Source organism: Meriones unguiculatus, chromosome 1 (assembly GCF_030254825.1).
Source record: "Meriones unguiculatus strain TT.TT164.6M chromosome 1, Bangor_MerUng_6.1, whole genome shotgun sequence".
NCBI lineage: Eukaryota > Metazoa > Chordata > Mammalia > Rodentia > Muridae > Meriones > Meriones unguiculatus.
Window position 1 is genome coordinate 197,769,858 of NC_083349.1, and position 72,089 is coordinate 197,841,946.

The window sequence follows — 72,089 nt, forward strand, 5'->3', positions numbered from 1 at the left end:
GGTATACACTCACTTATAAGTAGATATTAGCTGTGAAGTAAGGGATAATCAAGTTATAATCCATAGACCCAAAGAAGCTAAGTAACAAGGAGGGCTCAAGGTGGGGGTGGGACAAGTGAATCTCACTGAGAAGGAGAAACAGAATAGACATCAGGGTAGAAGGGTAGAGGTGACTGGACAGGGCAGGGGTGGAGGTGGGAACAGGAGGGATCATGTATGGGGAGGATGGAGGGAAAGAATTCTGGGAGAAACAACTGGAATATGGGGCAGAGATCTCTGGGATGAGCTAGAAACCTGACACAGTAGAAACTCCCAGAATAGCTAAGAGACCTATGATAGAACCAAACATGACTAGCCAAAAAAAGTCAATGAAATGATATTCTGCTATACCCATAGGTAGGTATATGGCCCAATTGTCATCACAGAGGCCTTACCCAGCAACCGATGGAAACAGATACAGAGACCCACAGTCAAATATCAGGCACAGCTCAGAGAATCCCATGAAAGCAGGGTAGGGAAGACTGTAGAAGCCTGCAGGAGCGAGAACACCACAAGAAAACAGCCCACAGAATCAACTAACCAGGGCTCAAAGGAGCCCACAGAGACTGACCTTACAATCAGGGAGCCTGCATGGGATTGACCTAGACCCTCTGTTATAGTTGTCTAGCTTGATCTTCTTGTTGGACTCCTATCAGTGGGAGCAGTCTGCCTATGGGACCCTTTCATCCTACTGGGTTGTCTCGTCTAACTTTAATAGATGAGGAGGTGCCTAGTCTTACTGCAACTTGACATGTCATGGCTGGTTGATATCCGTGGAGGCCTGACCTTTTCTGAAGAGAAATGGAGGAGTGGATGTATAGTGGACAGAAGAGTAGGGGGAGTTGCTTGGGAGGAGAAGAAGGAGGAGAAACTTAAGTTGAGATATAAAAATATAAAATAAAACAAACCAACAACAAAACCACATATATATGCACAAATTAAAAACAGAATAAATTAGTCATGCAGCAGTGGTGGTTCATGCATTTAATCACAGCACTCACAAGGCAGAGGTAGGTGGATCTCTGAGCTAGAAATCAACCTGGTATACAGAGGAAATTCCAGAGCCAGAGGTACACAGAGAAACTCTGTCTCAACAACAAAAACAACAATGATAATAAAATAAAATAAATGGGAAAGGACTCATAAGTAAGTTAGGGGACCAAAATCTTCCTCCCTGAGTTATGAATAAAGGATTCATGTGAAATTTTATACCATTCAATTTTTATGATAATGTGAGCTCCAATTTGCAGTATGTATGTATGACACCTTCTTGCAGGATTACTTCCTTCATTACTCTGTAATGAACTTCTTTATGTATTCTTACTAGTCTTGGATTGAAACCTACTTAATTGGACAGCAAAAAACAAAAACAAAAACTAAAAAAAACCAAACAAACAAACAAACAAAAGAAGAACATAGGCTCCTGTTACTCAAATTCCCCTTCACTTGACAAACTGACTTCCAACCTTTCACTCTCAGTCTGAGTGTCTATGTCAATGACAAGTCTTTCCCAGTGACTACAGGCGGTTGGATCTTGTTTTTAAATCCAGTCAGATCTCTATTCTGTAGATCTAAGAAGCTAATTTTGCCAGACTCAGAAAAATAGCATACCATGTGTTCTTTGATATACAGAACCTGTGTGTGTGGATGTATGTGGACTGTGTGCTTATGTATATGTGTGTGACTGTGGTGTATGTGTGTATGCATGTGTGTGGTTGTGTGAGTAGGCATGTATGTACCATACTCTCCTAAAAACCAGAGAAGAAACAGAACCTCCAAAACAAAGCTCCCACCCAGCAAAGTCAAGACTAGATATCAGCTCCTAGAATTACAATCTTGCAATGCCTTAACATAAAAACACAATCAAGTCAGTCAGTCTCCACTAGAGGCCAGAAACTCTACTATATCAGGCCCTGAAAATGGCATCACAGCTGAAGAACAAGAAAAAAAAAAGACTTAAAATAACCCGTTTGCATATAATAGGGGTTCTTAAAGATAAATCCTGGAAAACACAAAGAAACTGTTAAAAGAAATGAATAAAACCGTTCAAGGCCTGAAGTGGAAATAGAATCAATAAGAGAAAACTAAATTGAGGGAAATCAGCAAATGAAGAATTCATGAACTCAAACAGGAACCTCAGAGGCAAGCCTCACTAACAGAATACAAGAGCTGGATGAGAGAATCTTAAGCATTGGAGGCAAAGTCAGGAAATATAGATACCTATTTCAAACAGAATGTTATATGTAAAACAAACCAGGAAATCTCGGATACTATAAAAGACTAAGTGAACAAATAACAGAAATAGAGGATGAACAGAAACTCTTGGCTTGGTTCTTTTGCTTTAATTTGGGTTTGTCTCAGGCAGAGAAGCACTTAAAAAATGCTCAATGTCCTCAGCCATCAGAGAAATGCAAATCAAAACAACTCTGAGATTTCATCTAATACCTATCAGAATGGCTAAGATAAAAAACACAAGTGACAGCGCATGCTGGTGAGGATGTGGAGAAAGAGGAATACTCCTCCACTATTGGTAAGAGCACAAACTTGTACAACCACTCTGGAAATCAATCTGTCACTATCTTAGAAAATTTTTTGGACTAGCACTACCTCAAGACTCAGCTACAGCACTCTTGAGGATATACCCAAAATACACTCTACCATACAATGAGGACACTTTGTCAACTATGTTCATGACAGCTTTATTTGTAATATCTAGAATCTGGTAACTACCTAGATGTCCATCAACCGAAGAATGGATAAAAACATTGTGGTACATTTATACAATGGGATACTATTCAGCTATTAAAAACAAAAGGATCATGAAATTTACAGGCAAATGGATGGATCTGGAAAAGATCACCCTGAGTGAGATAACCCAGATCCAGAAAGACAAACATGGTATGTACTCATTTAAAAGTGGATTTTAGCCATACAGTAGAAGATAACCATACTGCAACTCACAGAGTTAAAGAATCTAAATAAGAAGGAGGACCCACTCAGAAGCAGAAATAGGATAGACGGTGGACGTGGCTGAAGCAAGGGAACAGGGTAAGAGAGGGGCAGTGAGAGAAATGAAGGTTGATATCAGACCTGGGGAAAGTTTGCAGAAAGAAGAAAAACCTTGGGCAGGGACTTCTCTGTGACAAGCTGGAGGCCAACAACAGGGCAGGCTCCTGGAAAGATATGAGGGTGACTCCAGCTGAAACTCCTAGTAACAAGGGTCATAGAGACTGAAGAGGACACCCTTTGACTCGACACAACTCCTAATGGAGGGAGGGGAACACCAACAAACCCACAAAAATTTCAACTCAAAATTTATCTTGCCTACAAGATGTGCAGGGAAAAAAATAAAGCAGAGATAGAGGGAATGCCGAATCAGTGACTGGCTCAACCTGAGACTCACCTCCTGGGAGACAGCCAACCCCTGACATATTAATGATAGTCTGCTACGCTTGCAGATCGGAGCCTCGCATAGCTGTCCTCTGAGTGGCTTCACCCAACATCTGATGAAAGCAGATGCAAAGACTCATAGCCAAACACTGGATAGAGTACAGGCAGTCTTGTAGAAGAATGTGGGTAAGGATAGAAGGACCCAGAGGGGACAGGTGCGCCACAAAAAGACCAACAGAGCCAACTCACTAGGGCCCATGTGGGCCTGTGAAGACTTAAGAAACAACCAAGGACCTTGCATGCACTAGACCTAGGCCCCCCTATACAGAGGAAGCCCATATCCAGCTCATTCTCATATGGGTTCCCTAGTAAGGGGAATGGGGGTTGACTCTGATAGGGACACTATTGCCCGCTTTTTGATCACTTTCCCCCAGCAGGCCTACCTAGCCAGACCACAGGGGAAGAGGATGTGCTCACTTGTGATGTGAATTGATATCCTGGGGTGAATGTGTAGAGCTGGAATCCCCTTCTCTGAGGAGCAGGGAAGCGGTGATAAGTACAACAGTGAGGGAAGGTGGGACCAGGAGGACAGGAGGATGCTATTACTGGGATATAAAATGAATAAATAAAAATTAAAATTAGAAAAGCAAAGAAAATATTTAAAAAAAATCCTAGAAGAAAATTTTCCTAACATAAAGAAAAAAGATGTCTACCAAGTTGCAAGAAACACAGAGAACACAAAGTAGACTGGGCCTACAAAGAAAGTTCCTTCAGCATATAATGATCAAAACACAAACATAAAAAAACAAAGAAAGAATATTAAAAAGTTGCAAAGGGGAAAGACCACACATGTAGCAGACAATGGTGGAACTATTAGAATTATACCCAACTTTTAAACGGGAACTCTAAAATCCAAAGGGCCTGTACACATGTGTTTCAGACTCTAAGACCACAGATGCCGCCACAGACTACTATGCACAGCAAAACTTTCAATCACCGTAAACGGAGAAAATAAGGATTCCATGATAAAGTCAAATATAAACTCTCTCTATAAATCCTGCGTTACAGAAGGTGCTAAATGGAAAACTCCAACATAAAGAGGTTAAACATATCCAGGAAAACACAAGAAATCAATAATACCAGACCAACAAATAAGCAGAGCTAAACACACACACACACAGAGACACACATACACACACACACAGGGAGCAATCAACAAATACTGGCTATCAGGAATCAACAGAATCAACAAACACTGCTCATTGATATCTCTGACCTTCAACTGTCTAAATTGCCCATTAAAAACACACAGATTGACAGAGTGGATGCAAAAACAGGATCCATCCTTATCTTAAATACAAGAAATAGGCCTTAACATCAAGGATAATCATAACCTCAGGGTAAAAGTATGGTAACATTACTCTAAACAAGTGGATAAAAAGCAAGCTGGTGCAGGCAGTTTACTATCTGACAAAATATGCTCTCCTTGTGGAGCTCCTGTCCTCTCCAGGTCTTTCTATCTCCCCCTTCTTTCATATGATTCCCTGCACTCTGCCCAAAGTTTGGCTATGAGTCTCAGCATCTGCTTTGATACCCTGCTGGGTAGAGTCTCTCAGAGGCCTTCTGTGGTAGGCTCTTGTCCTGTTTCCTGTTTTCTCCTTCTTCCAATGTCCTTCCCTCCTGTTTGTCTTTCTGAGTGTGGATTGAGCATCTCACCAAGGGTCCTCCTTCTTGCTTAGCTTCTTTAGGAGTACAGATTTTAGTATGTTTATCCTATATTATATGTCTAATATCCACTTATAAGTGAGTATATACCCTGTGTGTCTTTCTGCTACTGGGATATCTCACTCAGTATGATCTTTTCTAGATCCCACCATTTGCCTGCAAATTTCATGATTTCCTTGTTTTTAATTGCTGAGTAGTATCCCATGTGTAAATGTACCACAATTTCTGTATCCTCTCCTTAGTTGAGGGTCATCTGGATTGTTTCCAGGTTCTGGCTTTCATCTTAAACCTGTCAGAATGGTTAAGATTAACAAAACTAGTGACAGCTCATGCTGGTGAGGATGTGGGGTGAGGAAAACACTTATCCATTGCTGTGAGGAGTGCAAACTTGTACAGCTAATCAGTGTGGCAGTTCCTCAGAAGGATAGAAATAGATCTACCTAAGATCCTGATATACCACTCTTGGGCATAAACCCCCAGGATGCTTCATCCTACAGGAAAAATACGTGCTCAACCATTTTCACTGATACTCTATTCATAATCACCAGAACCTGAAAATGATGTAGATGTCCCTAAACAGAAGAATGAATAAAGAAAATGTGGCACATTTACACATTGCAGTATCATTCAACCATTTAAAAAAGCGACATCCTGCAAGATGTGCTGGGGCAATATTAGAACAGAACTTGTGTGTGTGGCCAACCAATGTTTGGTTTAATTTGAGGCCCTTGCCATGAGACAGACCCCATACTCTACACTGCTAAGATGGTCAAGAAGCAGAGACTGTATTGCATAGAGATGGATAGTAGAACCAAACACAACAGACAAAAAAAATATTCTGCTATACGCATAGACTAGTGCTTTGTCCAGTTATTACCAGAGAGGCTTCCTTAGGCAGCAGATGGGAAAAATGATTAAAAAAATGTGTTGTCATGTAACTCACAGGTAAATGGATAGAACTAAAAAATTATCCTGAGTTGGATAACCCAGATAGAAAGACAAATATAGTATGTTTTGATTATATGTGTATATTAGTTATGCCAATGATAAACTAGCTACATCAGTGGAACCACAGAAATTAAGTATAGAGTAAGAGACTCTGGGTTACAGCTAAGTCTTGATAGGAAAGGAAAATAGGATAGATAGTTATGGACTGATAAGTAACTGGAATGGGAAGAGCAAGTGGGGAGGTGGAGAGGAGAGACAGCCAAAATAAGGTCCATCTGAAGGGTAGTATGGAAACCTAAAACTGTGGAAGCAGTCTAATATATACAATCCAAGCTGTTGTCAGGACTTTACTTGTCCTGCACAAACTGATGGCAGAACCCACTGCAGAAAACAACACCTACACAATTCAAGGAAAATGGAAAAGTCAAGATGGTGTCTATGTAAAGCCTTTAACCCTATGTTCTGTTGTCTTTGGTATAGAAAGATACTGTTTGCTACTAAAAGAAAAATGTAAACACCAAATCAGCCTCAAAACCTATGATTTACAATGATGTCCTTCCTGCAAAATTTGCTAGTGTAATGGTATCACAAAGTTTGTAGGAGTAACCAATCTATATCTGATTTTACTGTAGTCCTACACCACAAGAAGGAATCCATGCCCAACTTTGCTTGGGTGGCCAATTACCTGAGACTAGATAGCCCATGGACCTAGCATAAAACCAAATGATAGTAGTCTGAAAGAAAAAAAAATAGCAATAAAGTGACTCTTGATGACATTCTGCTATACTCATAGGTCAGTGCCTTGCTCAGCCATCATCAGAGAAAATTCCTCCTGCAGCAGATGGGAACAAATACAGAGACCCGCGGCCAGACATTATGCAGAGAGGAAGAGACCTTGAAACACTCAGGGGTAATGGTTGTCTTTATTAAATCCCTCTCCTTGTGGCTTAGGAACCCTGTGTAAGAGGAAGTGGAAAGAGTATCAGACCCAGAGGGGATGGAGGACACCAAGGAAATAACACCCTCTAAATCAATATACACAAGGCTCACATGAACTCACAGAGACTGAAGCAGTAAGTGTGGGGCCTGCATGGGCCCACAGCAGGTCTTCTGCGTATATATTATGGCTTCCAGTTCAGTATTTTCATGGGATTCCTGAGCGTGTGAATGTGTCTGTCTCTGATTCTTGTACCTTGGCTTGGCCTCTTTTCCTTTTCTTTGTTTATCTTGTCCAACTCTGATGTGATAGGTCTTTATTTTAATCTTATTATATTATATTTTATTTTACCTTATTATTATCCCCTAGAAGCCTGTTTTTGTTTGTTGTTGTTGTTTGTTTTTTTTTCCTACTGAGAGACAGAGTAAATCCAGGTGGGAAGAGAGGTGGGGGAGAAACTGGAGGGAACTGAGAAAAGGGAAACCATAATCAGGATATGTCATGTGGGCAAAAAACTCTTCCCAATAAAAGTGGAGGAAAGAAAGCAGGAGTCATTATTTTGATGAAATGAAGTGACAAAAAAAAAATACATCATGTGGCAGGGAGGAGGGAAATGGGAAGAATATGAACAAAACAAAGTAAAATATGCATAAAATGTCACCATGAAGCCTATTATTCGAATACTAACTAAAATTTTTGCTGTAAAGTGTTGGGAAGAGACTCAGAAATTAAGAGCACTTGCTGCTCTTGCGGAGAACCAGGGTTTAGCTCTCACACTCTACCTCAGGCCCCTCACCAGCATCTGTAACAGCAGTTCCAGGGGATTCAAGTCTTCTAGCCTCTGTTGGTACACACACACCAGTGTTCAGACACCCCCATGCATAAATACAAATAATAAAATAAATCATTTTTTAAAAAATCCCAAAGAGATAGCTCGGTAGTTAAGGGCCCTGGCTGCTCTTGAAGAGAACCAGGGTTCTATTCCCAGCACCCACAGGGCAGCTCGCAGCTACACGCAGCCTCAGTCCCAGGAGATCAGGCACCCTCTTCTGGTCTCTGCAGGTGTGCATGCCTGTGGCGCTCAGGTGTACAGGCAGGCCAAACACCCAAGCATAAACAGTTTTAAAAACTAAAAGTTTTGAAAGACACTAATTAATATTGGGGGAGAGGAAATAGAAGAGAGGGTTAGGCAGCATGGGAGAGAGGTATGCTCGCATGCAAATGACCCTTTGAACCCCAGCCACGTACAGTGGACACACACAATGGAAATTCTTTTAATAATCAAAGAACATAGACGAGTAAATAAACAAATAGAAAGAATAAATATTAATAGTGAGTAAGTAAAATAAAAACTGAGGAGTGGCAGGATAGCTTTGTAGAGGGCTTGCCCAGTATTCATGAGGTCCTGAGTTCAAGGCCCAAGTGTTGCATAAACTGGGGGCAATGATGTGCACCCACAATCCCAGCACTTACCTGGGAGGAGAAATCATCTTTAGCTCTCCTGAGTGTTCAAGACCAGCGTGAACCACAGGATAGCCCGTCTCAAAGCAATTTTATGTAAATAAAATAGGAAATGAACAAACATAAACCCAAAATATTTTAAAAGATCAATGTAATAAATCTAGCTAAGAGAAGTTAAGGGAAAATAAGGAAAAGGAGGGTAAACAGTAAAGAAATGAAGGTAGAGATTACATGGACACTGGGGAATAAAGGAAGGAGCACCACTAGAAATTCTATATAAATCAAAGAACTACTGGGCTGTAGTTAAGAGCACTGGCTGCTCTTCCAGAAGACCTGGGTTCAATTTCCAGCACCCACACAGCAGCTCACAACTGTCTGTAACTCCATTTCCATGTGATCTGATGTCGTCACATAGACATCCATGTAAGCAAAACATCAAATGCACAAAAATAAAAATAAATGAATTATTTTTAAAAAAATAAAGAATTAGAAAGTAAAAGGAGTTAAATTCCTATTGAGCACATAGACCACATCTCCACAGCCACAATCCCTTTTGCCAGAGTCATTTGAATGTTTCAAGTTTTTACTTTCAATTTTTTGCTCATTTCAACTAAATGAAAACTCAAAAAATATTGTAGCCCTCAAAGTCAAAATCATCCATTTTAAGAATTCTGATCTGAGCTCCTGTTCCAGAGACCTGACTCCCTCAAACATGCAGGCAAAATACTGATGTACATAAATAAATACAAACCAAGTTCACAATTTTCTAATGGGACACATTCACAGCTATCCCTAGATGCAAGTGGTCTTCAGGACACAGGCTGGCCACACCTCCCAGCCACAAAAACTCCTCACAAAGAACAGAATAAAAGAGAATACTGCCATACCTGAGCATTTTTGGGCCACCCCAGGAGTCTTGCTCACTGCAGGTTTTCACAGGAGCCTGGTTAAAAGATGGTCCACACCTGGCTGGTGATATCAGAACATTTGGGCCATCAGGGAAGAACCTCACAACAAGAGATGTGGAGCAGGCATTGGCCAGGAACTTCTCACACAAAACCTCAATTTCACATAGCTACAGATGCCGTTAGGGAAGTTCTACTATCACTTGCCAAGGTTCCATGTAAATTGGAGCAATGTCATGAATGTTTGTGAAGGGCCAGTGAGAAAAGTGCTTGCCATTAAGCCCAATGACCTGAAGTCAATTCCCGGGAGCAACAAGGTGGAAGGAGAGAACTGACTCCTGCAAATTGCTCTCTATACACATTAAATAAAGAAATAAGGAAAAGTTTTCTAAAGAAATAAATACTTGTGGGATGTGGGATGGCTGCTCTGGAGGAGGGGTGGACATAAGGACGTCCTAGGTCAGAGCTTCTCAACATGTGCGTCGTGATCCCTTGTCACACAGCCTTTTCACAGGGGTTGCATATAAGATATCCCACATATTACATTTACATTACAATTCATAACAGTGGCAAATTGCAGTTATGAAGTAGCAACAAAATACATTTATGACTGGGGATCACCAAAACATGAAGAAGTGTATTAAAGAGCCACTGGTCTAGATCCTTAACCCAGGAGTCAGCAGGCTGAAATCACCTGGGCATTGGGAACCACCACTGAAAGCCTGTCCCCAGCTGCAGCAGCGGGCTGAGCTCAGCCATGAGTTCTGGGTATGCTGATGATTGTGACTCCTCCCATCTCACAACATAGGGAACTCGATGGTCCTCAGTAAAGAAGGGAGGTGGGATACAAAAGATGTAACATCTATCTCTACTCCCAGCTCCTTGTAAATTAGGAAATAACCCAATAAAGAGGTCCAAACAAAAACATGAAAAAAACCCTGCATGAGGAAAAACATGATCTTTAAAATAATACCTTTTTTTTTTTTTTTTTTAATTTGTGTGTGCGTATCCCTGTCTATGTGTGGAGGCCAGAGGACAACTCAGGACAGTCAGTTCTCTCCTTCCAGCAAGCCAGTCCTGGGATCAAACCCAGGTTGTCAGGCTTCAAAACAGTGCTCTTTTTTTGGGGGTGTGTGTGTGTGGCTGTGGCATGACAATGACAACACCTGACAAGATAGGACAGAGGACAGGAGTAGCTTTACCTCCGTGATGGAGCACTTGCCTGACATGCTTGAGGACCATGCTTGTTTGCCACACTCAGCCAGCCATGCTTTAAAATACACACACACACACACACACACACACACACACACACAAGTATATATTTACATTGGTCTTCTATGTCCATTCGAAGCTGCCCAGTGGATGAGTAAGTCTCAAATAGGATGGAACCTTGTATATTTTTTCATATATACACCTACAGAAGTTTAATCAATAAGTTAGGCATAGCAAATGGTTAATAATAATAATAACTTATAACAAAGTAGAGCAACATTAATTATACACAGTAAAAGCCATTTAATACTAACGAGTTCTTTATTTCCGGGATTTACCAGGCTTTTTAATTGCACTTATTTATTCACCTACATATTCTGTGTGAGTGGATCAGAAGACAACTTGCAGGACTAAGTTTTCTCATTCCACCAAGTGGGTCACAGGGATTGAATTCAGGTCTTCAAGGCCAGACACTAAGCACAACCACCTGAGCCGTCTCACAGCTGTCCTCTCTCCCACTTAATATTTTCAAACTGCAGTTGCCATTGGGTGGCCTAAGCCAAGGAAAGAAAAGCAAGAGCCTTGGTTATCAATGAACTTGAAATTTACCCACAAGGCTTGTACACACCTGCAGTCCTAGCCAAGAGGAGCCCAGAGGGTAAAGATGACGATGAAGGGATCCACCTCAGCTTCCCTCTGGGAGATACTGAAGGGGTTCCATACAGTCAGAAGCCTCAGAAAGCCCCCAGCGGGAGCTCACCCGGAATCCTACACTGAGTCACTGCAAATTCTGCTACTTTGTAGAAAACCAGGACTTGGGAGCACAGAGCCACACCCAACCTCAAACATCAATCACATCCCTCTTCCTTTCTCCGAAAGACCCCTCAACCAATGAGAAGGACTGACACATTGGCCAATCATATGGCACCATAGACTTTCTGCCCAGGTGCAGCTGCTGTGTATTAAGGACTAACCTGGAAGGCCAGGGCGGTGAGTCAGCAAACGTCGTCTTCGGCTTCTTTTCTCTTGTATGTATTTATTGTCCCTGTTGTTTGAGGAGGGGGTGTGTGCACTTCGTTTTTCTTCCACTTTTCCTCCCTCAGGTCTTGACCTACTAGAACAACTTGGTGTCCTATGTCATGGCTATTTGGACTTACGTTAGCAGGGTAGCCGAGGCACTTTGTGGTTCTTTAACTTTTTTCTTTCTTTTTTTTAAATCCCTACTAGACGAAATCCTCCCAACACTTGCTCCGCTGGATCCACAGAAAATCCCACTGACTTTTACCTGGCTTTTTCTGACTACGAAGTAAGTAAAAGGAGCACAGGACATTGCTAGCTGGGTTGGGGACTTCGGGGGAGCGGGCGCTCATGAGGCCTCCCAGATGCAAAGAAAAAATAACGTGCGTAGGCATCGTGAGGGTTGGAAACTTGAGAATTTAGAAGATAGAGATATGTTTATGTATTTATATTCATGGTGTGTGGCTGAGGACCAGGAGACCACAGAGAAGCAGGGAAGCATGGACTCACCCAGTTGTGTCTAAACCTTTCACGTGAGTTGGCGGAGATGTTCCTTTTCCAGGGTATAACCCATTAAAGACGTTCCCCCCACCCCCATGCTATTAGGTAAACTCGTGGACAAAGCTGCTTTGCATATCAATAAAAGCTGGTCTTTACTGTGGGCTGGAGTGTTGATTGTGGCTCCTGGGCTAAACAAATCTAGCAAAGTCCTGACCTGTAAGCAAAGAAGAGGTTGTTGTAGATTTAACTGGTCATTCTAAAGGTGACCTGTGGAGAATGTAATGTGATAATCAAGGCAGATGCTGGAGTTAAGTAGCCCCAAGGAAAAAGAGTGTAAAGATTTTTAGCAAACCAGGAACTCAGAAGAGGCAGGCCTCGGGTTCCCTGGGGGAGAGAGGGTGAAGCCACTGACCCCTGACTTGGAACCCCTAGCCCCACAACGAGTGAGGCAATACAATTCTTAGAGTTTGGGGTGTTTCTGGAGTTGTTGTTTTTTTTTTTTTTTTTTTTGAGACAGTCTCAAATACTGTGTGCTAGCCACAAGGTCAATGCATAGCCAGTGATGACCTTGGATTTCTAATCCCCCTGCTTTCACCTCCCAGGTTCTGGGAGCACTGCAGGTGTGCACCACCACACTTGATTTTCTCTGTTGCTAGGGATGGATGGAACTTAGGCCTCTGTGCATGCTAAGCAAGCATGCTAGCTGTCAGCCCACATCCCTACCCGAATTTCTGCAGTTTTAAACCACTTACATTTATGTCATTTTGTTACAGAGACCCCTGCAAATTTACCTCTAATGTTTACCACAAGTGATTCAGGCTTTATGTTCTGAAAATAAAATGCTATTTTTCAGAACCACAGTATATCAAAGTCAGAAAACTAACAGTAGCAGGATACTGTTGGCCAACATAAAAACTTAAATAGTTAAACTAGGAACAGACCTGTAATCCCAGACCTCAGGGAGGAAGAGGCAGGCAGATATTTGTGAGTCCAAGGCCAGCCTGGTCTACAAAGTGAGTCCAGGACAGCCAGGGTTAAACAGAGAAACCCTGTCTTGAAAATTCAAATCAAATCAAACTGAAACAAAAAAGCACCTTAAATGTTTAGGCCTTGATTCCAGCACCATAAACAGAAAAAATAATATTGAATGAAAATAAAAATGTCAAAGTCAGATTGTTTGAGAGGCCTGGAAAAGGTCTATTTAAGCATAAATATATGTAAATGGAGAAGAAAGCCACAAGATGAACACTGTCACAGCAGTCAGGAATCAGAGGAGGCTCTGGGAGTTCAGTGCCAGCCTGGTCCACAGAGACAGCCAGGATTACACAGAGAAACCCTGTCTCGATAAACAAAACAACATAAAAGCTAAAGAAATGTGGTGGAGGTGGAGCATGCCTTTAATGCCAGCACTCTGGAAGCAGAGGCAAGTTAATTTCTGAGTTTGAGTCCAGACTGGTTTACGTGTACAACCACTCTGGAAAGCAATCTGGCGCTGCTTCCTCAGACAACTTAGAATAGCACTTCCTCAAGATCCAGCTATATCACTCCTAGGCATATACCCAAAAGAGGCTCAAGTACACAATAAAGACATTTGCTCAATCATGTTTGTAGCAGCCTTATTTGTAATAGCCAGAAGCTGGAAAAGCCCAGATGTCCCTCAGTGGAGGAATGGATACAGAAATTGTGGTACATCTACACAATGGAATATTACTCAGCAATAAAAAATAAGGAAATCATGAAATTTGCAGGAAAATGGTGGGATCTGGGAAGGACTTTTTTCTTTTTTTGCAAATTGTGTTTGATTCTATCCTGGGTCTCTGAGCCCACCATGCAGTTCCTGGCCATCCACGCAGTGTTAGGTCTGAGCTCCCTTTCATGGCGTGCGCCTCACGTTGGACCAGTCATTGTTTGACCACTCCCACAAGTTCTGTACCCCAGCACATTTTACAGGCTGGTAATACTTTAGGTGGAAGGGTTTGTGGCTACACACCCTCCTCCTTACATAAATGCTGAGGATCCAACTTATATTTGTGCAGCAAACACTTTACCAGCTCAACTGTCTCCCCAGCCCTTTGACCCCATTTTTAAAGTAACTCAGCTGCTTACCTGATTTTTCCACAGATCCTGTCTGATTCTTACTCCTGCTACTCATCTCTCTGAAGACGTGTTTATCTTCCTTAAGACAGGATGGCATCTTTCTTTTCTGAGTTTGGCCTTATGTGGTACTTGGAAGAGCTAAACAAGAAGGAATTTATGAAGTTTAAGGAGTTCCTCAAACAGGAGATTCTGCAGGTGGGGCTGAAACAGATTTCCTGGACCAAAATGAAGAAGGCATCTCGGGAAGAACTTGCCAACTTACTGGTGAAACATTATGAGGAGAAGCAAGCCTGGAATATAGCCTTCCAAATCTTCCAGAAGATCAACAGGAAGGATCTCAGTGAGAAGGCAGCAAAAGAGATTGCTGGTGAGTTTGTCAAAGCTTCTTTGTAGTGAGTGAGGATTGTGTCATAGTTGAGATAGCTATTTCTTCATGCTCGTTCATCATAGAAACAGCAGGTGTCATGGGGTATTTTTCTCCTGGAGGAAGGAGGCAGCTTCATGTGGACATGTTAGCTCGAGTCTGTGTGGCCAAACATGAGGGTATCATCCCCTAACCAAGATCGCTAAACTTCTACCCAGAGGATCAGTAATTTTCCCCTCACATCTAAACTGGAGACTTAACTCTAGAGGGAAATGGTAGCACTGTGGATTTAGGCTAACAGCAACAGAAAGCACCTGCTATAGGCTGTATTTTTGGGGTCAAGGAGGGTGGCTGAGTCTATAAAGTGCTTGCTGTGTAAACATGAGAATCTGACTTCGGATCTCAGCAACCACAGAAAAGTCAGGCATGGTAGCAAGCTGACCAGTCAGCTTGGTAAGTCCTAAGCCAGCTGAAAAACTTGTCTCAAAAAATGAAATGGAGGGGCTGGAGAGATGTCTCAGTGGTTAAGAACACCCGCTCTTACAGAGAACTTGGGCTCAGTGTCCAGAACCTACATGGTGGTTCACAACCACCTGTAACTCCAATTTTAGGGGATCCAATGCCATCTCTTGTCCTCTGCAGGCACAGCATACATCTGGTACACATACATACAGACAGACAAATACGCTCATAAAATACAAACAAATAAATCTCTTTTAAAGTGAAGAGCAGTTGAAGAAGACACCCAGTGTCAACCTCTGGCCTCCACAAGCATGTGTACTGTACTCCTCCCCTCACTCCCCCTCCCACATGCACACCATGTATTTTAAACAACTGTGTAACACAGCGTGAAACAAGATTTCTCAGTTTTTGTTGTGGCTGTGTCTGTTTTGACCTTTAACAAGCAAAAGCTTATAATGGAAAAGCTGTGTTTCATAAGCACTGATTTTAAGAGTCACATTTATGTTTATCCTGATATAGAGATCATGGATGCTTTACAGGTCAGTTCATTTCTTTGTATTTGAGGTGCCAGTGTCTATGATAAGCCTACCTGTTGGTTTTCTTTCTGTATTTCAGGCTGGCTTTTCTTTCTAGCTGTCCTTAGGCCCTTCATTCCTTGCTCAGCTATTTCTAATCATTAAGAAATCCACCTGTTGGCTTCCTTTAACATATTTTACATTTACTATTTGTGTGTATACACATATGCCCTTGGTACACAAGTAGAGGTCAGAGGACATCATTTGAGAAACATTCTGTTTCTCTCATTTGGATTTCGAGGACTAGATTCAGGTTGTCAGGCTTGATGGCAAATGCCCCTAAGACATCTCATCAGCCCACATCTTTTGATTCTTAAATTTAGTTAAGGCATTTTACATCTGCAGTTTGCCTTGGTTTCCTCAGTCTTCACTGACTGTCCAACCTGCCTTTTATTTTATTGAGCACCTTTTAAAAATTGTTATACTTGGCATACAAAACAATTCAAAATTCAACAATTTCAATATAAATTGTGTGTGTGTGTGTTTGTGTGTGAATGTATATGTATGTATTATTGTGTTTTGCTTACACTATTCCTCCATGGTGACTCCCTCATCTCTCCCTCCCACTAGTTCCCTCTGGACCCCTAAATGGTCCCCTTTTTGCTTTCATACCATATATATGGAAGTTGTGTGTGTTGAACATTTTAAGGTATCTTTTTTAAAATTACATGTATGTCTGTGGGATTATATGTACAAGTGTCGTGCCTGCAGAGGCCAGACCCTCTGGAGCTAGGTTATAGGCTGCTGTGAGCCACCTGACGTGTGTTTTGGAAACCATTCTCTGGTCTTCTTCAGGGACAGCCAGTGCTCTTAACTACTGAGCCATCTCTCCAGCCCCTTAATGTCAGTGTGATACTACCTGTTTTCATTATTATGTAGTCACTCTTCTGTTGACAGTGATTTGGTCTTTTTTACAGTTCTGTCTGTAATTACACTCTCTTCGGTATATGCACCTGTGTGGGTGACGGGTTGACAAATGTTCATGTGGAGGTTGGGGGGCTGTGTAGTCTGTCACACCTAGTTGTTCTTTCTCCTCTCCTAGTAGAGCAGCTGTGCACAGCACAGGGATGTATGTAGTCCAGAGCATTATCTTTGATAGCCTTGCTTTGGGTTTTGAGTGAATACATTTATTAATTACATAGCAAGTCAAAGTAAAATAATAAATAGCAAATGAGGGAGATAAGTGATTAGGTAATTAGATAGATAGCAAAACATCAAATTTGGTACTCAAAACAACCAGTAGAGATTGACTAGGGATTCCTCTTTAAGACAGACAACTGGAGTTCCCAAGCAGAGAAAAATATCCTTTCGAGTGATATTCCCAATTGAAAGAGCAAATAATGGTAGGAAGGTTACATTGTCAAATCAGGCTCTCATAACATCATCAAATTGTGCTCTCACAACATCCAGCAGAAACCAGCTGGGGAAGGTGGAGTCAGTTGGAGCTGCCAATTGAGCTGTCTCTTCATGGTCAAGTTTCCCATGGTTCTAGTTCAGGCTTCTTTATCCATTGCAGGCATTTTTATATCATGGGATGAAGGGCCATAAAATCTGCTAGAAATGCTTCATTTTTTTTTTAGCTGTTCTGGATGGCATGGTATTTTTACTCTTGAGCTCTTTTATTCTCTTCCCTTTCTATTAGAGTTGGGGGTCAGTCTGTTCCCAGACAAGAACCCACCCAAGGCCTTTGACTTACATGTGCTTGGGTCTGAAATGAGGAAGAGGGGCAACCCCCATTCCAGTGCCAGCCTCTGAATCAGCACACAACAGTTTAACAATACAGCATTCATACATACAGAAATGCAAGCTGTGATCCAGGGCCAGAGACAATCTTATATTAACCAGTGTTCTGGTCCCACAGCTCCCAGATTCCTACAAACATGCATCATAAGGATGCTGAGGAAATGACTCACTGGCTAGAAAAATGTCCCACTCTTGCAGAGGACCTGAGTTCAGTGAGGTCCATGTGGAGTGGCTCATGGACAGCTGTAACTAAGCTCCAGGCAGGGATTTAACACCTCTGACCTCCCCAAGAACCCACCAACACACACATAATTAAAAATAAATCTTTTATAAGGGTACATCTGAGAATTAAAATATCAAAATCAGTTATATATGGGTGAATGTATAACTTAACTTTGATATGTTGTGGAATTTTTTTCTTGTGCACACTCACTCAGGAAACCCAAAGATATATCAAGCTCATTTGAAGAAAAAGCTGACCCAAGATTGGTCCAGAAAGTTCAGTATCAAAGTTGAGGATTTGTTTAAGGAGAAATTGACCCAGGAAGACTATGATCATTTTGAGGACCTTCTTTTATCAAAGACAACTGGAAAGAAGCCACAGACGGTGTTCCTGCAAGGAGTGGCAGGAATTGGCAAGTCCCTGTTGTTGGCAAAGTTGATGCTGGCCTGGTCAGATGGCCATGTGTTTCAGAACAAATTCTCCTACATCTTCTACTTCTGCTGTGACGATGTGAAGCAGTTGAAGACAGCAAGCCTGGCTGAACTGATCTCCAGAGAGTGGCCCAGCCCCTCAGCTCCCATAGTGGAGATATTATCTGAACCTGAGAAACTCTTATTTATCATTGACAGCTTGGAAGGGATGAAATGTGATTTCACCGAACGGGAATCGAAGTTGTGTGATAATTGGATGGAGAAGCAGCCAGTGAATATACTGCTGAGCAGTTTGCTCAGGAGGAAGCTACTCCCTGAATCCTCTCTCCTCATCTCAGGTACACCAGAGGCTTTTGAGAAAATGGAGGGTAGGCTTGAGTGCACAAATGTAAAAGTAATGTCAGGATTCAGTGAGAACAGTATTAAGATGTATTTCCACAGCTTGTTCGAGGATAGGAACAGAGCCCAGGAAGCCTACAGTGTTGTGAGAGAAAATGAGCATCTGTTTACTCTGTGTGAGGTCCCTCTGATCTGCTGGATGGTGGCTACTTGTCTGAAGAAAGAAATAGAGAAGGGAAGAGAGCCAGTCGCCATCTGCCGACGTACCACCTCCCTGTATACCACTCACATCTTCAATTTGTTCATTCCCCGAAGTGCCCGTCATCCAAGTAAGAAAAGCCAAGCTCAGCTGCAAGGCTTGTGCTCCCTGGCTGCAGAGGGTATGTGGACTGACACATTTGTGTTCAGCGAGGAGGCTCTCAGGAGAAATGGGATCATTAGTTCTGACATCTCCACACTGCTGGACATGAGGATACTTCTAAAGAGCAGGGAACCTGAAAACTGTTACATATTCCTCCACCCATCTGTCCAGGAGATCTGTGCTGCTGTCTTTTATCTGCTAAAGAGCCACGTGGACCACCCTAGTCAGGATGTTAAATGTGTAAAGACACTCATGTTTATGTTTCTAAAGAAAGTCAAAGTACAGTGGATTTATTTGGGCTGTTTCATCTTTGGCCTTTTGCACGAATCAGAACAAGAAAAGCTAGTGATGTTTTTTGGCTACCAGTTGTCTCAGGATATAAAACATCAGTTAAATCAGTGCCTTGAAACCATAAGTGATGATAGAAAGCTTCAAGAACAAATAGACAGCATGAAGTTATTTTACTGTCTGTTTGAGATGGAGGATGAGGCCTTCTTAGTGCAAGCAATGAGCTGTATGGAACAGATTAACTTTGTGGCTAAAAATTATTCTGATTTTATGGTTGTCGCCTACTGCCTAAGACATTGTTCTGCACTGAAGAAACTATCGTTTTCAACCCAAAATGTCCTACATGAAGAGCATGAACAAAGCTATATGTGAGTCCATTTACTCTCTCTTCTGTCCCATTTTTAGAGTCCTACTTTTGTGTATTGTTCATTTATATAGACTTGTGATTCAGAACTCACCCCTATTGGTTGTCCAGTGGCAAGTGGTCAGCCTAGAAAACACACACAAACAAGAAAAACAGACACAGCAGGTTGTGTGTGTATGTATGTATATATGTATGTGCATATATAAATGTATATATGTACATATATAAATATAAACAAAACAAAAAAGGCTGTCAGCTTGAGAATTGGGCATGCACAACAGGTGTAGGAGAGGAAGAGTGATATAATTCTATTTCAATTAAACATTTTAAAAAATAAATTTAAAAACAAAATAGAGCTGTTCAGGGGAAAAACAACAAATTTACCTTTTGTCAACAGCTTCAACTTTTTTTTCAAGGCTGGAAACACTATTTGCAAAATGACAATATTTGTATCATTTAAAGATTCTATACAATCAAAATTCCTATTTTTCTTTTTTTAAATAAAATTTGGCAAACCAAACTTAAAATTAAGAATAAAATTTGAAGGATCCAAACTACGCCAAAACAAACAAATAAAAAAATATAACATTGAATTCTCCAGTCCAATTACCTAAAATATAGCTCGACAATTGTTTAGACAGATTTGCAGCACAGGAAAAATTCTCATGTTGTATGCTAGTGACACAAAGTCCAGCATATTTTCATTGACAGCCAAGTTGAGCGATTTGCCATAGGGTATCAATTTGCTCCTGCACGAGGTCAATCCTCTGATTGAACACCATCAAGTTTCCTTTTAGTTGAGCATTAATTCCTTTATGTACAACTAAGGCATGAGCTACATTGGCTAAATGATTATTCAGGGTCTGAGCAGTCTGCGCAGTATGACTCATGGCTAATGCCGTGGTGGTAGCTCCAACAGCCGCCAATGAGATGGTAGTAACAATGGTGGCTGTAGTTCAGGATGCGAGGCTAAGCACTGCACTCAGGGTCAGCCGCTTTGGACCCAGAGAAGAGCATGTCTGATTGCATGAGGGTTCATGCCCCAGGTCCCGCCTCTGAGAAAAAGGTATCCGACGGGTCTGATGCTCTTTGGGTGGATGACACCTAAATGAACATTGGTACAAAGTCCCAGTTTATTTCTAATATCAGAGATCAGACCTCTACTCTTGCCTGATGTGTCTAAAACAAAAAGGGGGAACTGTAGAGAGCTGCGGAATGCTGTGCCTTAAAGATGGAGCTGGTTTCCGCCTTCCACCTTCCCGATGGTGAGTGCTCTCTGTCATGAACAATTCCACATTTGGCTAAGGCTGAGGATCTGGCTTGCTTCCATGTATGTGGACCTATCTGCATTGCCCACGTGGCACGCCTGGGTTGGCTACCCAGAGGCTATTTAAGCTGTGGGCTGGCTTTCCCCAGGGTCAGATGATTGTTCAAGGTTCCTGAATAAACTGCATTGAAAAAAATATATATATAACATTGAAAAAATCAACATGTGTCTGTGAAGGACAGATGTTTCTTGCTCTTCAAATCTACCAGAGAGCATAATAATAGAAATATCACACAAGTATGACTGTGGACATAAAGGTCAGTAGAGCAACATGGAGGATATAGAAGTGTACTCATTATACACTGTTCATTATATTGTTGCTGTGAACAGATAACAGAAATGACTTAGTTTCTAAATATTTTCCTTTAATTTTCTGAGATTTGAGTCCTTCATCATATGTTGGGAGTGGCAGAGCAGTTCTCATCATGACAGCCAATTAGAATAGCAGTGTCATAAAAGAGCCAGGGCAAAATAAACCCTTCAAAGGCACTTGCCCAGTAGCCCTCTTCTGGGCTAGCCACTATCTGCCATAGTTCTACCAGTCCCCAGCAGTTTATTCAGACTGTGCTCTGTCAATAGATCATGTACTCATTAGGTCAGAGTTCTCATGAGCTAACATCTGCAGAAAGCCTTGCTTATACATATCCTAGAATTTTTTCAGTCCAGCCAAACTGACAGATAACAGTCAACTGATTTTCAACAATGAAAAAAAATTTACTAAAGAAATAAAAAAAAGTCTTCATTCTCAACAATTTCACACAGGAATAAATACTAGGAATTGGGTTTATATTGAACCGTTCTTCCCTCTAATTCTTTTTTTTTTTTCCAATGCAGTTTATTCAGGAACATTGAACAATCCTCGGACCCCGGGGAAAGCCAGCCCACAGCTTAAATAGCCTCTGGGTAGCCAACCCAGGTGTGCCACGGGGGCAATGCAGATAGGTCCACATACATGGAAGCAAGCAGATCCTCGGCCTTTACCTCTTCTTGTGTGTCCCCCTACAAAGTTTAAGGCAGAGTAAAAATACAAACAACCCTACCAGCTGTGTAGCATTCTTTGTTTTTAAATTTTTATTAATTATTTATTACAGTTCATTCACTTTGTAGCCCAGCTGTGGCCCTCTCCCTCCTCCTCCTCCCATGCCCCTCACCAAGCCCACTGATAGGGGAGGTCCTCCTCCCCTTCCATCTGACCCTAGCCTATTAGGTCTCATCAGGACTGTCTTTCATAGCCTTCCTCTGTGGACTGGTAGGGCTGCTCCACACTCAAAGGGAGGTGATCAAAGAACCAGCCACTAAGTTCATGTCAGAGACAGTCCCTGTTCCCTTTACTGGAAACCCACTTGGACACTGAACTCCCATGGGCTACATTTATGCAGGGCTTCTAGGTTATCTCCAAGCATGGTCCTTGGTTGGGGTATCGGTCTCTGCAGAGCCCCCAGGGGCCAGTTTCAGCTTCAACTTTTTTAATATTTATTTTTATTTTATGTGTATGTGGCTACTCAGTGGCCAGAAGAGGGCATCAGATCCCCAGGAGCAATAGTTAACTGCCCAGTGTGGGTTCTGGGATCCAAATTCTTATTCTGAAGAAACATAATCACTCTTAAGTTAACCACTAAACTGTCTCCTATCCAACAGGCTTAAATCTTATTACTATTTATTCTTTTTTGTTTGTTTGTTTGTTTCTTTGTTTTTTTTTTGGTGGGGGGGTTGTTTTGTTTTTTGAGACAGGATCCCACTATGTAGCTGTATCAAGCCTGGAACTCAGTTATCCTTCTGCCTGTCTCCAGAGTACTAGGATTAAAAACATGTACCAACATGACTGGCTATTTTTGTTATTTATTAGTTGTGCATATTTGTGGAGTGGCAATGATATATCAATTCATATATACAGGAATTAGCTCAGTTGGCAGAGTACCGCCTGTTACAATGGGTCCTGGATTTGTTACCCAGCATCATATAAAACTGAGTATAGGTACATGCCTGTAATTCAAGCACTCAGGTGGTAGAGGCAGAGCAGAAGCACAGGGTCATCATTGGTTATATATAGTAAGTGCAGGACAAGCCTAAACTACATAAGACAGTGTATCTAAAGAATAACAAATGTTAATCCACTAAGCCATGGATGGGGTCCCACACTTGCAACTCCAGCACTCAGGAAACTGAGGCAAGAGGATCTCTGAGCATTTTAAATTAGTCTGGACATACAGAGGGAGTTCCAGGTAAATCTGATCTAAAGAGTGAAATCCTCTCTCCAATAAGGAAAATCAAAAAACAAAAATACATGTGTATAATTTATCATCTCTTGAATCTTTTTTTTTTTCCATCCTGAGGCTACAATCCAGGGCCTATGCCAGGCTAGCACTTTACCAGGAACTGCAGCCCCAGATCATTTATTTTTGAGACATGGTGTAGCCTTCTCTTTGTTCTGTAATCAAGGCTGGCTTTGAACTTCCAATCTTTCTGTAGCAATAGAATAGGCTGACTCTTTAGGAGCCCTGGAACTTATCCTTGGGACTTTCCTTTTCTTAGTTATTGTGGCCTTGTTATCAAAGCAGCAATGCTATTAACCCACCACACTGGGAGGATGGAGAGGGATGATATTTGTCAAGTGCGTGTCCTGCCCCTCTGAGGTGTGAGTGTCACACTCAGACTCTTTCTTGATCTCCTGGCTGTAAACTTCCATTTAAAAGTCAAATGTTACGGGTAATATGGGTATGGCTCAGCTGCTGCACAAGTGTGAGAATGTCAGTTTCATCCCCAGGACCCACGTTTTTCTTTTTTTTTTTTCTTTTCTTTTTCTTTTTCTCTTTCTCTTTCTCTTTTCTTTCTTTCTTTTTTGTTTTGAGAAGGCTGTGCAGAGCAGGACCCACATTTTTTTCTTTCTTTCCTTTCTTTTCCTTTTCTTTTCTTTTTTCTTTTCTTTTTTTTTTTTTTTTTTTTTTTTTGAGAAGGCTGTGCAGAGCAGCAGGTATCCCAGCACTAAGGAGGCAGAGACTTGGCTTCCATATGTGAGCACACACGTGTGCATGAGCTCACAAACGTACACACAAAAACATGTAATAGATTGACTTATTTCATACTTGGAAATCATATAAAGTGAGCTGGCAAGATGGCTCAGCAGATTAATGGTGCCTGCCCTCAAGTCTGATGACCTAAGGATTCTTGCAAGTTGTCCTTGGACCTCTACACACCTGATATGACACACACAGGAGAGAGAATAAGAAACATTATAGGGCAAATTTGATTATTCTGCTAGAAGTGAGGAAGGAGGCAGAGAAGTCACATATATTATCCAGGATTATATACTGTGTGTAAGTAGTCGCATCTATAGCTTAAGCCGGGAGATTATTGCTCTAGGTTTTGGCTTTGGGACTCTGCCTCAGTTTTCATTCTGAAACCACCAAGGTTGCCTTGAAGGCAGGTTTTCAGCACCACCCGGCTATCTGTGTGCTCTTCTGCTGCTGTGTAAGTAGGAAAGGGAGCGGAAAGTCCCAGACAAGCCTGGTCCCCAATGTGTGGGATTCTCAGAGTTCTCTGGCCATTACCCAGTAGACATTAAGTACCCTCTGCCCTCCAGCTACAACAGCTGGAATCCCGACAGACCTTGCCACACATCTGGCTAAGAACTGTAGCATGAAATGGACTTAGCTGGCTACCCTTCCTCTGTTGAGGGAGTCAGTTTGCTACATTTATGTGCTGTGAATCCTGCATGTGTGCATGTATATTGTGTGCGTACAGTGCCAATGGTGCCAGAGAGGGTGTCAGATAATGCTAGAATTGAACCTAGATATGGTTGTGAGCCACCATCTTAGTGCTGGAAACTGGACTCAGGGCTTTTGCACAAACAGCAAATGCTCTTAACCACGAAGCCACTTCTCCAGCCCCTTGAGTTAACTTTTAAACAATGAAATGTATTCCTTTCTCTTCCATCACAGGGAAAAGTTACTCGTCTGTTGGCATCATATATGTTCTGTGCTCATAAAGAGTAAGGATATCCGGCTACTCCAAGTAAAAGACACTCATCTCAGTGAGCAAGCCTGTTTGGTCTTGTATAATCATTTGATGTATCCAAGCTGCAACCTTCAAGTACTTGAGTAAGTTAAAGCTGGACTTTGATTTAGTGGTAATATGGAGTCTAGTCTTCCCATCATCTTGCAGCTAACTGCATAAATGAAGGCTTCTACAGTCTAAAGTAGAATCTCACCAGCGTGCACCACTAATGTCTGTTGCTGACCATTCTTCATCAAGGGCTGTCCCATGAGTTATAAGATGATTAGAGTGTGTGCAGGGTTCCACTTTCTTTATGCTGGTGTGACAGCCAGCATTGCTCCAAACATTTTACATAGTTCACATGGAAGAGAAAAATTAGCCAGTTTGAGAACCAGTGAGCAGTGTCACTGCATTATGAAATTAGAGTTATGCCCTCATTATAGGATATAGGATCTTTGCAAAGACTGAGAGCTTAGACTGGGTATAAACTGATAGGATACCTCTGTTTGTTTTGCAGGGTAAATAGTGTGTCCTTCTTATGTGATACTCACCTGTTCTTTGAGTTGATAAATCAGAGCCGCAGTTTGCTGCACTTGGACCTCAGCCTCACCTTCCTCTCTGAGACTGATGTGAAACTATTGTGTGATGTTTTGAACCAGGCAGAATGCAACATAAAAAATCTGAGGTAAGTTTGTGTTCACCAAATCACTATTCCCCTCAAAGGAGGCACCTTAATTTTGATCCCTCTTACTGTTATAAAAATGCCCTGACCTCAGCACCATTAGAGAAAAAAGGTTTATTGGATTCAAAATTCCAGCTTATAGGCCATCGCTGTGGGAAGTCAGGGTAGGAAAAACTAACCTGGAAGCATAGTGGCATCACATCTACAATCAAGAGCCAAAGAGCAGTGGATTAATGCATGCTTGCTAGTGCTCAAATTTCTCTACCCCTATACAGTTCAGGATCCTCTTTCCTGAGGAATGGTGCCTCCCCTAGTGGGCAGATAATACCACCTCACCTAACTTCATCAAGGAATCACCCATACACATGTCCACAGGTCAGCCCCATTGAGAGAACCCTCACTGAGACTCCCTTTCTAGGTGATCCTATTGCGTCAGGTTGACAATTAAACCACCACAGGACCACAGTTTTTAATTTATGTACTTGCGTCCTATTTTTATGTTGTTCATGTGCAAACTTAAGAGCTGATCAGAGCTAGCCAAAGAGATGGATCAGTGGGTTAAGGCAGTTCTAGCCCAGGACCTCCATGGAGAAAGGAAAGAAGCAACTTCCACAGGTTGTCCTCTTTTATTCCACATTCTACACATGTCCTTTTGCATGCTGTAGCATATGTGCTCATGTGTGCACACTTGTATTAATAAATAAATGAATGTGATTTTTAAAATTTAAAACACTGGGCTGTTAAGAGCATTTGTTGCTCTCCCAGAGAACCCGAGTTCAATCCTCAGCACCCACGTGGTGGTTCACAACCATCTGTATCTCTAGTTCCAGAGGATCTGATAATCTTCTGACATCTGCAGGTTCCAGGCATGCATGTGGTGCCCAGACACATGCAGGCAAAACACACATGAAGTAAAAATGAGTAAGTCTAAATTTTTAAAAGTTTGCCTGACTGTGGAATGTGAAGGTTACATACTTTTTTCTTTATTAATTACACTTTACTCACTTTGTATCCCCCAGTGGTTCACACTTTGACTGTGAAAATATATACTTTTGAACCATTGCTTCTGTTCGGCTTTTGTGGATTCTAAAATGCCTTAGACTCAACTCACACTGAGCATACGTTCTATGGTTACATGACTCCATTTGCTGATAGATAGGTGATTCCTGAACCATTCATGGCAAGCATTCAAACCTGAGAATTTAGAATTCTGACTGACAGTAAGCTAGATGAGAAACCTGTAGCTATTGAGCATATATAGATGGATCTCAGATGTTGCTGGTAGCATAAATTTGATTATAAATGATTCCATGCAAAATAGTCAAACTCAGGACTGAAATCAATAAATTAGAAACAAATAAAACAATTCAAAGAATCAATGAAACCAAGAACTGGGTCTTTGAGAAAATCAACAATATAGACAAACACTTGGCCAAATAACTAAAAGGCAGAGAGAGATACTATCCAAATTAACAAAATCAGAAATGAAAAGGGGGACATAACAACAGACACTGAGGACATCCAAACAATCATTAGGACTTACTTCAGAAGTCTTTATGCCACAAAATTTGAAAATCTAAATGAAATAGACAATTTTATTGAATTGAGAAAAGGTAAATCAATTAAGTAGTCCTATATCCCACAAGGAAATAGAAGCAGTCATCAAAAGTCTCCCATCCAAAAAGAGCCCAGGGCCAGTTTGTTTAAGTGCAGAATTCTACCAGACCTTCAAAGAAGAGCTAACTCCAATTCCTTTCAAACTATTCCACAAAATAGAAACAGGAAGAACATTACCAAACTCATTCAATGAAGCCACAATCACCTTGGTACCTAAACCTCACAAAGACCCAACAAAGAAAGAGAATTTCAGGCCAATCTCCCTTATGAACACTGAAGCAAAAATACTCAACAAAATACTTACAAACCCAATGCAAGAACACATCAAATATATCATCCACTATGACCAAGTAGGCTTCATCCCAGGTATGCAAGGGTGATTTAATAGATGGAAATCCATCAATGTGATCCACCATATTAACAAACTGAAAGAAAAAAAAAACCACATGATAATCTCCTTAGATACTGAAAAAGCAATTGACAAAATCCAACATCCATTCATGTTTAAAGTCTTGGAGAGATCAGGGATACAAGGCACATACCTAAACATAGTAAAGGCAATATACAGCAAGCCTAAAGCCAACATCAAACTAAACAGAAACAAACTTAAAAATCAATCCCACTGAAATCAGGGACAGGCAAGGCTGTCCACTCTCTCTGCATGGGAGGTCCGCCTCTCCTTCCTTCTGATCTTAGTCTATCAGATCACATCAGGAGTGGCTGTATTGTCGTCCTCTGTGGCCTGGTAAGGCTGCTCACCCCTCAGGGGGAGGTGATCAAAGAGCAGGCCAATCAGTTTATGTCAGAGGCAGTCTCTCTTCCCATCACTATGTAACTCACTTGGACACTGAACTGCCAGGGGTTACATCTGTGCAGGGGTTCTAGGTTATCTCCATGAATATAGTCCTTGGTTGGAGTATGAGTCTCTGGGAAGTTCCCTGTGTTGAAATTTTCTTGTTCTGTTGCTCTCCTTGTGGAGTTCCTGTCCTCTCCAGCTCTTGCTATTTACCACTTCTTTCATAAAATTCCACTCACTCTGCCCATCAGTTGGCCACCAGGCTCAGCATCTGCTTTGAAAGTCTGCACGGCAGAGGCTTTCTGAGGCCCTCTGTGGCAGGTTCTTAGGTTGTTTCCTGTTTTCTTCTTCTTCTGATGTCCATCCTCTTTGCCTTACAGAATGGGGATTGAGTGTTTTAGTTAGGATCCTCTTTGTTGCTGAGTTTGTTTAGATGTACCAATTTTAGTGGGTTTATCCTATGTTGTATGTCTATATGAGTGAGTATATACCATGTGTGTCTTTTTGCTTCTGGGACAACTCACTCAGGATGATCCTTTCCAGGTCCCACCATTTACCTGCAAATTTCATGATTTCCTTATTTTTCATTGCTGAGTAATATTCCATTGTGTAGATGTACCACAATTTCTGCATCCATTCTTCAGTTGAGGGGCATCTGGGTTGTTTCCAGCTTCTGGCTATTACAAATAAAGCTGCTACAAACATGGTTGAGCAAATGTCCTTTTTGTGTACTTGAGCCTCTTTTGGATATATGCCCAGTAGTGGTATGGCTGGATCTTGAGGAAGCGCTATTCCTAGTTGTCTGAGAAAGCGCCACATTGATTTCCAGAGTGGTTGTACAAGTTTACATTCCCACCAGCAGTGGAGAAGGGTTCCCCTTTCTCCACAACCTCTCCAGCATGTGTTGTCATTTGAGTTTTTGATCTTGGCCATTCTGATGGGTGTAAGGTGAAATCTCAGGGTTGTTTTGAATTGCATTTCTCTAATGGCTAATGATGTTGAGCATTTCTTTAAATGCTTCTCTGCCATTCTGTATTCCTCTACAGAGAGATCTCTTTTTAGCTCTGTTCCCCATTTTTTAAGTGGATTACTTGGTTTGTTGCTTTTCAGCTTCTTTAGTTCTTTATATATACTGGATATGAGTCCTCGTCACATAAAGGGTTGGGGAAGATTCTTTCCCAATCTGTAGGCAGTCGCTTTGTTTTGATGACAGTATCCTTTGCTTTACAGAAGCTTTTCAGTTTCAGGAGGTCCCATTTATTGATTGTTGCTCTTAGAGCCTGTGCTGTTGGTGTTATGTTCAGGAAATTCTCTCCTGTACCAATGAGTTCTAGGGTATTCCCCACTTTTTTTTTCCAGCTGATTTAATGTGTCTGGTTTTATGTTGAGGTCTTTGATACACTTGGACTTCAGTTTGTGCAGGGTGATAAATATGGATCTCTTTTCATTTTTCTACATGTACATATCCAGTTAGACCAGCACCATTTGTTGAAGATGCTATCTTTTTTCCATTGTATGATTTTAGCATCTTTGTCAAAAATCAGGTGTCCATAAGTGTGTGGGTTTATTTCTGGGTCTTCTGTTTGGTTCCATTGATCCACCATTCTGTTTCTATGCCAGTACCATGCAGTTTTTATAACTGTTGCTCTATAGTACAGCTTGAGATCAGGGATGGAGATACCTCCAGAAGATCTTTTATTGTAGAGTATTGTTTTAGCAATTCTGGGTTTCTTGTTATTCCATACAAAGTTGAGAATTTTTCTTTCCAGGTGTGTAAAGAATTGTGTTGGTAATTTGATGGGAAATGCATTAAATCTGTAGATTGCTTTTGGTAAGATGGCCATTTTTACTATGTTATTCCTGCCAAGCCATGAGCATGGGATATCTTTCCATCTTCTCATATCTTCTTCTAATTCTTTCTTCATAGACTTAAAATTTTTTTCATACAAGTCTTTGACTTGCTTGGTTAGGGTTACACCAAGGTACTTTATGTCATTTGTGCCTATTGTGAAGGGTGTTTTTTCTCTAAGTTCTTTCTCAGCCCTTTTGTCTTTTGTATACAGGAGTGCTACTGACTTTTTTGAGTTAATTTTGTATCCGGCCACTTTGCTGAAGGTGTTTATCAGCTGTAGGAGTTCCCTGGTAGAGTTTTTGGGGTCACTCATGTATACTATCATATCATCTGCAAATAGTGATAATTTGACTTCTTCCTTTCCAATCTGTATCCCCTTGATTTTTTTAAATGTCTTATTGCTCTAGCAAGGAATTCCAGCACAATATGGAGAGCGTGGGCAGCCTTGTTTTGTCCCTGATTTTAGTGGGATTGCTTTAAGTTTCTCTCCGTTCAGTTTGATGTTGGCTATAGGCTTGCTGTATATCGCCTTTACTATGTTGAGATAGGTGCCTTGTATCCCTGATCTCTCCAATACTTTAAACAGGAATGGATGTTGGATTTTGTCAAATGCTTTTTCAGCATCTAGGGAGATTATCATATGGTTTTTTCTTTAAGTTTGTTAATATGGTGGATCACATTGATGGATTTCCGTCGACTGAACCACCCCTGCATACCTGGGATGAAGCCTACTTGGTCACAGTGGATAATATCTTTGATGTGTTCCATGTATTCTTGGATTCGGTTTGCAAGTATTTTGTTAAGTATTTTTGCACCTATGTTCATAAGGGTGATTGGCCTGAAATTCTCTTTCTTTGTTGAGTCTTTGTGAGGTTTAGGTACCAAGGTGACTGTGGCTTCATAGAATGAGTTTGGTAATGTTCCTTCTGTTTCTATTTTGTGGAATAGTTTGAAGAGAATTGGAGTTAGCTCTTCTTTGAAGGTCTGGTAGAATTCTGTGCTGAAACCATCTGGTCCTGGGCTTTTTTTGGATGGGAGACTTTTGATGACTGCTTCTATTTCTTTGGGGGATATAGGATTATTTAGTTTATTTACCTGATCCTAATTCAGCTTTTTTAAGTGAAATCGATCAAGAAAATTGTCCATTTCATTTAGATTTTCAAATTTTGTGGCATATAGACTGTTGAAGTAAGTCCTAATGATTGTTTGGATTTCCTCAGTATCTGTAGTTATGTTCCCCTTTTCATTTCTGTTTTTGTTGATTTGGGTGGTGTCTCTCTGCCTTTTAGTTAGCTTGGCTAAGGGTTTGTCGATCTTGTTGATTTTCTCAAAGAACCAGCTCTTGGTTTCATTGATTCTTTGAATTGTTTTATTTGTTTCCAATTGATTGATTTCAGCCCTGAGTTTGATTATTTCCAGCCGTCTACTCCTTCTTGGTGTGTCTGCTTCTTCTTTTTCTAGGGTTTTTAAGTGAGCCATTAAGTTGCTTGAATGCGCTGTCTTGAATTTCTTCTTGAAGGCACTTTGTGCTATGACCTTTCCTCTTAGCACTGCTTTCATTGTGTCCCACAAGTATGTTGTGTCTTCATTTTCATTGAGTTCTAGAAAGACTTTAATTTCTTTCTTTATTTCTTCCCTGACCCAGCTGTCATTTAGTAACAAGTTGTTCAGTTTCCATGTGTGTGTAGGCTTTTTGCTATTTCTGTTATTGTTGAGGTCCAGCTTTATTCCATGGTGATCAGACAAGATACAAGGGATTATTTCATTCTTCTTGTATCTGTTGAGGTTTGCTTTGTGACCCACTATGTGGTCTATTTTGGAGAAGGTTCCATGAGGTACTGAGAAGAAGGTAAATTCTTTTGTGTTTGTGTGTAAAGTTCTGTAAATGTCTGTTAGGACCATTTGATTCATGACCTCTGTCAGAGACATTGTTTCTTTGTTTAATTTCTGTTTTGTTGACCTGTCCTTTGTTGAGAGTGGGGTGTTGAAGTCTCCCCCTATTAATGAGTGGGGATCTATATGTGCTTTAAATTTTATCAATGTTTCTTTTACAAATGTGGGTGCTCTTGATTTGGGGCATAGATGTTCAGGATTGTGATGTCTTCCTGGTGGAATTTTCCTTTGATGAGTGTGAAGTATCCTTCCCCATCTCTTTGGTTGAAAGTCTATTTTATCAGATATTAGAATGGCTAATCCTGTTTGTTTCTTGGGTCCGTTTGCTTGGAAAGTCGTCTTCCAAACCTTTACCCTCAGGTAATGTCTATCTTTGAGACTTAGGTGTGTTTCTTGTATGCAACAGATGGCTGGGTTTTGTTTACGTATCCATTCTGTTACTCTGTGTCTTTTTATTGGAGAGTTGAGTCCATTGATGTTGAGAGAGATTAATGACCAGCGGCTGTTCCCTTCCAGCGTCTTCTGTAATGCTGGATTTGTGTGTAGGTATTGTTGAAATTTGTTTTTGTCATTGAATATCTTGTTTTCTCCGTCTATGAGGACTGATAGCTTTGCAGGGTATAGTAGCCTGGGCTGACATCAGTTTTCATAGTCTCTGTTGAAAAGTCAGGTGTGATTCTAATGGGTTTGCCATTATATGTTACTTGGCCTTTTTCCCTTGCAGCTTTAGGTAGTTTTTCTTTGTTCTGTATACTTACAGTTTTGATTATTATGTGGCGGGAGGATTTTCTTTTCTGGTCAAATTTGTTGGATGTTCTATAGGCCTCATGTATTCTTGTTGGCCTCTCCTTTAAGTTGGGGAAATTTTCTTCAATGATTTTGTTGAAAATATTTTCTGGGCCTTGGAGAAGGGAGTCTTCTTTTTCCTCTTTACCTATTATTCTTAGGTTTTGTCTTTTCATATTGTCTTGGATTTCTTGGACAGTCTGTGTCAGGAATTTTTTGGATTTAACATTTTCTTTGACAGATACATTGATTTCTTCCATTGTATCTTCTACACCTGAGATTCTTTCTTCCATCTCTTGTAGTCTGTTGGTTATGCTTACCTCTGTAGTTCCTGTTTTCTTCCCTAGGTTCTTCCTCTCCATTATTTCCTCCATTTGTTTTTTCTTTAATTTTTCCAATTCTGTCTTCAGGTCTTGAGTTGTTTTCTTTACTTCCTTCACCTGTCTGATTGTACTTTCCTGTTTTTCTTTTAGTTCCTTCAACTCTGTTTCTTTTATTTCATTCAGTGCTTTAAGCATTTCCTTTTTAAAGGCAATGAACTTTTTGGCTGCAGCTTCCTCTATTTCTTTACGGATGGCAATATTCTGTTTGAGTTTATCTTCCTCTATGTCTTTACGTATCTTATTTGTTTCCTCTGTTATCATCTTCCTGAGCATAGTTGTTAGGTCATGTTCTTGGATTTCAGTTATACTGGGGTGTCCAGGGCTACTTGCCCCTGGGTAAGTGGTTTCTGGAGATGCCATATTGCTCTGTCTTTTATTGCTTGAGCTTTTACGCTGGCCTCTACCCATTGTGCTATCTTAGGTGTTTGGGGTTATGGTTATTTTCTGGTGGTTCCTGGGGATCCTGTGTTGGAGAGAATCCCCTTTGCAGAAAGCTGTTTTTTCCTGAAGGATGTCTTCTCAGGTTTTTGTGTATAGTCTCTGGATGGCTGGCGTTTTTTCAGGCGTTGCTGCTGTTCACCTCAGGGATAGAGACCTGAGTGGTAACTGTTACCACTTTGTCTTTGTTAGTCGAGAGGGTTCTCCTCTCACCCAGGGAAGTCCTGAGGACAGCTGCCTTGTTTCTGGGATTCTTGCTGTAAATTTAATGATCAGCTGCTGTGACCCAGTTGGACATCTGGCACGCAGCAACTGTTTGTGCCTGTGTCTGGAGCACAGCTGAGTGATGGCGGCTAGGCCCCGCTGGTGTGCTAGGCTTTTTCCAAGGAAGGATTAGTGATTTAAGTCAGTACAGTTTCCTTCCTTCCCTGTGGATTCTCTGGAGACAGGGACTCCCAGTCTCTTTTTTTTTGCCCTGGTCCACACTGCTCAGTCTCTGCCAGCTGGCTGGCCACAGAAACTGCCTGTGTCTGGCTTTCTGGCCTTTGGGACCCTGGGCGTCTGCCTAAACTGGGTAATTTTCCTGAGACCTTTTTGGGCTGGGGGTGTCGGCTGAGTGCTCTGAGATCAGACCAGCCATTTCCCTCCCTGTGTGTTTGCACCAGACAGTGAAACTCATTCGCTGGTGCCCTGGTGCCCACAGTTCTATCTCAGGCGGTGAATCAGGCGTGCAGGCAGAGCTCTGTGCCGGAGCCTGGGTCCTGGGGCGCCCGTGGAACCCGAGTCTTTCCCAGGGTGACCTAAGTTCCGTCCCAGTCGTTTCCTGCACCGTGGGGTTATGTCTCTACTGAAAATTCCTGTCTCTGATAGTGTAGTGCGCACGGTTCAGTCTGGGACCATGACCAGAGACACTGGCTTGTGGCTCTGGGCTGGGGCTGGGTCTGGCGGCTGGCAGCCAAGCATCTGGCGGAACTGGGATCTCTTCTGAGGTTTAGCTGGGTGAGTTAAAAGCTTTTTGAATTTCCCACCGTGGGGTATCCTCTCACGTGGGAAACACAATCACTGTGTTTTATGGCCATGAGTTCTGATTGCTGGTCCCTGTGCTGATCCTGCTGTGCTGGATGTCTACATGTAGAAAAATGCAAATAGATACATATTTAGCACCCTGTAAAAAACTGAAGTCCAAGTGGATCAAAGACCTCAACATAAAACCAGACACACTAAACCTGTTAGAAGAAAAAGTGGTGAAAGAGCCTTGAACTCATTGGTACAGGAGATAACTTCCTGAAGAGAACACCAACAGCATAGGATATAAGAGCCACAATCACTGAATGGGACCTCATGAAACTGAAAAGCTTCTGTAAAGCAAAGGACACTGTTGTCAAAACAAAATGACTGCCTACAAATTGGGAAAGGATCTTCACCAACTCTATATCTGACACAGGGCTAATATCCAGTATATGTAAAGTTAAAGAGCAACAAATTTAGTAATCCAATTAAAATCTGGGGTCCAGAGCTAAACAGAGAATTCTCAATAGAGAAATATCAAATGGTAGAGAAACACTTAAGTGTTCAGCATCCTTAGTCATCAGGGAGATGCAAATGAAAATGACCCCAAAATTTCACCAATCACCCATCAGAATAGCTAAGATGAATAACTCAAGTGACAACACATGCTGGAGAGGATGTGGAGAAAGGGGATCCCTCCTCCATTGCTGATGGGAATGTAATCTTATACTACCACTTTGGAAATCAGTCTGGCGCTTTCTCTGACAATTAGGAATAGTGCTTCCTCAAGATCCAGCTATACCACTGCTAGGCATATATCCTAAAGATGCTCAAGTATACAACAAGGACATCTGCTCAACCATGTTTGTAGCAGCTTCATTCGTAATAGCCAGAAGTTGGAAACAACCCAGATGCCCCTCAATTGAGGAATGGATACAGAAATTGTGGTACATCTACACAATGGAATATTACTCAGCAATAACAAACAAAGAAATCATGAAATTTGCAGGCAAATGGTGGGAACTGGAAAAGGTCATCCTGAGTGAGGTATTCCAGTAGCAGAAATATACACAGGGTGTACACTTACTCATAAGTGGATATTAGTCCTATAATATAGGATAAACATACTTAAATCTATACAGCCATGGAAGCTAATCAGGAAAGAGGACTCTGGCTAAATTGTTCAATCCCCATTTAGAAAGGCAAGGAGGATGGACATAGGAGGGAGAAAACAGGGAATATGACAGGAGCCTACCACAGAGGTAGGCTTTACCCTGAAGGGTATCAGAGCAGCTCCTGAAACTCACAGCCAAACGTTGGGCAGAGTGTCGGGACTCTTATGAAAGAAGTGGGAGATAGTAAGACCTGGAAAGGACAGTACCTCCACAAGGATAGCAACAGATCCAAAATGTCTGGATCTTTTCTGATGTCTGTTTCTTTTCTGAAACTGATATTCCAGCCAAGGACCACTCATGAAGATGCATTGGAACCCCTGTACTGAGGTAGCCTATGGCAGTTCAGTATCCAAATGGGCTCCATAGTAATGGGGACAGGGACTGTCTCTGACATGAACTGATTGGCCTCCTCTTTGATCACCTCCCTGAGGGGGGAGCAGCCTTACCAGGCCACAGAAGAAGACAATGCAGCCACTCCTGATGAGGCCTGATAGACTACGATCAGAGGGAAGGGGACAAGGACCTCCCTTATTAGTGTACTGGAAGAGGGTCACAAGTGGGGAATTGGGTAGGTGGGATTAGGAGGGGAGGACAGAGGGAACTACAGGGGGGATATAAAGTGAATAAACTAATAAAAATTAAAATAAGTAAATAAAATATTAAGCAATTAGCATGTGCTATAGGGATAGTACAAAGAAAAATATATCCTTACCCCTTTTTTTAAATTTTTTATTAATTACACTTTATTCATTTTGTATCCCCCCATAAGCCTCTCCCTACTCCCCTGCCGATCCCACCCTCCCTCCCCTTTTTGCATGCATGCCACTCCCAAAGGCCACTGATAGGGGAGGTTCTCCTCTCCTTTCTGATCTTAGTCTGTCAGTTCTCATCAAAAGTGGCTGCATTGTCCTCTACTGTGGCCTGGTAAGGCTGCTCCCCCCTCAGGGGGAGGTGATCAAAGAGCAGGCCAATCAGATTATGTCAGAGGCAGTCCCTCTTCCCATTACTATGGAACCCACTTGGACACTGAACTGCCCTGAGCTACATCTGTGCAGGGGTTCTAGGTTATCTCCATGAATAGTCCTTGGTTGGAGTATGAGTCTCTGGGAAGTTCCCTGTGTTCAAATTTTCTTGTTTTGTTGCTCTCCTTGTGGAGACCCTGTCCTCTCCAGCTCTTACTATTTCCCAGTTCTTACATAAAATTCTCTTCACTCTGCCCAACAGTTGGCCATCAGGCTCAGCATCTGCTTTGATAGTCTGTAGGGCAGAGGCTTTCAGAGGCCCTTTGTGGTAGGTTCCTAGTTTGTTCCCTGTTTTCTTCTTCTGGCTTTCAGAAGCCCTCTGTAGAGTGTTCCTAGGTTGTTTCCTGTTTTCTTCTTCTTCTGATGTCTATCCTCTTTGCCTTTCAGGATGGGGATTGAACGTTTTATTTAGGGTCCTCTCTCTTGCTTAGTTTCTTTAGATGCACAGATTTTAGTGGGTTTGTCCTATGTTATATGTCTATATGAGTGAGTATATACCGTGTGTGTCTTTTTGCTTCTGGGACAACTCACTCAGGATGATCCTTTCTAGGTCCCACCATTTACCTGCAAATTTCATGATTTCCTTATTTTTCATTGCTGAGTAATATTCCATTGTATAGATGTACCACAGTTTCTGCATCCATTCTTCAGTTGAGGGGCATCTGGGCTGTTTCCAGCTTCTAGCTATTACAAATAAAGCTGCTACAAACATGGTTGAGCAAATGTCCTTTTTGTGTACATGAGCCTCTTTTGGATATATGCCTAGGAATGGTATGGCTGGATCTTGGGGAAGCGCTATTCCTAGTTGTCTGAGAAAGCACCAGATTGATTTCCAGAGTTGTTGTACAAGTTTACATTTCCACCAGCAGTGGAGAAGGGTTCCCCTTTCTCCACAACCTCTCCAGCATGTGTTGTCACTTGAGTTTTTGATCTTGGCCATTCTCATGGGAGTAAGGTGAAATCCCAGGGTTGTTTTGATTTGCATTTCCTTAATAAGGTTGAGCATTTCTTTAAGTGCTTCTCTGCCATTCGATATTCCTCTACAGAGAATTCTCGGTTTAGCTCTGTTCCCCATTTTTTAAGTGGATTACTTCTTTTGCTGCTTTTCAGCTTCTTTAGTTCTTTATATATACTGGATATGAGTCCTCTGTCACGTAAAGGGTTGGGGAATATTCTTTACCAATCTGTAGGCAGTCGCTTTGTTGTGATGACGGTGTCCTTTGCTTTGCAGAAGCTTTTCAGTTTCATGAGGTCCCATTTATTGATTAATAAAGGATATTGTATTAAAATATGATTCCATGTGGTTCACATATAAAGTCAAGAATGGACAGATTGTTGTATTAAGAGGTAATGATAGTAGTTCTCATGTAGTGACAGAAAATGGGGTGGGGTATATATGGAGAAAAATGGTTCTTGGTATGTGCACTTTTGTCCTATATTTCTGCCCTGGATACTAGTATTTTGTGTAGTTCCAGATAGCCATGATTTTGGCTTTGAATTTATTGAGTACATAGCAAGAAAAAGTAAAAAAAAAGATCTGGCACTGACACATCATCATCAGAGACTAGGATAGCCCAATGACAGAGAAAACTAAAGATATCATCAAATTGGAACCTATAAACATCTGCAGAAATTGACAGGGCAAAGCTCATTGAAGCAGTCAGAGGGAAATCCTGATTGCCTGTCTTGGGAGGAAGAACAGAGTGTGTCTTTTGGGCCCTCGAGTAAAACAGTAAATAACAGCAGGTAGATAATGTCTGCAAAGGAGCAAGACAGGTACTTAGACTCATCCAGCAGACATGACTGGGGAGGCCTTGAAACAGCCCTGCTGGAGTTCCCCTTTCAGAGTTCCAGGCAGAGAAGAGCATCATCTCCCCCCCATGTATTCCTTCCTGCCTTCCTTCTTGTGGTCTGTTGTTACTATGTTATGGCATCAACACTAGTAACTTTGGTTGGAACTGTTCTCAGGAACAGTGTATTTACTCTTGGGCTGTGTGAGTGCTCTCCCCTCTCACTATTACAGACCCAGAGGGCCAGCCCATCCCTGGACAAGGAGTCTTAGAGGACATCTGCAGTAAATGTGCCGGAGTTTGGGACATGAAATTCCTGACTCTTAAGAGTTCAATTTTAGGAAGCTTAAACAGTATCTCTTACATTACATTTGGTTGCTCATGGGCATTAAACACACACCCACCCCCCCACCCCCCCACACACATATTCATCATTCACTCACTCACTCACTCACTGGAAAGATGGCTCAGCAGGTTAACAGAACTTGCTGCTCATGCAGAGAACCCAGGTTTAAGCCCTTTCCCAGCACTCACCCCAAATGGCTTACAGTGACCTTTACCTCTGCTTCTAGGTGATATGACATCCTTCCGGCTTGCATAGTCACCAGGCACACATGTGATGCACATACATACATGAAGACAATTATACACATTAAAAATAGCTTTTTTTTATAAAATAAAGAACAATGTCAAGTCCTGAGAGGTCCCAAACCTTCATGGGGATAGAAAGGGACAGTGTCAGTGTCATGAAGACAAGAATGTGATGTTCTCCTTTTCCTGCAGGGTAGCAGGCTGTCACCTTTCACCTGATGTCTGCAAGATCTTTGCCTCCATCCTGATCAGCAGCAAGACGTTGACACACCTCAATATTGCATGCAACAACTTGGACAAAGGAATGCACTCACTGTGCAAGGCTTTGTGCCATCCAGACTGCGTGCTCAAGGAGTTAGTGTAAGGGCCTTGGCAGGTGGGGCCACTGTGGGGAACTGTAGGAGTATCTTGAACATGGGCTCTGTTTATTAAAAGCTGCCCATTGTATGGCTGGGGAAGTGAGTACTGTCTAAGCTGACAACAGCAGGACACTGTCTGTCTTTAACCGCAGAGCTGAGGTTGAAATCTTAGAGCTCAAGGGGTGTGTGTGCATTGAAAGTTAAAATGAATTCTCTGTGCCCTTGACTCTATAGAAGTGCTAGGACCAGCTGTTCAAAATTTCTGTTTGACTTTGCACCCTGAGACTGAAATCTGGAATAGTGAGCCAAAATAGAGCCTGTCTCCCCAAAGTTGCTTTTTTTATTAGGATATTTTCATCACAGCAACAGAAATGGGACTAAACCACATAAACATTTTTTTTCAAAATATATTCTCATAGCATTTATTAAACCAGACAACATGGATATTGTTGCCTGTATTACTGTATTCATTTAGCTATAAAAGTAACATTAGAACCAGTAACTGAGGCATTGTTAATAGAAATTAGGTTAGCATTGGTTAAAGTCTTCCAAACAGATATTTTCAATGAATTTACTCAGTTTCAATGGTAGATTTGATGTGAGTCAGAAGAAACAAAGGAAGATGTGTTAGGATAAGCTAGAAGTTCCTTGTCTAGCTTGAATATTTTGTTACTGTTATTGTTCATAGAGTTGTGGAAATGTTATATTTTCCCTCTTCACATGCTGTCCTTTCTCTCCTACAGGTTGGCCAACTGCTCCCTGAGTGAGCAATGTTGGGACTACCTTTCCGATGTTCTTAGGCGGAACAAAACCCTGAGCCACCTGGACATCGGCTCCAATGACCTGAAGGATGAAGGACTGAAAGTTCTCTGTAGGGCTTTGACTCTCCCGGACAGTGCCCTGAAGTCTCTATGGTAGATTTTGTTGCTCTTTGCCTGAGCCCTGTCTAGGAATCTTTAATGTCTATGCCTGAGAATATGGAGGTTAGAGTTACTCACCCCAGGTTCCTGAAGACCCTTTCCTGTGCCTCGACCTCTGTGTCAAGGTTTTGGTCTGAGCTGGGCAGCCACTCAGAATATAGACACAGAGACTGAGAGAAAGAATGGAATTATGACTTGAGTCCAGGGGGTGGTTAAGATGTTTGGAGTAGTGCTAGAAGGTGAGTGGATATCATCAGATGGAATACTGGACCCCATATTCTGGATGGAAGGTTATATTAGTGATACAGCTCATCACTGTGCCTGGGATGAGATACCTGACTGAAGCAACTTAAGGGAGGCAGAGTTCATGGGAGGTTACAGTATGGAAAGGTCTAATCTCCCCTGGTGCAGAAAAAAGCATGGTGGGGTGGCCTCATGGTGGCAGGAGCATGTATAAAAATTCTTCGCATTTTTGTGTAAGCAGAGAGTGGAACCAAAATTGGGGTCTAGGATAGAACCCTAGACACAGTGGCCCACGTCTATCTGTTAAACCCCAATATTCTAGATGTCCCACAAACTCCTAAAACAGTGCCCCCATATGAGGACTAAGTGTTTAAGCACATGAGCCTGTAGGAAACATTTCAAATTAAAAAAAGAGTAAGACATGGAACAGGGGACCCAAAAATACATGTGTGAATTAGTGTGCGTAAAAATTCTACCTTGGAAAGAATAAACAGTAGTGTAACAGAAATGAAAGAGAAATAACAGAACTCTTCATTTCAGCTTATAAGTCATAGGTATTTGGAAAGTTTAGTGTGGTGCTTGTTTGGATCATGCCAAGTGGATTTGTATTCCACGATCAAATGACTTCCTGAGAAAACCAGACATGGGACTTGGGAGGACAATGTCACCTAATCTGTTATGAAATCTCAAGAGTCACTACATTTTGTCATGTGTAGAAAGGGGATAAGGAACAAAATGAAAACACAGGGTGGAATGTGTGTGGTTTTCTCTCTGATGAGGGCTTTGGCTATTTTAGAAACCAAAAACAACTAAAGATGTCAGATTTGATATATTTTAAGGACATTAAAATTATCTATATTCCCTAACACTATAGAGAATGAAGAAAAAGTAACCTAAAAGTATAAACCATTTGAGGTCTCTAAAAAGGCTGAATATGTATTTTAAAAGCTGTTGGGACAATGCAGATAGGTCCACATACATGGAAGCGAGCCAGATCCTCAGCCTTAGCCAAATGTGGAGTTGTTTGTGACAGAGAGCACTCACCATCGGGAAGGTGGAAGGCGGAAACCAGCTCCATCTTTCAGGCGCAGCGTTACGCAGCTCTCTGCAGTTCCCCCTTTTTGTTTTGGACGCATCAGGCAAGAGTAGAGGTCTGATCTCTGATATTAGAAATAAATTGGGACTTGCCCACGTGGCATGCTGAGGTTGGCTACCCAGAGGCTATTTAAAGTGGGCTGGCTTTCCCCAGGGTCAGATGATTGTTCAAAGTTCCTGAATAAACTGCATTGAAAAAAAAAAAAAGCAGGATAAAAATTCTCAGCATGAACTTAAATATTTCTATCAGCACTCTGAAAAAAAATTCATGGATATTGTAGCAGACATTCTCAGTAGCTTTTGGATTCTTTTTTTGAAGTTGCACTGATATTTTAATTAAAACTGAATCTGTTGTTGTAAATCCCTGCAGATGTATAAAAAAGTTCACAGTCTAAGTGGCACCATAAAGAAAAACTGAATAAAACAACAATAAAAAAAAAGCTGTTGGGAGAGGGAAAATAGATTTTCTCCAATGAAATGACACCCTAAGGTGGGCCCCATAGTCCAGAGTAGTTGGCTAACACAAAATGGACTCCATGTTTTATGGGCCTTTTTGGTTGGTTTGTTTGGCCAAACTTGGCTAGAATAAGACCCTAACATACACACACAAGTAAAAAACTCATGGTACTTTCAAAAATCCAAAAATACAAGCACTTTACGAATGTGAACTATCAAGCCTCACTCAGTATTTTCACAGGTTAAATAAATAGTTGTGTGAGAACTGGAGAGTGGCTTAGCAGTTCAGAGCACAAGGTTCCCTTGAATGAAATCTAAGCTTGTTTCCCAGCACCTAAGTCCAGAGACTTAGTACCTTCTGTAATTCCAGCTCCAGGAAACTAGACCACCTCCTCTGGCCTTTGAAGGCACGTACTTACATGTGGCAGGCACACACACAAAGACAAATTTTTTTGAAGCAGTGTCAGATTCACACTGGAATTTGAGAAATTAGACCGAATGGGCTGCTCAGAAACAAGCCCCTCCACTGGTGTTTGTATAATGCAAGTGGATCAACGATAGTTCAGGAAAAGAGCGAGCTTTACTGAGTGCTCCCAGTCAGCCGCCATTCCTGTGGATGGCAAAGGCAGTAATGCTATGCCATCTTTCTTCTGTGATGTAAAAGTGTGGAAACCTTGAAAGCTGTACAGTAGCCACCCCACCCCTGCCTTATCCACAGTTTGGATTACCCACAGTGCTCCATTCCATTTTCATATGAGTTACCCAGTCAATCATTGCTCAGAAGTATTAGTTAACATAGTATTTTAATACTACTTAACCTAATGTTTTAACCTTTAAAAAGATTTTTTTAACTTCATTTTATGTGTGTGTGCTTCTGAGTGTATGTCTGTACACCATGTGCATGCAAGGTCCTGAGAAGGCTGGAAGCAGAAATCAGATGCCCTAGAAGTGGAGGGATAGGTGTTTATGAGTTGCCTGATGTGGGCTCTGGCAGCCATACCTGGGTCCTCTGCAAGCACAGTGTGCTCTTAACCTCTGCGTACCTCTCCAGCCCCCTGTTTAAACTTTTATTACAGTGTATTACTCTTGATATCTTAGTTTGCCTGCTTTAGTTCGTTGTCTGTGGACCACTGAGAAGATGGTATTCCTGAGAGACTCCGTGCTGTGTGCAGTTTTGAGCATCACTGTATCTTGTGAAACACTTCCTCTTTAGATCAGGGAGTAACCACTTCATTGTGATTTTTCTCTTGCAGTTTGAAAAACTGTCTTATCACCACCAGCGGCTGCCAGGATCTAGCTGAAGTCCTCAGCAGCAACCAGAACCTGAGGAGCCTACAGGTTTCAGAAAATAAGCTAGAAGATGCTGGTGTGAAGCTGCTGTGTGATGCTATGAAACATCCCAACTGCCATCTAGAGAATCTTGGGTGGGTGTCCTCAGGGTCAGAGCTATGCATTTGAGGGTGACAAAAGGCGAGCAATTAATGTGTAGAAAGAAAAATTAAAACTTCATTGGAGGGCTGGAGAGGTGACTCAGCAGTTAAGAGCACTAGCTGCTCTTCCGGATGACCCAAGTTCAATTCCCAGCACCCACCTGGCAGCTCACAACTGTCTGTGACTCCAGTTTCAGGGGACCAAACACTCTCTTAGAGACATACATGCAGGTAAAACACCAATGCACATAAAATGAAAATAAATTAATTAAAAAAACCTCCATAGGGACATCGTAGCAGTTAGCAGGGATTGTATTACTAAGCCCCTCCAAAAACCTCACAGCCTGGAGACAGTGAGTCTTTACTGCTGGCTGATCACTAGTTTAGCCAGGTTTGATTTATCTCAACTGGCATACTTTTACAACATGATAGGGGACAGCCTAACTATTGGGAATGGAAGCAGGATAAGTAGATGGTACGTGGACAGATATGTAGATGGATGGCAAGATGGATGAATGACTGCATAGATGGGTGGGTGATTGATTGTTGCATGCAAGGGGTAGGTGTTTATTACATGGGTGGATGTATATTTGGATGTGTACATGCAAAGGTGGGTGGGTGAGTGATTCATAGTTGCAGGAATAGATGTATGGTTATAGTTATAGATTGAAGCATGCATAGGATCGATAGCTGTTACATGGATGGGTGCATATATGGATACTGGATGCATGCATGAGTGGTTGGATGGATGCATAGATGGTTGTCCACTCGGGGTGACAGGAGTGACTAAACCCCATATCATGTATTTATTTGTCTGGACTAGCTAATGTGGCAACTGCTTTGGCTGCCATGATAAAAATCAATTGGGTGACTCATACAGCAGAGATTTGTTGATAAACATGGAGGTAGAGACTAGAAGTGAGACCATGCTATCAGCAGCGATGGTTCCTTTAGAGGACCAAGAGGGAGTATGTTCCAGGCTTTTTTCATTGACTTGAAAAAGGCTGTCTTCTCCCTGTCTTCACAATTTAAATCTCACCCTGTTGTACTTATTTTAACTTAGTTGCATCTCTAAAAACTTTATCTTAAAATTCAGTTCAATGGGACACTGAGGATTAGAACTTTAACATAAGAATTTTGAAGGGATGTAGTTTAGTCCATAGCAGAAAGAATCTCAAGGGTTCAGATCAAGCAGTATCAAAGTGCTTGAGGTATAGGCTCAGAACTCAGCAACACGTGCTTCATTGTGTTACCTAGTACAAGGTACAATGTCAGCCCACGTTCAAGGGCTGGGACAGCAGACTATTAGTGGAACTATTAGTTCACACAGACATGGATATGAAGAATGGACCATTGTGGTCACATCTGCCACAAAAGGGAGAAGTTGATGTTGTGAACTTTGAGCTTTTAAGAGACTGTCCTTGGAGGCTATGGAGTGAGTGTAGGCTAAATGACTAAATCACCTCTCACCCTTCTGCCTTCCCACCCTCATGTGGAACTGTTCCTTTCTGTTGCAGGCTGGAAGCCTGTGAGCTGACTAGTGCCTGTTGTGAGGACCTTGCTTCTGCTTTTACCCAGAGTAAGACCCTGTGGGGGATCAACCTGCTGGAGAATGCCTTGGACTACAGTGGGTTGATTGTATTGTGCGAGGCTCTGAAACGTCGACCGTGTGCCCTGCATGTACTTGGGTGAGCTGTCCTCTGTTCTCCTTGGTGGGAAGTCCTTAGGGCTAAGAAGGGATTAGCTAAGATCTTAAATGTGCAGCTAATAAATATAATTAAGATAGAAATACGAGCTAGGGAGATGGCGCAGTCCATAGAGTGCTTGGCACACAAGTATAAGGTCCATAGTTTGATCCCCTGAGACTACATGAAGAAGCCAGGCATGGGGTTTGCACTTGTAATGTCCGTACTGGAGAGGGGAAGACCAGAGGATACTTAATGCTCACTGGCCAGCCAGTCTAGTCAAATTAGTGAGTTCCAGGCCAAATGAGAGTCCTTATCTCAGAAATCAAGATGGATACCTGAGGTTGGCCTCTGGCCTCTCCATGCTTATACACACACATCCAAAATGCAAATAAATCAATAATAAGGTGGTTGGTCACACCAATAATAATCATGCCACTGTTACAGCAGCAAGCATATCTTGTCATGAAACCATACCCCTCGCTGAGGGACTGTGGCGGTTAATTGGTGTTTGGGGAGGGACGCCATAAAATAATTTTAAAATCAAATTAAAAATAAATTCAAATAATGTTCTCTCACTTACGGGTGTTGTTGCAGGAGTGTTAGATTAAATATAAAGCCTTCTCTTGCCCTGTGACTGGTGAGTGCCCAAGTTCTGGTAGCATTTGGTACTATTAAAATGATGAAACATAAATATACTTGTATATTTATAACTTGGATAACTTATGTTTATGCAGACAGTCCTGACTTAAGATTGCTTGGATCTATAATATGGATATCATTCATTTTTTTCCTTCCAACACAGTAACCAATAATTATATGAGATATTCAACATTTTAATATGAGTGTCTTTATATTAAATTATTTTTTTTGCCGACCTGGATACTAATGTGGGTGCTCTAAGAACATTTAAGATAGGCAAGTAAGGGTGGTACACTTGTAGATAAAGGCTTATATTATGCATTTGTCATATAAGTATGTGATTCAGACTACTTTATATCAGCATAAGATATATAATAATGTATATCATATTTTATAAATATTATAAATATTGTATAATATCATTTTATAATCCTCAGCATTTTATCTTTGTGGTTTGTTTTCCTCCATGTGGTTTTCCAATCCATATGAGATCAAAATATGTGAGTTCAGGTGCAGATGTATGTATGGATTGTGTATACAGGTGTGGAGACCAGAGGATAACCTCTAATGGCCATCCATCATCATATGTCCTCCACCTTAGTTGTTTTTGAGATGAGATCTCTCACTGTAGCCTGGGACTGCCTCAGTTCTGTAAGGCTGGTTTCCCTTCAAGGGCTAGGGCCCTGCCATCTCTGCTCCATTGGTTCTTTGGCCACAGGTATATGCCACTATTCCTAGTTCTTTATGTGAGTGTTGGGATTAGCCTCAGGTCCTCATGCTTTCATAGCAAACACTTTACTGGGAGAACTGTCTCTTTAGACCCTCAAGATCAGGGTCATTTTATATTGTTATTAAACCACTCACTTATAGAAAAGTGAAGCCTTATTGGGATGTCCAGCCTGCTGACACTGCAGCATGGCTGTATACACATAATTCACACTCAAAAATTTTCAGTTGGTTTAAAAGATAAATCTTAACTGTTATGAGTAAATTTATAATTTTGTGCTGAACCTTTTCATAGCTGCATATTTTTGCATGTGACTAATGGGTTGCAGATTGAGTATGTGTACCAGATGTTGGGTTAAAATGTTTATAACTCTAGCATTCTCTCCTGGAAGGAAGACACAGGCTTACTTCCTTAATATTTTCTCTTGCAAATTCCATGATTTGGAGTGCCTGCAAGATTTCTTTCTTACTTGGTTTTGGCTAGAGGTTGAGAGGGTACCGAGCTGGAGTGGATGCAAAGTGAAATAGAAGAGGTGAGTTATCTGTCATTTTCTGAGCCATCCAGTCTGCGTTTGCTTCCAATTCAGCCATGTTTACTCTGCACCCTGAGGCAAGGTATCTGTTCCTCTGATTATCAGTCTTTGATATGCAAAGTAAGAGTCATTATTTGACATGAGACATTAAAAAATATATAGGTGTTATATAATTTGGTAGATATTGTGAAGCCAAGTAAGTTTTCTTTGTTTCTTCTTGTCCTCCTACACCACCATGGAAAGTCTGAGAGAGATGTGTACTGCAGTAAGATATGTCCAGAAGCATGGTTCATTCCTACAGGACAAAGCTACCTGAAACATAAAATATACATAAAATGCTGGTTCTATGAAAATGGCTTCCATAGGCTCAGATGCTTGAGTACTTGGTCCCCAGTTGATTGTGCTATTTGGGTAGGTTTAGGAGGTATGACTGCACTTGAGAAAGTGTGTCACTGGGACAGGCTTTGAGGACAAAAAGCCTTGTACCGTTCCCAGTGTTCTCTCTCTGCTTTATGCTTGTGAGCACTCAGCTTCCTGTTCCTGCTGCCACTCTTCCTGCCACAACGGTGGTAGACTCTAACCCCTCTGGAACTGTGGGGGTTTTAGGAAAATAGACCCATCATTCTGTAGGTTGTCTTGGTCATGATATTTTGTCACAATAATAGAAAAGTAACTAATATAGAACCAAAACAGAGGAACCAGGGCAAGTGTGTATGTGTGTATGTGTGTGTGCTTGCCTGTGTGCGCATGTGCACATGTATGCATAATGTCTGCGTGTCTGTGTCTGGGACTGTGATTATTGTGTATGGATACATGTGCATAAGAACAGTTAGTCAGAGGACTACGACCAGACACACAGATCATGGAAAGAATTACTGTTTGGGGCTGGAAGAAAAATAATCCTCAAGCCTTTTCCAAGTGTTCTGCTCAGCACTGTAAGGTTTAGATGGGATCAATGCTTCCTACCACTATTCTGGATATTGACATCAAACTGAAATAGACACAGTTGAGTTGTAGAATTCATGGCACAGAGATGGCCAAAGCAGAAGCTGTGAAGAGACTCAGTCAAGTAAAGTCCTTGCTGCAGAAGTATGAGGACCCGAGTTCAGAGCTTTAGCACCCAAGTAAAAAAAAAGTTGATTGTTGTCTCATGGGTCTGTAATTCTATGGCAGAGGAAATGAATGGAGACAGGAGGCTCCCTGAAGCTTGATGGCCAACAAGTCCATGAATGGCAGGTTCAGTGAGAGACCCTGTCTCAAAAAAATAAGGTGGAAAAGAACTGAATACACCTGCCATTGACTTCCGGCAAGCAGGCATACACACACACACACACACACACACACACACACACACACACACACGGGCAAACCAACAAATAAATCAAAAATTTTCCTTCATTTAAAAAACTTTATGTGTGTGTGTGTATTTTTTCTTCAAGTATATGTGATTTGGAGACCAGAAGATGGTATTAGATCCCCTGGAACTGGAGTTACAGATGTTGTGAGCTGCAATGTGGGGAATTGAACCTGGGTCCTCTGCAAGAACAGCCAGTGCTCTTAACCACTGCTCTTAACCATCTCTCCAGTCCCCAGATCAGTTTTAATGGAAGAATCTGAATGTTAAACATGCTCACCATCTCATAGCATGGGTATGTCACCCCATTTAGAGGCAACATCTGGGTCTCCTGAACTTGGCCTTGGAAACAAATTATGGAGGGAAAATGAGATGTTGGGAAGCACAGAAGGAAGTGTGAGGGTCTGGAGAAATGGCTCTTCAGTTAAGAGCACTTGCTGTTCTTGCAGAGGACTCCAGTTCCCAGCACTCAACATGGCGGCTCACAACTGCTTTAACCCTAGTTCTGGAGGATCCAATGACCTCGTCTGACTTCCACAGGCACCTGCACACACGTGGTGCACATACACACACATAGGCATACACATACACATACACACACCCATAAATAATAAAAAATCTTAAAAGTGAATTAATTAAAGATGTCCATTTTTAAAATGTCTTTTTAGACTGCGAATTACTGACTTTGATGAGGAAACCCAGGCGCTTCTGGTTGCTGAGCAAGAGAAAAATCCCTACTTGACTATTCTAAGCAATGTGTAAGCAGAAACAGAAAACAACGGTGGACGTTCTGTTGCAAGAAACACGGGTGTATTCTGACCCCAAACTATCTCCAAAAGAAAGAGACTGGGATCCTTATTTTGGCCCATTGTATACAAAATTACAGATCACTAACATTCCAATGAGTTATGATTTTTTTGCCCCCCCCCATTCAGATGTGTTTTGTAAATAGATGGGGCTTTTTGTTTGCATTGCAGTTTCAGAAAGGCCAGTCAGTGACCTTCACACTAAAATGACTGTCTTAAGATGATTTTTTTCCACACTGACATTTTAAGTACCCAATAAAGTGTTAAGTACCTTTAAATACTTTGGAAATATCTTAAAATGAGATTTGCTTGTTGGTGAATTCCTGGAGCTATAGTGTAGGTCCAGGCAATAATGATGCTGTATAAGGTTGTTGGGCAAATTTTTATTTGGCCATACATGAAAAGCCTTTAACAGAGGACCTAGACTGAACACTCAGATAATGTAAAACTGTTGCTGTTTTGTGTTTGATCTGAAATAATATTTTAAGCATTTTTCAAATATACTGGCTTCTAGTTTCAAATGTTAATTCATACCTAGTCAAGTGTGTGTGTGTGTGTGTGTGTGTGTGTGTGTGTGTGTGTGTGTGTGTGTTGTGCAGCCTGAGCATGCATACGCATGTGTACATGAGCGTAGGTACCTGCCAAGGCTACAAAAGAAGGTCAGATCCTTTAGAGCTGGAGTCACAGGCCGTTATGAGCTGTCTGTCGAGGTACTGGGAGCTTATGTCCTGCAGGCGCAGTTTGTGAGCTAACTGCTGCCCCAGCTCTCTACCCTCTCATCTGTCTTGACCTAGGTGGCTCACATCTGTAATCCCAGCACTTGGAGGAGGCAGAGGAAGGTGGATCTCTGTGAATTTGAGGCCAGCCTGGTCTATAAAAGCTAGTCCAGAAAAAAAAAAAAAGGAAAGAAAGGTGAGAAAGGTGATGACCATGCTAAAAGCCTAAGTAAGGCTGATCTCACTTGATTCTCACTCCTACTAGCAATCTAATTAGGATTTTTTTTCTTCTCTTTCTGGATGAAGGAATTTAAAAAGCAGCTGTCTCTTAACTCTTCCCAGATCCATCCTCCTCTCTCCACCCAACTTTGTTTCATCCCCCATCTCTTGCATCAGTGCATGTTATGCAAGCATTCTCAGATTGTGGTCTTCCACTAGGGCCAGGGGCTATACTCTTTTTTCTTTTACTTAACTTTTTATTTTTATATTAATTAAAGTTTATTCACTTTGTATCCCAGCTATAGCCTCCTCCATCATTCCCTCCCAATCCCACCCTCCCTCCATCAACTACTCCCATGCCCCTCTCCAAGTCCATTGATAGGGGAGGTCCTCCTCCCCTACCACCTGACCCTAGCTTATCAGGTCTCATCAGGACTGGCTGCAGTGTCCTCCTCTGTGGCCTGGCAAGGCTACTCCCCCTTTGGGGGGAGGGGGTCAATGAGCCTGCCACTGAGTTCATGTCAGAAACAGTCCCTGTTACCCTTACTAGCAAACCCATTTGGATACTTGAAATTTGCAGGCAAATGGTGGGATCTAGAAAGATCATCCTGAGTGAGGTATCCCCCTAGCAGAAAGACACACATGGTATATACTCACTTATAAGTGGATACTAGACCTATAATATAGGATAAACATACTGAAATCTGTTCACCTAAAGAAGCTAAGCAAGGAGGAGGTCCCTGGGTAAGATGATCAATCCTCAGAAGGACAAAGGAGCTATGCTCTTAAAGGAAACGGACCCTTCCTTCCAGAAGCCAACAGTTACAACCACTCAGCAGGGGTGGAACCTCATGGCCAACTCTACTCATTTCAACTCCACTCTCCATGCTGGGATTTGGTCTTAATTTGGGCTTGCATAGGTCTCAGGGCATGTGATAAACACATTTTAATAGAAATCACTCATTCCTTTACCTAATAAGTGCAAATACCCTTTTTAATCCCACACTGTCTTACTCCCCTTTTCCTAAATTCCACAAGTAACCCTATCATAAGACAAGTGGATGCTCTTACAGCATATGAGAAGAATTGAGGGAGAAGTGAATATGATCAAAACAAATAGTACAAAATATTCAAAGAACTAGTAAGTGAGAAAAATATTTGTATATATTAACCCTTATTTTTTAACATGACATGTAGAATACAGAAACCTGATTTTCATATCTATTTTACAAGGCGGTTAGGGTTTGTTTTTTTCAAGACAGGGTTTCTCTTTGTAACAGTCCTGGCTTTTCTAGAACACACTTTATAGACCAGGATGGCCTCAGACTCACAGAGATCTTTCTGCCTCTGCCTGCAGAGTGCTGGATAATAGAAAAAATATCGGCTCAGAACCCCCAATTCCAAGGAACAGGACTGGAGCCTACCACAAAGGGCCTCTGAAAGACTCTACCCAGCAGGATATTAAAGCAGATGCTGAGACTCATAGCCAAACTTTGGGCAGAGTGCAGGGAATCTTATGAAAGAAGGGGGAGATGGGAAGACCTGGAGGGGACAGGAGCTCCACAAGGAGAGCAACAGATCCAAGACTTCTGGGCCCAGGGGTCTTTTCTGAGACTGATACTCCAACCAAGATCCATTCATGGAGATAACCTAGAACCCCTACACAAATGTAGTCCGTGGCAGCTCAGACTCCAAATGGGCTCCAAATGGGGAACAGGGACTGTCGTTAACATGACCTCAGTGGCTGGCTCTTTGATCACCTCCCCGTGAGGGGAAGTAGCCTTACCAGTCCACAGAGGAAGACAATGCAGCCTGTCCTGATGAGACCTAATGGGCTAGGGTCAGATGGAAGGGGAGGAGGGCCTCCTCTATCAGTTGACTGGGGAAGGGGCATGGGAGGAGATGAGGGAGGAAGAGGGGGTAGGATTGGGAGGGGACGAGGGTGGGGGATACAGCTGGGATACAAAGGGAATAAATTGTAATAAACAAAAAATTATATTAAAAAAATAAAACAACCCCATAAAGTCTCAGCTAACAATGACTTACAGAAGGCTACTTCAAATCTCAGGTGCCATCATTCCAGATTAATGCCAGATACAATGGTTCTGCTAAAATTTTGCTACAATTAAGAAATACAGAAAACTTGAATACAAAAGACAAAAGGGCTGAGAAAGAAAATAGGGAAACAACACCCTTCACAATAGCCACAAATGACATAAAGTACCTTGGTGTAACCCTAACCAAGCAAGTCAAAGACTTGTATGAAAAAAATTTCAAGTCTATGAAGAAAGAATTAGAAGAAGTTATGAGAAGATGGAAAGATCTCCCATGCTCATGGCTTGGCAGGGTTAACAGTAAAAATGGCCATCTTACCAAAAGCAATCTACAGATTTAATGCATGTCCCATCAATTTGCCAACACAATTCTTTACAGACCTGGAAAGGAAAATTCTCAACTTCATATGGAATAACAAGAAACCCAGAATTGCTAAAACAATCCTCTACAATAAAAGATCTGGAGGTATCTCCATCCCTGATCTCAAGCTGTACTATAGAACAACAGTTATAAAAACTGCATGGTACTGGCATAGAAACAGAATGGTGGATCAGTGGAACCGAACAGAAGACCCAGAAATAAACCCTTACACTTATGGACACCTGATTTTTGACAAAGATGCCAAAACCATACAATGGAAAAAAGATATCTTCAACAAATGGTGCTGGTCTAACTGGATGTCTACATGTAGAAAAATGAAAATAGATCCATACTTATCACCCTGCACAAAACTGAAGTCGAAGTGGATAAAAGACCTCAACATAAAACCAAACACATTAAATCGGCTAGAAAAAAGGGTGGGGAATACCCTAGAACTCATTGGTACAGGAGAGAACTTCCTGAACAGAACACCAATAGCACAGGCTCTAAGAGCATCAATAAATGGGACCTCATGAAACTGAAAAGCTTCTGTAAAGCAAAGGATACTGTCGTCAAAACAAAGCGAATGCCTCCAGATTGGGAAAGAATCTTCACCAACCCTTTATCTGACAGAGGGCTAATATCCAGTATATATAAAGAACTAAAGAAACTGAAAAGCAACAAACCAAGTAATCCACTTAAAAAATGGGGAACAGAGCTAAACAGAGAATTCTCTGTAGAGGAATATAGAATGGCAGAGAAGCATTTAAAGAAATGCTCAACATCATTAGCCATTAGGGAAATGCAAATCAAAACAACCCTGAGATTTCACCTTACACCCATCAGAATGGCCAAGATCAAAAACTCAAGAAACAACACATGCTGGGAACCCTTCTCCACTGCTGGTGGGAATGTAAACTTGTACAACCACTCTGGAAATCAATCTGGCGCTTTCTCAGACAACTAGGAATAGCGCTTCCTTAAGATCCAACCATACTGCTTCTAGGCATATATCCAAAAGAGGCTCACATACACAAAAAGGACATTTGCTCAACCATGTTTGCAGCAGCTTTATTTGTAATAGCCAGAAGCTAGAAACAGCCCAGATGCCCCTCAACTGAAGAATGGATGCAGAAATTGTGGTACATCTACACAATGGAATATTACTCAGCAATGAAAAATAAGGAAATCATGAAATTTGCAGGTAAAGGGTGGGACCTGGAAAGAATCAGCCTGAGTGAGTTGTCCCAGAAGCAAAAAGACACACATGGTATGTACTCACTCATATAAACATACAACACAGGATAAACCCACTAAAATTGGTACTTCTAAACAAACTAAGCAAAAGAGAGGACCCTAACTAAAACACTCAATCCCCATCCTGAAAGGCAAAGAGGATGGACATCAGAAGAAGAAGAAAACTGGAAACAACCTATGAACCTGCTACAGAGGGCCTCTGAAAGCCAGAAGAAGAAAATAGGAAACAACCTAGGAACCTGCCACAGAGGGCATCTGAAAGCCTCTGCCCTGCAGACTATCAAAGCAGATGCTGAGCCTGATGACCAACTGACAGGAAGAGTGAATGGAATTTTATGTAAGAAGTGGTAAATAGCAAGAGCTGGAGAGGACAGGAACTCCACAAGGAGAGCAACAGAATAAGAAAATTTGAATACAGGGAACTTCCCAGAGACTCATACTCCAACCAAGGACTATTCATGGAGATAACCTAGAACCCCTGCACAGATGTAACCCCTGGCAGTTTAGTGTCCAAGTGAGTTACATAGTGATGGGAAGAGAGACTGTCTCTGACATAAACTGATTGGCCTGCTCTTTGATCACCTCCCCCTGAGGGGGGAGCAGCCTTACCAGGCCACAGAAGAAGACAGTGCAGCCATTCCTGATGTGATCTGATAGACTAAGATCAGAAGGAAGGAGAGGAGGACCTCCCCTATCAGTGGACTTGGGGAGGAGCATGCATGCAGAAAGGGGAGGGAGGGTGGGATCGAGAGGTGAGGAGGGAGGGACTTATGGGGGGATACAAAATGAACAAAGTGTAATTAATAATAATAATAAAAAAATTGTTAAAAAAAGAAATACAGAAAACCAACCTCTTTCATTACTATTAAATCCACAACAACCTTGAAGTTAAAATGGCCTAAGTGTCCATCAGCTGACTATTGGATAATGAAAAGTGGTATATTTACACATGGGATATTTTTCAGCTGTTAAGTAAAAGTAAATTAGGAAATTCATAGTTAAATTGATGGAGTTGAAAACAGATATTCTCAGTCTAGTATTGCAGATGCAGAATAGTTTTCACCAGTTTCCCTCACTTGTGGATGTTAGCTTTGATTTTTTTTTTTTGATGTGTGTTTTGTATGTAATATCCTTAGCAGTCCTGGGTATTTTTATGGGACATTTATGGGGTAGATTTTCAAAGGAGTGGAGAAAAAAATACAGTGGTTAACAATATTGTAGAGACTGCACAACTAAGAGCTGCTTTGAGCTCTCTGCCTACCGCCAGCCCGAGCCCAGCCCTTGGCCCTAGCAGTCCCCAGAGCAGCCCCAGCAACTGTGCCATGCCAGAAGATTGACAGCCTCATGCTGGATGGGAATCTGTCAGGATGCAGCCATCTTATGCTACAAGGACTCACTCTCTGTCTGGGCTGCTGTCCCCAGGGAAGACCTTCTTTATCATATGGCAGCTGAGGTTAGTGTCCTGGTAGGCAAAAAAGTCAAGTTTTTGTTGTTGTTTTTGTTTGGTTTGTTTGGTTTGGTTTGGTTTGTGTGTGAAGGGGCTGACACTTGGGAGTCCAGAAATGTTCTGTGATCTGAGACTCAGTGCTGCAGGACTGGGAATTTACAATGGCTCTTCATACCAAGAGCCCCTGAGTAGCCCCCACCTTCAGTGTCACTGTCACTGTGACTGCCAAGACTGTAGTCCTGCTGATGGACAAAGAAGGTGTCCTCAGTGGTTTGATCAACAAAAAAATGTGAAATGGCCTGTCACCTGCAGTGTTCTCAGTGCTGACCTCATCTGTCCTCTCCTTCATGCTCTTCTCAGCTTTTGCTCCCCTTCTTTCCATATACACACATAACATTTGGGGGGGCATAACCCCATTTCCCTTACTGCTGCCAAAACCATTTGGACATGGGGCTGCAGCAGGATGGGCAGATATTTACCCTTATCCTTTCCTGTGTTTGTGTTTAGAAAAAAATTGTTGTATTTTGTTTTTTTATTCTGAATAATAAAAAAGATTCTACAAAAATATTAAAGAGAATAATGGGAAATAAAGAGATAAATTGGGGTGAGGTGAGAGGTCGGGGTTGAGGAGGGAATATGCAGATGGATAACAAACACTAATGGTCTTTTAGAAACACTTTGTAGATACTTCTATGCAAACTTCCAATATATCTTTGTTTACATATACATATTAAAATGGTTTTAATGGAGTTATTCTACATTATCAGCTTATGCCCCAGCTAGGAACCTCATACTTCCAAAAAAAAAATCCCAATTACAGGAATGAGTTATTCAATTTTCAGCTGTTTGCCAATAGACTCACATAGATCCTCAGTCATTACAGCCCATAAACCTCCAGAACAGGATGCTTGAAAACAGCACACACTGGACTCACAGAACATGGAGAAAGACTCACCTAATGATTCTTGTGTCTATAGGTAGTATAAGAGAGGAGGCTGAAAGAGTCATGGGGAACAGTCACGGTGTTGGAATGTGCTGTACAGAGTACTGTAGGAGAAAAGTAATGACAGTCTCACCCAGTGTGAACCTTGCAAGTTACAGCAATGATTGCCCCGGGAAATGTTCGTCTAACCACTTTTTCCTTACCTAAGTGTGTTCAACACTAGGCTTTTAAATTTTTTAAAATAAGGAATAACATATGTTTGAGTCTTAATTTCAATTGAAGATTTCCTTAACATCAAAATAAAGCTTAAAACCATAAATATAGTTTTCAAAGACAAACAGACTAGACATATATCTTCAGGACAGTTTTTCTGCTAGTCTAGACCTTAGGAATTTATTTACCTTATTTATTAAATATATGCATGTTCCTCCTTATATTTTCTATGTTAATCTGTATGTGCTGGTGCACTCATTTATTTCCAGTACTCAGGAGACAGTCATATAGATCTCCCTCGGTTTAAGGTGGTTCTGGCCCATGTAGTGAGCTCCAGAATACTCAGAACAACACAGAGATACCCTATCTTTTAAAGAATTATACTTGTGTGTGTGTGTACATATGCCACTGTTACCAGACTGTATTATGCTTCTCCTCATGGCCATCTTATACCCTGGGTTTCCCTTTGAAGTCTTGTTTCATTTAAAAAAGTATTAAAAATGGATTCAAATGAAACCTCAGTGTTGTGGGTAATTAATATTTATTATTGATATATCTTTTAGTTAAGCAGTGGTTATTCCTAAACCAGTTGTATACCCAAATCACCACACAGAGAGTAGGATTTATTTAATTGACCTAGAACACAATGCTGGGCAATAGTTACTCCATCCTAAACCTCCAAGCCCACATAGTTTCCTCCCATTCAGATTTTACCAGTTATACTTCCTTTTAGTGATATCTTAGGTCTGGTTCATCCCTCCTTGTGGTTCTAAATTCTTTCCTGCCGAACTCTGCTCCTACTCTCCTCCTCCCACTGGCTTCCTTCTCCCTCCCTCAGGACCAGGATGTCCCACATTATTTTCTCCATTGCACAGCATTGGCTGGTTGTTTAATTGACAATTACAGAGAACAAATGGTGACATGTTTACACAGACTTGATACATGTGATGCTTAGAATAAGTATCACAGTGCAGTATCCAGGTTGAAACCAGATAGTGGGATAGAGAAATCAGCATTTGAATGAACAAGGGTACATTCCAAAAGAATATTGTACTAACATTTTCCCCTTTAAGTTCAATAACAGGCTTGTTTTTTAATTTTAATTTAATTTGATTTTTAATTACACTTTATTTACTTTGTATCCCACCTCTAGTTCCCTCCTTCCTCCCTTCCCAATCCCTCCCTCCCCTTTACTCCACGCATGCCCCTCCCCATGTCTACTGGTAGGGGAGAGTTTCTTTTTTTCTTCCTTCTGATCCTAGTCTCTTAGGTCTCATCAGGAGTGGCTGCATTGCCTTCCTCTGTGTCCTGGTAAGGCTGCTCTCCCCTCAGGGGGATGTGATCAAAGAGCAGGCCAATCAGTTCATGTCAGAAGCAGTCTCTGTTCCCATTACTATGGAACCCACTTGGACACTGAACTGCCATAGGCTACATCTGTGCAGGGGTTCTAAGTTATCTCCATGCATGGCACTTGGTTGGAGTATGAGTCTCAGGAAAGACCGCTGTGTTCAATTTTTTTTGGTTCTTTTGCTCTCCTTGTGGCCTTCCTGTCCTCTTCAGATTGTTTTTAATTGCTGAATAGTATTCCATTATGTAAAAGTACCATAATTTCTGTATCCATTCCTCCATTGAGGGACATCTCAGTTGCTTCCAGGTTCAGGCTATTATGAATAAAGCTGCTACAAACATGGCTGAGCAAATGTCCTTATTATTGTGTATTTGAACATCTTTTGGATATATGCTTAGGAGTGGTATAGCTGGGTCTTGAGGAAGCGCTATTCCTAATTGTCTGAGAAAGTGCCAGATTGATTTCCAAAGTGGTTGTACAAGTTTACATTCCCACCAGCAATGGAGGAGGGTTGCCCTTTTTCCACAATCTCTCCAGCATGTGTTGTCACTTGAGTTTTTGATCTCAGTACAATAATTATAAAATTATGAAAACTATTAGGTAAAATTTACATGTGCAATGTCCAGTCCATGTTTATTTAGCAATTTAAGAGAAAGTATCTGATTATCCTACCTTGACAAGGTTAGAGTTCTATTCCTAAATTAACTTTTATCCTTATTGGTATTATCTATATGAAAACATTTTCTTAAATTCTAAAAAACTTGAGCATAATTGTGGAACTGTCACTATTTGGTTTTCAACCCCATCAGAGACTTACGAAGGAATAAAATTAGTTACTAGAGTAAATAGGAAGTGCATGTTAGCAGCTTCCAAAAAAAATTGACAGGGACAGTTTGCTGTCTGAAGTCACCCATAACTCTCTCTAATGTTGGAGTATCATCTTCAGTCTTCTGGCTCAGAATATTTGAACAGACATAAATGTGAAGTAGGAACTATTTAAGACTTGCTTTCCCTGAATTGGCAGAGTTTGGCAGTCACCTTTTTCTGCATTTAAAATTGCCCAGTTTTTGGCAAAATTCTGTCTGTTGTGAAATGAGGGCATTTTCTTTTTTTGTCCAGGTGGCTCATTTGCTACATTTGAAGCCATCTCCATATGGAGGTTCTTCAGTGCTCATCATCTTTGAGGTTGCTGAGGTGTTGTCAGGAGATGACCTGTCTCATTGTCAAAGAATCTTTAAAATAATAAAGACATTTTTAAATGCTATATTCTGTAGGTCTCTGAAGTTTTTGAAGACTTACTATCTTTATGTAGTTGCCTTATCCACAGAATCATATTTGTCTGTTAAACCTAGGATGTATACTCCTGATATAAATTAGACTAGTGTCTGACATGACTATGAGTTGATTAACACTTAACTATTACCCAAAACCCTAAACAGTTTTTAATAGCAGTTTAAAAGTATTGGAAGTAACCTTGAATTTGTATCAATATACTAAAATTTCCCTATTAAAAATAGACTTATTTTTGCATCAATATACAAAATCCTATACAGAGTTAAAATTAACCTTATTTGAGAATACAAATAAAACCTTAAGTTGAGTAGATTCAATAATCTACCTTTTGTCTTATTAATCCTATAAGATATCTCTGGATTCCCCTTTCTTTCTTTTCAGCCTTTTCTCCTTATGTAAGAAAGATAGATATAAGATAAAGGAAAAGAGAGAAATCAGAGTCTAGCCTTGTTCTCTCTGAAAAAGATTATTAATAATTTATAACCATATTCCAATGACAATAAACATTCATAGCCATAGAAAACAACCAAAAACCTACCCAACCCCCCCTTAAAGGAAATTGGACATCGTTCTCATGAATTTCTAGCAGAAATCCTGTTAGGGGTCCCAAAGGAAATTGGGAAAAGTGGCTAAGCAAGCATTAACATTTGTGGTCCAGTCTTTGAATGTAGAGAAATTTCAGGCTTACTAGAAGTCCTTTTTGGAACAGTCTAAAATGGACCAGCTGAGATAGTAGCTTTCTTCAAAGCTCTCTTGGGAGCAGGCTTTGAGGAGAAACATCAATTGAAGCAGTTGAGGCAGGAACAAGCAGAATGCGGGCGTATGCGAGAGGCTGGAATAGGTGTGTCAACGTCTCAGCATGCAGGACAGATGAGTTCTGTCAGGTTTGATCCAGTGTCTCTGGTGTCCAGTCCTTTTGTTCTGCAAACATATAACATCTCACAAGCATTATACAGTCCTAAAATTACAAATGCATGAGATGTGCAGGGTCTACACTTGCAGACCTACAAGTGTGGCATCAGCACTTGAGATTCTCTCTTCCATCTCTTGTGGTTTTTGGTGATGCTTATCTTTGTAGTTCCTGGTCTTTTCTCTAAGTTCTCCAGCTCCAGGGTTTTCTCTGTGTTTTCTTTATTGATTCTAATTATGTTTTCATGCCTTGCACCATTTCCTTCACTGTTTGAGTGTGGATTCCTGTCTTTCCATGAGGGCCTCTATTTTTTTTTTTTTATTCTTTCCTCTTTATTTGCCTCTATTTGTGTGGCTACATTTGCCTATATTTGTTTGAGAGTTTTGTTCTTTCCTCTTTTTGTGCTTCTAATAACTTGATAAGAATAGCTTTAAAATCATTTTCCTGTGTTTCCAATGGATTAAAATATCCATTTATTTTGGGAGTTCCTGGGGAAGCCAAGATATCCTGCTTTCTGCTGGATGTGTTCTTATGCCTGCCTCTAGCCATCTGATGGTCAGTGGCCTTTGCTGCTTGTTCCTGGAGCCTGTACTGCACACTATGTCTGTCTGTCTCTGGAGTCTGGAGTATTCTTCAGGAAGAAGAGAGAGGTCCCCTAATTTGAGGGTGGGTGTTGGTGTTTCAGATGCAGCTAAGGGAGGAAGGTCAAAAGCACGTATATACAAGCGCAGGGATATGCATGGAGGCATGTCTGCCTGAGATGGTGAAGTGTAAGGGAGAAGCATAAGTGCAGGTGGGGGTGCTGGCACATTTCTTGGGCTCATTGCGCATGAGCAGGTGCCCTGAATGGCTCAGTGGCCCACAGGCCTGTCTTAGTATGATGTTCCAATTGCTCAGATATGCCTGAGCTGCAGCATCGTGGTTCTAGGAATTGTTTGGCTGGACTCTGCTGGGAGACCCATAGAGCAGGGGCTTCAATTTTGAGAAAGCTGTCTCAGAGATCACTATGTTACCCAGAGTGGGAGTGTGGGTGAGAGGCATAGTTTCCAGCTGTACCCAGATCTGGAGCTCTGTATGCACACTCTCACAGAAGCACTCACTCACAGACCTGTTTGGAAGTACAGAGTGCCAGTACACACTCACATTCAGGCATTTGTAGAAAACTCTGAGGGCTGGTGAACTCACTTGCAGGTGTATGGGGTAAGCTCTGAGCAGTTCTCTATTTTCACATTTGGGTCCCCTGTTTGACTGTCAGAGTAAGGATGCATCCTGTACCTGTGGGTATGCGCTCCCTGCCTCTGCTGCACCACCAGGACAAGCTGAGGAAGGGAAGGTGCAGCTGGGGGTCAGTAGTTCCCACTCTCAGACCACAGGGAGACATCCACGGAGGGGAGGGATCCAATCTGTCCCAGCTCATGAGAATTGTCCCCTATAGCCCAGGAAAACTCAAATTTGAGGCTCTGGCTTCAGTCACCCATCCACTTACCAGATTTGGAGTTTGGATCTTCTGGCCTTCAGAAATGGTGCACCCTGGTAGCTGCCATTTTGGAATACCCAATTGCCTAATTTATTTTTTAGTAATTACAATTTATTTATTTTATATCACAGCTGTAGCCCCTCCCTCATCACAACCCCACCCTTCCTCCTTCTTCTCCCATGCTCCTCCCCAAGTCCACAGATAGGGGCAGTCCTCTTCTCCTTCCATCTGACCCTAAACCTATCAGGTCTCATCAGAAGGGGCTGCATTGTCTTTCTCTGTGTCCTGGTAAGGCTGCTCCCTCCTCAGGGGGAGGTGATCAAAGAGCTAACCCCTGAGTTCATGTCAGAGACAACCCTGTTACAATTACTAGGGAACCCATTTGGACAATGAGCTGCCATGGGCTACATCTGCGCAGGGGTCTGAGGTTATATCCATGCATGGTCATTGGATGGAATATCAGATTCAGGAAAGACCCCTGGGCCCAGATTCTTTGGTTCAGTTGCTCTCTCGTTGTGGAGGTCCTGTCCCCTGTATGTCTTTCTATCTCCCCCTTTTTTCATAAGATACCCTGCACTCTGCTCAAAATTTGGCTATGAGTCTCAGCGTCTGCTTTGATACCTCAATCAGTAGAGTCTTTCAGAGGCCCTCTATGGTAGGCTCTTGTCCTGTTCCCTGTTTTCCCCCTCTTCTGATGTTCATCCCATTTGCCTTTCTTAGTGAGGATTGATCATCTTACCTAGGGTCCTAATCATTGCTTAGCTTCTTTAATTGTACAAATTTTAGTATGTTCATTCTTTATTATATTTCTAATATCTACTTATATGTAAGTATATACCATGTGTTTCTTTCTGCTTCTGGGATACTTCACTCAGGATGATCTTTTCTAGTTCCTATCATTTGCTGGCAAATTTCATGATTTCTTTGTGTTTAATTGCTGAGTAGTATTCCATTGTGTAAATGTACCACAATTTCTGCATATATTCCTCCACTGAGAAACACCTGAGTTGTTTCCAGCTTCTGGCTATTAAGAATAAAGTTGCTTTAGGTGTACAGATTTTAGTAGGTTTATCCTATATTATATGTCTATATGAGTGAGTATATACCATGTGCATCCCCCTGCTGCTGGGATAGCTCACTCAGGATGATCTTTTCCAGATCCCACCATTTACCTGCAAATTTCATGATTTCCTCGTTTTTGATTGCTGAGTAGTATTTCATTGTGTAAAAATACATCAATTTCTGTATCCATTCCTCCATTGAGGGACATCTGGGTTGTTTCCAGCTTCTGGCTATTAAAAATAAAGCTGCTACAAACATGGTTGAGCAAATGTCCTTATTGTGTACTTGAGAATCTTTTGGATATATGCCTAGGAGTGGTATAGCTGGATCTTGAAGAAGTGCTATTCCTAGTTGTCTGAGAAAGTGCCAGATTGATTTCCAGAGTGGTTATACAAGTTTACACTCCCACCAGCAGTGGAGGAGTGTTCCCCTTTCTCCACAACCTCTCCAGCATATGTTGTTTCTTGAGTTTTTGATCTTGGCCATTCTGGTGGGTGTAAGGTGAAATCTTAGGGTTGTTTTGATTTGCATTTCCCTGATGGCTAATGAGGTTGAGCATTTCTTTAAGTGTTTCTCCGCCATTTGATATTCCTCTGCAGAGAATTCTCTGTTTAGCTCTGAACCCCATTTTTTAATTGGATTACTTGAATTTTTGCTGTTTAACTTCTTTAGTTCTTTATATATACCGGATATTAGCCCTCTGTCAGATGTAGGGTTGGTGAAGATCTTTTCCCATTCTGTAGACTGTCATTTTGTTCTGAGGACAGTATCCTTTGCTTTTACAGAAGCTTTTCAGTTTCATGAGGTCCCATTTATTGATTGTTGCTCTTAGAGCCTGTGCTCTTGGTGTTTTGTTCAGAAAGTTGTCTCCTGTGCCAATGAGTTCAAGGGTATTCCCCACTTTTTCTTCTAAGCAGTTTAGTGTGTCTAGTTTTATGTCAATTCCTACCCAGAAAGACAAAGAGGCTGGACATCAGAAGAAGGAGAAAAGAGGGGACAAGTCAGGAGCTTGACACAGAGGACCTCTGAAAAGCTCTGCCCTGCAGACTATCAATGTAGATACTGAGACTTATGGGCAACCTTTGGGCAGAGTAGAGGGAATCTTAGGAAAGAAGTGGGAAAACAGTAAGATCTGGAGAGGACAGGAACTCCATAAGGAGAGCAACAGAACCAAAAAATCTGAGCACAGGGGTCTTTCCTGAGACACCTATTCCAACCAAGGATTATGCATGGAGATAACCTAAGACCCCTGCACATATGTAGCCCATGGCAGTTCAGTATCCAAGTGGGTTCCATTGTGATAGGAACAGGGGCTGTCTCTGACATGAACTGATTGGCCTGCTCTTTAATTACCTCCCCCTGAGGGGGAAGCAGCATTACCAGGCCACAGAAGAGGACAATGCAGCCACTCCTGATGAGACCTAATTGACTAGGATCAGAAGGAAGGAAAAGAAGTCCTCCCCTATCAGTGGACTTGGGGAGGGGCATGCATGCAGAGGGTGGAGGAAGGGAGAGATTGGATGGGTGTAAGGTGAAATCTCAAGGTCGTTATGATTTGCATTTCCTGGATGACTAAGGACTTGGATTGTTTCTTTTAAGTGTTTCTCTGCCTTTCAATATTCCTGTATTGAGAATTCTATGTGTAGCTCTGTATCCCATTTTTAAATGGATTACTTGATTTGTTGGTGTTTAACTTCTTGAGTTCTTCATATATACTGGACATTAGCCCTCTGTCAGATGTAGGATTGGTGAAGATCTTTTCCCAGTCTGTAGTCTGTCTTTGGTTCTGGTAACAGTGTCCTTTGCTTTACAGAAGCTTTTCAGTTTCATGAGGTTGCATTTATTATTTGTTGATCTAAGAGCCTCTGCTTTTGGTGTTCTGTTCAGGAAGTTGTCTCCTGTGCCAGTGGGTTCAAGGCACTTCCCTACTTTTTCTTCTAACATGTTTAGTGTGTCTGGTTTTATGTTGAGGTCTTTGATCTGCTTAGACTTTAGTGATGTGCAGGGTGATAAATATGGATCTATTTGCATTTTTCTACATGTAGACATCCAGTTAGACCAGCACCATTTGCCAAAGATGCTGTCCTTTCTCCATCTTATGGTTTTGACTTCTTTGTCAAATATTAAGTATTCACAGGTGTGTGAGTTTATTTCTGGGTCTTCTATTCGATTCCATTGATCCACCATTCTCTTCTATGCCAGTACCATGCAGTTTTTATTGCTATTGCTCTTTAGTACAGCTTGAGATCAGGGATGGAGACACTTCCAGATAATCTGTTATTTCCTTTTCTATAGATGTGAAGAACATTCACAAAAGAACAATTTGTTGGGAAATTTATTTTAGCACATCCTTGAATGCATTCTGAGGAGCAAGTTGTCTCATGACAAGGTCATTATTTTTACACCATTACCACAATATTTAATGTTTTCATTTTTACTCCTGGTTCACTATATATCCTTCATTTTTTATTGCTTAGTATGCTAAGATGTAGTAGAATAGGTAAGAATTTAATGTTAAGAAATGCATTGAGGACTATCCAGACCATTGTCAATAGCCTATATTGTACAGGGGTCAAAGATCTTTATACATAAAACCCTTTTTGTGAAGATACCATATACTTGAGTCCTAGTGCATAGAGAAATGAGATGGAGGTCTCCATGAAACTTCATCTCTATAGGATAGTTTTCACAGTGCTGGAAGTTATTATAAGTCCTACTCAGATTGAACCCAGAGAACTATACCAACCAACAAGTCTGGTGCAATAAGTGTCATAAACATCATGGGAATAACCAACCACTTCATATTTGAGCTAGTGGCCCAGTTCGCAAAATGGAACTCATGTCTATGTGGCTAAAGTCAACATAGACCCTGGAGAAGAAATTAATACTATTTTGAGGCTAAATGGACTCATTAATAAACTGATTCCTAAGCACTTACCATTGAGGGATTACTAAATCTCTCAACCCTTGTCTGAAAAGCTTCTATTTTATTTAGTGTATGTTTATTAACACAGAGACCCAGAATCATTCAGAGTGCTGAGAATAAGAGCCTGTATAGGGCTCAGCAAAAATAGGAAATCTATATCACACCTTTTCCTTCCAAGACTCATGGCTCAGCATGGCTGAAGAAGCAGAAAGTGTACAAAAATCACAGATGGACATCAGAAGAAGAAGAAAACAGGAAACAACCTAGGAACCTACCACAGAGGGCCTCTGAAAGCCTCTGCCCTTCAGACTATCAAAGCAGATGCTGAGCCTGATGGGCAACTGTTGGGCAGAGTGAATGGAATTTTAGGTAAGAACTGGGAAATAGTAAGAGCTGGAGAGGACAGGGTCTCCACAAGGAGAGCAACAGAACAAGAAAATTTGAACACAGGGAACCTCCCAGAGACTCATACTCCAACCAAGGACTATTCATGGAGATAACCCAGAACCCCTGCACAGATGTAGCCCAGGGCAGTTCAGTGTCCAAGTGGGTTCCATAGTAATGTGAAGAGGGACTGCCTCTGACATAATCTGATTGGCCTGCTCTTTAGTCACCTCCCTCTGGGGGGGAGCAGCCTTACCAGGCCATAGTAGAGGACAATGCAGCCACTTTTGATGTGAACTGACAGACTAAGATCAGAAAGGAGAGGAGAACCTCCCCTATTAGTGGACTTGGGGAGTGGCATGCAAGCAGAGGGAGGAGGGAGGGTGGGACTGGGAGGAGAGGAGGGAGGGGCTTATGGGGGATGTAGAATGAATAAAGTGTAATTGATGAAAAAAAAATCACAGATGGTAGATAGAGCAGGATACTTGCACATACGCATTCACTTGTTACATTAGTATGCACAAAAACTTCACAAGGTCAAGCTAGAAAAATTCCAGCACATTTGAAGCCATCGGGAGATGCCACTCCTAGCAGAAGATGTACTAGCCTGAGGATGTGTCAGGTTTCTATGAGGACTAAACAGTTAGGATGCCACCCATGCTTCCAGAGATGCCCCTGCACTAACCGCATACTAGCATCACTAAGAAAACTCACTGTTTTTGTTTTGTTTCTCTTTAAGAAACACATGAAATGTGGAGGAGATAATGGTGGTGGGATAAGAAAGAACCAGGTAAGGAGATAATAGAGGGTGGACTTGACTAAAACACATAATCATGTATGAAATTCTCAGACACATTAAATGGTAAGTGTTCTAAATCTATTTTTAAAAGAACTAAGATTTTTGTTTGAAAAAGTCATCAAAGCCTGTATCCAATGAGACACAGTGACTTCTGGAAATTTCTCGTAAATGTGAACCTAAAGTTTCTAGCATGTGCCACAGGAGATCCAGTCAGCCATCAGGCATCATGAAAACTTAACACCGTTTCAAAACACAGGGGCCCTTTGGAAACATTCAGGAGAAACTCCCAAGTGTCATTTTTAATTAGCAACTGGAAAGACTTTAATAAATGATTGTCTCCCAAAGGGAGTGCTGTCATTGCCACTGCAGGTGAAAATAAAATTGAGGGAGATGAGCTCACAGAGTCACACACCCTTATCTCAGGCTTAAGCTGCCTCACCCTCCCACTCTGCTAGAAATTATGAAATCAGGATATGTAAGATGAGCTCACCTTGCTGCAGAGGCAGGAAGCCAAATGAGTACTTTATGTTTCAGAGCGTGCTGCAGAACCAGCAAAGAAAAGAGGCCTGAGTAAGTACTCATGTCTGGTAAAGGAGAGAAACTGATTCATGGAAGAGCCAAGGAAGGCAGAAGAATAATTCCATACCTAAGAGGTTAGTGAGAAAGAAGTGTTCCTAACCTTGTGCTTTTCACTGTTTTTCTCACAGTGACATAAGTCCATGACCGTGGTTAACACCAGGTTATTGCAGCCCATCTGTGAAGATGCTGAAGGATGTTGGTAATAAAGCCACTGTTATAATTCACCTTATCGTACATGATGTGTAACCTAACTTTGCAGGTATCATCATCACCATCATTTTTATAGTTGAGATCACCATGGTTTCACATTATAATAAACATTAGGATAAAAATATAAGAAACATACAACCATGGGAAGGTGTAGCATGTGAATATATTTGCAGGGTGAAATGTATTCCTAAGTGATAATATAATTATAAAATACAGAGGCAATAACTGTGTCTGTATGGAATGATACTGGCACAATAACTGGTTTGAAACCCTTTTCTTTAACTCAGGAATGTAACACTGAAGGAAAGTTACAATATGAGTATCAGGCCAGGACCAAATGTTCTTGAGTTATCTCTCTAGGTTTGGCCATACTCTAATCTAAGCATAACCTGATACATGCCTTCCCTCAGTATTTACTGTTGTTGATAACAGAATCCAGGGTCTTATGCATGGAGATACAGGGCTCTACTCCTCTACCATGTTTTGTTTGCACACTAGGTTCTTTATTTCACTTTGTAGGATATTTGGATTTTCATATTTTTCATATCACTTTTTATGTATCTCACAGGCATCTCCTTTTTATAGTAAGTACACCAATAGAAGTTTGAAGTATATACAGGATATGAATGAAATATGTTAGTAACTCAATTTTTTTTCTAGTTCTGCATACATTAGTACTACAGCCTGCAATTTTAATGAGTAATATTGTCTGTAATTCATCTGTAGTTAAGAGTGCAACCTTTACGCCTCATATTTCTGAGATAACAATGCATGTTTCTGAGAGTTCATAAACATCAAGTCCATCTTGAGCTTGTGAAACAGAACTGGTGAGTCAGCTTTCTGTCAGGTCAGAACATTCTTGGAATACTGCATTTCATTTAAATCCCAAACACAGTTGTTATTTGCCTGAAATAAGTCTTTATATCAAAATGAAAACTTATTTTTAAAAAATTATTTATGATCTATTTTGATTTTTGGTGCATGATGACCGGCTCTTCAGTGTTACTAGGGACATCTTGTTATTTCTGGCTGATATGTTACTGAATATAAGGGGCTGAAAGAGCATAAAATATGGTCAGGCATGAGTGAAGGAGTTGAATACGTAAGAGTAAGCTTTTATTGGCCAGTTCACAGAGTGGCATAGGTGTGTGTTCACTGAGATAGGAGATATCAGGACTGGTTTGTTTTTTAGGTGTTATCTTAATCTATACAGTGAGACATGATCAGGTATAAAAGATGGTAGAATTTGAATGATACATTTTGCTATATATACAAAAAATATATTTGCCATCATATATTTACCTCTTAAGAAAATAAAACAGTGAGTATTTACCATTAAGGTCACACAATTTCAGTGTCCATGGTGGCTGCATGGTCTCTGCGGCATGGCAATCTCATTGCATGCTCATTCTGATGGCCAAAAGCAGCCACCCATTCTTCCATTGCTGAGCTGGCATGGGGTTTCCTGAGGCCTGAAATCGTATGCTGAATTATATTTAGTGCGTATCATTTAGTAGACCATGGGTGGTCTACAGTGAAATCTCCCATGATTGCTACTGAATTAGCTAAAAATCCAACTTGTTTGTGTGGTTATTCTTAAAAGTGAGATTACTGGGGCCTAGTGCAATTTCCCCCTTCCATGATAGCATGTCTATTGTGTTCAGATTTATTTAGGTGGCCCTGTTGAGACTTCATCTGCCTAGCTTCCCCAGCATTTCTAGGAGATGCAGATTCACAGCAGATATCTGTCCCTCTGTCTATTCCAATCTTTCTACCTCCTTTATCACAATGTGTGAGCCTTGAGTGCAGGAGTATTATTGTGTGTGCTACAACTGGGGCTTGGCATCACACGAATATTAGTTTTCTGCATGGTGATCAGACCTGGTTTTTCTATTTTCTGTCTTTTAATTAGACATAGCTTTTGTAATGGTCTACTTCTTTTGCAATGATAACTTTCTTTCTTTAGAGGTTAGAGCTACAAGCTATGAAGAATTTCTGAGTGAATGTGAAAATATTCTTCCCTAGGGAAGAGACACCTAACTGGATATCTAGCACTAAATGGTTGATCACTGAAGTAATGTACATACAAGTAACATTATAAGACTGATCAAATAAACATATACATGTGAATGTATACATATATATGTGTATATATATGTTCATATATATGTAGTGTGTGTGTGTGTGTGTGTCTAATAACATGTATATGTAGGCAGAGGCCCCTATTTGACGAGTAGCAAGGAAGGTTCTTGGAAGGGGTGGGTTGGACAAAAGGTGCAATGGTTTGATTATATTTTAACTAATAAAATTAAAGAAATGGAACTACATGTTATTAAAATATTTTCTATAACACAAATAACATTGTAATTACACAGAATAAGTAACAATGTTGGAAAAATAAAAGTGCATAATTGTTGGTGTGTAGTTATGTTTGCAGATGTGACCCTTTTCCAATGTTTGCATTGGCATTCAAAAATACTGTCAGGACATGACATTCCTGGTTTAATTATGAGGCAACTCAAATATGGTATTTTCAACATTTTCTTCCTTCAATTTACATTAATTTTTTTATTTTGTATATTTTTTATTTATTATGTTTTATCAGCTTAAAATATGCAAGTTTCCTTATGGCATTTTTATATGTAGAGTTTTGATTGACCCAACATTTCCTTGCTCCCTGTTTCTCTGCCCCATCTCAGCTTATATTGTGCCATGTCCATTATTCCTAATTTCACTTTCAAAACACATATATATTTTACTCTGCTGCCCCTACCCACAGACACTCTTATTAGGTCTCCTCAAAGTCTTCTGAATTCTGTACATACTAACTGTCACATAAACACACACTACTAAATTAGAGGTATTAATTCATTCTTGCAGTAGAGCTATATGTCTTTCTGAATTTGGAACACATCACTTTCATACAGTAGATTCTATTTCTGCTGCAGTCATTCTATATGGTGTTTTATAGTGCCAGTGTATGGGAAAGGGGAGAATGACATTATCTCTGTGTAGTTTGGTCTCATCTAATCTCCCCACTGTGTTTAAACTTCTTCAGATCCAAGAATTCACTGCCAATTCTTCCCCAGTTTAGGATGGTGCACCTGGGTGTCCTTGCATGGCTTATGGGGCAACAGTGCCTGTTTTTGAGGATGCTCAGTTCATCCTGCTGCTAATTTAAAGCTTCTATTGCCTGCTTCTGCAAGGGGATCTCACCAACTTTAGAAGGGTTTGCAGACACTTTCTCTCACAGGAATCAAAATGGTGTTCTGAGAGTTTATCTTGTTGTACTGCACTGATGCACTTTCTAACACATTGTTCTCTTTTCTACCATCTTCACACTATGCTTCTGAATGTTGTCTGATTTGCCCAGAAAATGTTTCAAAAGACACAATGATCATTTCTGCAGTATCCATCTTTCATCAGCTACTACCCTTCTCCTTATAATTTCTGCTAGTGTATTTTGTCTATTTTTATACTTTTGTGCATTCTGTGAGATTTCATCACACCAGATGTATAAATTTCTCTAATATTCCTGACCTTAGTGGGCATATGTGTGTGTTTGTGATGTAAGTTGTCATTTGAACCATCATTCTAATATATTTTGTGCTTGTTATACATTTTTCTTATGTAAGACTATTGTAGGAAAATACCCAAAATCCACTGAGCCTAACAAAAATTCCTATTTTGAGATTATGTTTATCAAGCTTGAGCTGCCTAGAAACAGTTCTCACACACCAGCATAAAGTGCATTTTACATGGAGATTTTAGATTCAAAGAATCCAGAAAATCTACATACTGCTTGACAGTTGTGAGTGAGGCCTCAAAGAAAGCACACAATTTCCAAGAATCCAAAAAGATGCAGTTTGTTGACTTTTAGATGCCCACCATCAAGAATGAGGTTAGGGAAATTTTATTGATGAGGCAGAAAATATAGAGTTTCCATTTTATGTTAAATAAAAGATGTCTCCAGCTAAGAAAAGATAGAGGGACCTTTGCCCTCTCATGAGATTATAGTTATATTGTGAGTATGGTTATATATGTATCATTGCTTATCATTGAATTTTAGATAAGTAATACATTAATAATTGCTTTATTAAAGAAAACTGAAGATGCTCCAGTGAGTATCAAAAATTGGATTTTGATATTTAATATTTTTATCTTCTTATTTTCTTTTGGAGAAGTTACAAGAAGGTGGTGCTTGAAAAATGGGGACATGAATGTGATCAGAGTGAATTATGTAAAACTGCTAAATAATCAATAAAAATAATATGTTGATAAAATAATTGCTTTATTTAAGTTTTATGATTCTCACTGAAGTTGATTTCTTTTACATTAATAGCACAATTCAGTATATTTGAAGATTTTACATTTTATTTGTTCATTTTGCCTGTCACTTTTACTTTTTTATCATGGACTAATATCACATCACCCTGAGTACAGCATATTTGAGGAAATCTGATGCTTTCCTTCAATCAATATGTGCATTGAGAAATTCCAAAGTGTCAAACATGGATAGTAACTTGTCCAAATTTTTAGGATGAGACCTTCTTATGTGGTCAAAATGAATTGTACTTCTGAGTTTAAAAGACCCTTTTGATTCACCCTTTCTTTAATTCCATAGATAATGGCATCTTCTTTCATACCAGGCTACAATCAATTTCCATTATACATTTTACCAGAGAAATAGGGAGCTAGAGTCTAAAAAAAAAAAAAATGTGCTGAGTCACAAAATGGACTTCTGGATTCTGGCAATCAGAATTATTTTCTTAGTACAAAATACAACTGGAATTCCGGGAAATTTCTCTCTTTTGTTCTACTATCTAATTGTTTACCAAAAAGAATGCATATTAAAACCCACAGATTTGATTCTCATGCACCAAATGGCAGCCAATACCTTGATC

At 41.1% G+C, this 72,089-nt stretch overlaps 2 protein-coding genes and 1 pseudogene across 3 annotated transcripts in view; all 3 read left to right on the forward strand.

Moving 5' to 3' along the window:
- The first annotated feature begins 14,325 nt into the window (after positions 1-14,325).
- Positions 14,326-48,943, forward strand: LOC110559120 (NACHT, LRR and PYD domains-containing protein 4C). Of its 2 annotated transcripts, XM_060375631.1 has the most exons (9): positions 14,326-14,602; positions 17,817-19,389; positions 24,651-24,809; positions 25,223-25,390; positions 38,931-39,098; positions 39,841-40,011; positions 43,065-43,235; positions 44,759-44,929; positions 48,850-48,943. In XM_060375631.1, exons 1-9 carry the CDS (start codon positions 14,326-14,328, stop codon positions 48,941-48,943), a joined length of 2,952 nt encoding a protein of 983 aa, XP_060231614.1. The 2 variants fall into 2 exon arrangements, with proteins under 2 accessions (XP_060231614.1, XP_060231619.1); XM_060375636.1 differs by lacking the exons at positions 38,931-39,098; positions 43,065-43,235 and having other exon boundaries at positions 17,817-19,373; positions 24,641-24,809.
- A 5,578-nt stretch (positions 48,944-54,521) lies between these two features.
- Positions 54,522-55,368, forward strand: LOC110559119 (profilin-1-like; annotated as a pseudogene).
- Positions 55,369-71,909: 16,541 nt separating this feature from the next.
- The window catches only part of LOC110558870 (vomeronasal type-1 receptor 4-like), a 936-nt gene continuing 756 nt past the window's right edge, over positions 71,910-72,089 (forward strand). The window contains exon 1 of the mRNA XM_021654034.1: positions 71,910-72,089. This exon is cut by the window's right edge and continues 756 nt beyond it. Within this exon, the coding sequence (XP_021509709.1) occupies positions 71,919-72,089 (171 nt within the window). The 5' untranslated portion in view covers positions 71,910-71,918.

Excerpts from the sequence above, each read along its gene's own strand:
- LOC110559120 (XM_060375631.1), top strand. The coding sequence starts at position 14,326 with ATGGCATCTTTCTTTTCTGAGTTTGGCCTTATGTGGTACTTGGAAGAG. Across the intron at positions 24,810-25,222 it reads TGCAACCTTCAAGTACTTGA|GGTAAATAGTGTGTCCTTCT; the intron begins GTAAGTTAAAGC and ends TTTGTTTTGCAG. Across the intron at positions 44,930-48,849 it reads TGTGCCCTGCATGTACTTGG|ACTGCGAATTACTGACTTTG; the intron begins GTGAGCTGTCCT and ends ATGTCTTTTTAG.